The sequence below is a fragment of the Acyrthosiphon pisum genome, chromosome A3 (genome assembly GCF_005508785.2).
Source record: "Acyrthosiphon pisum isolate AL4f chromosome A3, pea_aphid_22Mar2018_4r6ur, whole genome shotgun sequence".
NCBI classification, from domain to species: Eukaryota; Metazoa; Arthropoda; class Insecta; order Hemiptera; family Aphididae; genus Acyrthosiphon; species Acyrthosiphon pisum.
In genome coordinates this window covers 12856425-12918337 of record NC_042496.1, presented here as the reverse complement: position 1 = coordinate 12918337, position 61913 = coordinate 12856425, and the positions used below count along the sequence as shown (strand labels likewise).

The 61913-nt window shown below is 30.2% G+C and overlaps 2 protein-coding genes and 1 long non-coding RNA gene across 3 annotated transcripts in view; 1 reads left to right on the top strand and 2 right to left on the bottom strand.

The window, feature by feature from the left end:
* Positions 1–3826: 3826 nt before the first annotated feature.
* LOC100573263 lies at positions 3827–53333 on the bottom strand. The gene is made up of 4 exons (XM_003241094.4): positions 52813–53333; positions 26381–27013; positions 10238–10460; positions 3827–7401 (listed from the first exon to the last, which is right to left on the bottom strand). The coding sequence occupies exons 1-4, from the start codon at positions 52955–52957 to the stop codon at positions 6732–6734; spliced, it is 1671 nt and encodes a 556-aa protein (XP_003241142.1). The 5' UTR covers positions 52958–53333; the 3' UTR covers positions 3827–6731.
* A 6837-nt stretch (positions 53334–60170) lies between these two features.
* On the bottom strand, positions 60171–60851 carry LOC107882275. The gene is made up of 2 exons (XR_001678665.2): positions 60523–60851; positions 60171–60459 (listed from the first exon to the last, which is right to left on the bottom strand). It is a non-coding gene; the product is annotated as an uncharacterized LOC107882275 (long non-coding RNA).
* Positions 60852–60991: 140 nt separating this feature from the next.
* The window catches only part of LOC100159632, a 5616-nt gene continuing 4694 nt past the window's right edge, over positions 60992–61913 (top strand). Inside the window, exon 1 of the mRNA XM_001949497.4 lies at positions 60992–61118. Coding sequence (XP_001949532.1) covers positions 61066–61118 — 53 coding nt within the window. The 5' untranslated portion in view covers positions 60992–61065. The remainder of the gene's footprint in view (positions 61119–61913) is intronic.

Below are 61913 nucleotides of genomic sequence, written 5' to 3'. Positions count from 1 at the left end.
ACTAATATGCCTGCCTTGATAATATTAAATACCTAAACCTAATGCGGGTATCGTTAAATCTTTTCTCTATACTACCTAGCTCTGTACGACAATTCTATTCATTCTTATTTGTTTTTTTAATAATAATTTTTTTATTTATTTTAAATATTAAAATGTATTTATTTATTTTAATTTATTATTTTATAATAATTCATTTTTTATAATATTACCTAAATTCTGAAATAGTTACACTTAATTACAAATATCTGTCACTAAAAAGTGGTTATTAATATTACGTTCATTTTTTTATATAGTACTTTATTGATAAAAAAAAAGTCAAATAATAAGGGTTAAAACCGGTATTAACCGAAATCGAAACCGAAACCGAAACCGAAATTCGATATTTTCGAAAACCGAAACCAGAACCGAAACCGAAATTTTCGGTTTTTGAGAACCGAAACCTAAACCCAAACCGATAAAATCATAAAGGTTCCAGTCCCTAACCTATACAGTATAATATATAGTATTGCAATATATTTTATAGATGTTATTTGTTGGGCGTTATGAAAAGGTAAATTTATGGACCTTTATATCATAACATTGCTAGTTTCCAATTAAATTTTGTACAGTTTTTAAATTTTGTAAATTATAATACACAACATGATACATATTATAATTGTTGGAAGCGAAATTTCCATACTACGAATTCTCATGGAGCATAAAAAAATTCGCATTGTAGAGAATTGCGTTAAATATAATTGAATAAATTTCGTTCTAATTAGTTTGGTCCTCAAAAATATATCATTAAACAAAAAATGTTGTTCAATGAAAGTTCGTTAAACAATATGGAAGTTTCACTGTATTTTACTTTACGAAGAAATTTATTATTTATATTTATTATTTTATTTTATAAGAAATCGTTTTACGCCTTTTACAGTTAAAATTAAGATACAGTGTTTACGAGGTAAATGAGATTATCAGCAATGGTATTCATATTCTTGTCAAGAAAAAAATTTGATGAAATGAATAGCAATTTATTCAAGGACGTATTTAGCAAAATCCTCAATTTCGTTAACCAAACATCTCTGCAGCATTCAACTCCCGACAATGAAACTGTGACATCATTAATATTTATTACGTAATCCTCGACAGTTTTAAAACAGATTTGAATAATTCGATTTGAACTCATCACGGAACAAATTTGGTATTAGCCAGCTAGTGAAAGCGCTTTGTATGTGCTTGGAAAATAAAACGAACAACGTATAAAAAAAATAAAATAAAAGCTATAAAATAACGATGAATAAATTAATATTGTAAATAACTAAAGTACACAATTTTATGCAAATTGCGTGCGCGCGTATGAGCAATCCAATAAGTGTAAAAAAATATATATTTATATTATATTTTATATATCAGACAGTTTATGGAAAAAAAATATTTTGCATATAAATAGATATTTCAAAAGTTAGAATGATGTCTGTGACTGAATTTACATGAACACAAAAGTCATGTTTCGCAAAAACTCAAAATAAAAAGTGTAATAATATAGTAATGTCACATTCGTAAGTTGTAGACGGCAAATACGACGTATACGTGCATTATTTGCATAAATAAATATTTATTTTTTTAAATAAAAAATATAACTTTTACTCACAGAGGCAGTATTATTTTATCATTATAAATTAATATTATTTACACCTATATAATATAATAACAAATAACTGATCCCGTGACGCAATACTACAATTGTTTACAGATTATACAGGAATTTGGCAGCGGTTGCAGGTATGTGCATCCCAAACTTACACTTCCTGTGTTGTGTTACGAGTTCTTATATGAAAATAAAAACAATATATTATTTTATTTCACGGCTGCAGTGAACACGTCCATTGTACGAATGTATTATTGCAGAAAAATACATATCGCCCAAGTACCTATATTGTATATACTATCATCGTAGTATTGTACAGCCTGTACACATATAAACATATATGGATACAAAATGTCATGCTCCAGCTACGGTTTCGTTTCGTAGACGTTTCTTTTTATTTATAATATACGAAATCGTGAATCTTATGAATAAAATATAATGTATAAATTCACCTCAACCCGTAAAATGTACCTACCTACATTTATAAGCGATTTTGAATTTATTTTCATTGTAATTGAATATCTTACAATATTTCTCTCATTTTTCGATTCAATTTTACTTACCAGTACCTACTGCTTTTAATAAAACCGAACGTAAGAATATTCATTTCTTTCAGAAAATATTAAATTGAACAATTGTAAAATTATCTATAAATCCATAATATTTAAAAAAAAAACTTCAAATGTAATTTTATTTGTCAGTACTTTTGATAAAACTGCATGTAAGAATGTTCTCATATTTAATAGAATTTAAATACTTACCTTTATAAATCCATAATGTATATTTAAAAAAAAAATCCATTCAGTTTATGACTACGTAGTAGGTACGTACCGTTATATTATAATTAAATAATAATTTGATTTAGTATCTATGCACTTATTTTCTGTTTCGCGTTATTATTAAAACAAGTAATATTTCGAACTGTTTTTTCTTAATTGATTTATGTTCAAAAAATAAACACAATATTTTTTAAAAAATATGACGTTGATCCATAAATTGTTATAATTATTCAACATTTTTAAGCAACATATTAAATTGTACAATCAACTTTGTTAATAAATGTAATTAATTTCAAAGAATTACTGATTTAAGAGTGTCAAAGAGAATAAAATAAATAATAACAGGCAACAGGTATCATTGAAGATACCAAGCTAAAAAAATAAGTTAAATAAATAATAAGCTTTGTTATGAAAACATTTTTTGGTGATGGAACGTATGTAAAATAACATAGTAAATCAATGAGTTATACTAAAAATTTACATTTAACATAATCATAAAATTAAAAATTGAGTCCATGAATATGTTAAAAATATAAAATTTTAACTAAGCCAATTAAATTTATAGTTAATGAAATTAATAAACTATATTACAGTTAAAAACTCGAAATATTGCGTAAGACTTCAAGTAATATCAACTTCTCGATATAGGTATAAAGATGCTTTTATTAAATACTATAAAACATTTTTATAAGTAAGGTAAATACTAAATGTTGACGGTTGAAGAAAACTGAAAAGTCATTCATAATAGAAACTCATAATATTAAGTACGTTCACGTTGAACACCATCACCTAAACGTTAAAGTGGTGTAGATCAAATTATAAATATGTATACCTATACATATCTTTAGTATATGGTTTTCAGGTTTCGAATAAAAAATAACACTGAATGTCACTTAGTTAGACGTACTCGTTATAAATTCAGAGAAGGTACATCATCTAAAAAAAAAAATGTTTTGACAAAGATTTTATTCGCAACTCTTATATAGTTATATTATGTGACAAAATATAGTAAAATGATTAACAGGTTTATAATATTATAGTTATTATTATTGTTATACAGAAGAAGATAATAAATTAAGTTATGTTTTTTTTCTTTTAATCTTATTAATTTATAAAACACACATACATTGAATATCGATTATAATATAATAATAAGATAGTATAATAATATATTATTTAGGTAAAACTATATTACTATGTTTTCGCTTCACTACAGTAAATCTATGATTTTAAGTGTAAAATGTATATAACTGTATAATATATCATGAAACTTAATGCTAATACTAACTGAAATTATGTATAAACATTGAAATTGTGTTGTATAATATAATAAGCTTCTATGCCAGATATCATATAATATTATTATACATAAATAATATTCTACAATAGAGCGTAGTACAATACAATAAAATTTATCTTTATTCTTTGGTATCTCTAGCCTAGTAGTTTCTATATAATTAGAAATGCGCATTTCGTAGGTATTAGTATAATAAATAGGATATACGTAATAAGTAAGTAATAACAATAAACATTTAAAATATCTCGTTTGGTTGTTAAGCCAAAGATCACGATAAATCAAAAATCAATAATATAAATAATTCAACAAACAAAGAAGACTTACACAGTAATATAATATTTTTTATATAGTAGTGTCAGACCACAATAAATTATTGTAATATTAACACAACATATTATTATCCTTAAATGTCAACTATAAACTATTTTTAAAAATGTAATTTTTCTCTACATAATTTTAGACTAGAAACGTGTACATAATAGTGATGGTAGTGTTAAAAATTACATATTTACAATAAATAATAATAATAATAATAATAGTAAAAATAGTTATAATAACATAAAGCTGTGGGGAGGAAAAACATAAAACCCGTAAGACATTAAGACATCTGCAAAATGCCAGCACTCATAAAAATGATTAATAAGAGATTTGATTATAATAATATATTGACACAAGCTATATGGGTGGATAGTAATATCGTTTATACATTCGGGGAAACTAAAACTGTGGTGACTATACAATTTATCATTATAGCCGTAAAACGTGATTTAATATAAAATAAATGTGTATCATTTAAACATAATATTATAAGGATAACCGACTAGTGAAATATAGTGTAATTATAGTTACTCCATGTAAGAACGGCGTAAGTGCAAACACGACAAAAGTATATATATTATTATCATACTAAATATACAACATTTTATATTTATTATACAAAAACGATTTAAATTCTCCCTGCGGAGGGGAATAAAAATGTCATAACCATCATACAACTACATCTGTAGTTGACAGTTTTGATCGTGTCTCGATATTTTGTACGCACATATAATATACAATGGTTGTTATAACTTTAAATAATTATAAATTTATTATAACTTTATGCACACTGTGACGGTAATGAAATTAAACACGTATCCACGAACGTCATTAAATCGACTTGTTATCCGGTATAACAATGGTGTTCAAAAACCACAAATATAAACAAATTATTTGTGGATTAACGATTTTTAATAGATTCATGGAGTCGGGTGTATAACATCACCATAATCAATAGTAAAAACACAAACGTGATAAAGATATTATAATATTACGTTTCATTTCTAAAATTCTCGTCATTAGAGAACTATACTCTGAAATAGATATTTGTCGACTGTTGAATGATTCAATTCAGTGTGGGTATAATGTAAAAATGTAAAAATTTGGCCGGTTTTAATTTCATATAAAGAATTTTAAGTAAGAAATATTATTAGGCTTGTTGAATGTTGGATACAGAGAAGTCAAATAATACAAATGTTCAGATAAAAACAGAAACGTGTTACGTAAATCTGACAATCAGACTCGTTTTGAGAGGTGACGAAGTCTCAATAGAAAGATGAATGCGAAACTCGCATGTATACTCGTGTTTCCGATGAACGACGATACTGTTTTACAAGTCACAACCGACAACGAAGTGTAAACGTGTGATTAAATCGTGTTTCCTAAACAATTACTATGACCATGGTTAAATTAGTACCTATACTGACGTTGGAGTGCTTGTAAATAAATTGTTTTAGAAGCGTATCGAAACAAAATCACATCGAAACAACCTACACGGCGGAACTCAATAAATTCAATTTGGGAGTTTTTAACTGCGTATAGACGCGTCTCACAAACATTCTAATAAGACAGGTATAAAGTCGCTTCATTTTCATTTTAAATAAACTTTCAGATTGTGTGTGATCATTTTTTTTCAAAATATAATATATTAAAAACTCCTTTTATGAGGTAATATTTTTGCGGTTGATAAAAATCGTTTTGGATGTCATCCGCTAAAGCTGTGTCCGGATTATTTATATAGTGGTTTTCGATTCTATAAAAAAAAACAAAACTCATAATGTCGTGGTTTTTCATTTAAATATTTTTTGTAACGATTTAGGATAGTGTTGATGATGCACATGGGTACACGTTTTAGTTTAAATGTGGCTATTTGAAAATTATCATTTACATATTATCAATCATACTATTATATTGTATTGTTATTAATTGAAAGATTAAAAAAAAGTTTTTGTTAAAAAGAGAATCTATTTTGTTTTTTCAATTGAATAGAATTGATTAATCGTTTGATATTCTAAAGCAGTCGCAATAAAAACGAAAGCAATTTCTACAAAACGATCTAAAATCATCAATATTTGATATTTTTGTGAATTATAATTATGTGTATGAAATTATAACGAGCGGAACTCGTCATAATATACAAAATCCGAGCAATTTTAGGATGGGTTATGGTATAGGAGGGAAATGGGCTGTAAAGAACACGACGAAAAGTTGCGCGAAACAGAGGGGAAGGCTAAGCGCCCGGCCACACTCTGCTCTCGGATACGAATTTGATTGACTGCAAGTATGATGCACGGGAAGCCAGGCATGGGATTGCTGATTGGTCGAATTGGATGTAGTCCGAGGGCCACCTAATGGGACTTTGCCGCCCACGCAAGTGAAACAATAAATTGTGAGCATCCCGTCTACGGGAGAACAACAGAATCGTAGATATATTTTAATAATAAACTATATGGTGACAATTATTAGTGGAGTACCTATATAATATAGGTAGAGGTGGTTAAACAGAACTTACCACGGCGTCGGTTCGAAATGAAAAAAAAACATGCGGGAAATTGGGTTACACTGTGTGTCACTACGTCATAATAATATATAATATTACAATGTTATCATATTATGATATAATACTATCACTAATACCATTACACACGATGGGGTCGGAGGCGGTGGCGGAGGCGGTCGGGACAGGAGCGAAGACTTCGCACGTGGCTTAACGTCGGGCGGCGGCAGTGGCAACGGCTGCAGCAGCGATCGTCTGCACCGACCGGACAACGACGGCGGAGAAGGACGCGGTGACGCTGGTGGCGCCGGAAATGGCGTCGGCGTCGGCGTCTTTAGCGTTCGGGGTGTCATCGTTGTCAACGCCACGGTCACTGCCGTTGCCGTAGGTGTCGGCGTCGTCGTCGTCGTCATCAGCCACCGAAGACGCTGAAGACACGGCGGCGAACGCGTCACCGGGCGGAGGTAGGTCGTTGCGGTACTTGTACGCCACCGACTTGCGGGCGGAGTAATAAAGGTCGGCCGTCCGGTTAGCTTTCCAGTGACCGTTGCCGGCACCGTCGCCGGGCACGCGCAGCCGACACTCCACGTCGACGGTGTTCCGTCGGCGCTGGTGATGCGGCTTGCTGTTCCGATACTCCTCAGCGTCCTTGAGCGACACCACGCTAGTGGCGCTAACCGCGTACTTTTTGTACTCATCTTCGCCGGCCCTGTTGCCCCTGTACCGGTTCCTGAACGCCTTTGGCTTGGCCGTGGTCGTCGTCGTTGTGGTCGTGGTAGATGTCGTCATCGACGCGGTGGTCGTCTGTGCGGCGCCGTCATTGGTCTCGTCGTTGTCCCCATCGTCTTCAGTGACCACCGACGTCACGGAATCCAGTGACCTGCACCCGGACAGAAATCAATAACACAGAATAAAAACACTATCAATCAATATAAAGTAGAACTGCATATATTATGTTATTATAATTATTATAATAGATATTATATAACATTGTATTAGTATTATTATAATATGAATTGACACTCTTAGGTTAGGTTAGACACTCTTAGACACTCTAGTGGGTAAACAATTGTTTAGCAATCTTATTTCATAACTGTCAAGTTCAATCGCCAACAGTATCTAAATTATAATTTAAAACCCATGGTACTAAAAACCTCTCGACTGAGAAACACGAAACAAATATATTATTATAAAAATTTAAAATGTATACATGGATATAATTGTAATAGAACAATGGTATTTTGCCAAAAAGACGCGAGCTTTATTTTCTGTTCGATTTTAACGGACCTAAACGACCAAATTTTACAATTTATATAAACTAATACATTATTAGATCATATTTGGCACTATCAAAAGTGTCACTGATAAAATTTTTATTTTTATAGGTATATATTATATTATATCCATTCAACCTTTTAAATCGCTATCGTAGTTATTACACTTTATTACTGTCACATCAAACAAACCGCAAACTGCGTATAAACTATGCAGCATGACAAGATCGGCTTTCACCCGAAATCGTTTCTACACATTTTTTATAACACAATTTTTATGTACTTGACATTTTATACCATGGTATTATTTTCAAGTTAAGAAAATATGTCTTCAATATACGCAACTGATGCTTTTCGAATAACCTAACATATATTCTATATAAAAAAAAATGTGATTAGTTTTTAACGTGTTTACGATCAGGACACGTGTATTTTTCGCTCAAAGGGCTACCCTCATAATTACAAAGTAGTTTAACCCACGTAATTGGTATTTTGTAATTGAATAGGGTTTGTGTGTGTGTGTGTGTGTGTGATAGAGTGTGTGACGTGCGCCCAGTGTGTACCATATACCACCATGTTTATTTTGTTGCCGCCAAAGATAATAATCCGGGTAAAACGACAACAGTGACTAACGAATCTGCACAACCACACACACGTGTATCGTTTTATCTACGTTCGAAGGGTGTTTTAACTATATTATATTCACTGGACCGAATATTATACGTACAAAGTATTGTTTCACATAACGTCAAATAGTTAATAACACTATTTCCTACGTCAGAGATAGGTATTGGATTGGATTATATATACAGTTCACTATCGTCTGTGCCATTGCTGATTACACTACTATTTTGCCGAACGTGTTGCAATAAATTTCATTTGAATCGATTACTTTATAAAATGTGTTGGGAAGTTATTTTTTGGTGTCGAATAAGATAATAATTGCGTGGTACCGGCTGTATGACATAAGCGCCAAAGATATAAAAAAGTAATATCATCTGCACCATTATTAATATTTTTTGTAATTTAAAATCGTCAAGAATCTATGATAATAAGAACTATTTATAATTGTAAAAATCTATATTTTTGTTCATTAAACAAAATGCATAAAACTCCTTTATGCATTATACGCTACTACTTTTATAAAATTGACTTGCCACTATGGAATACCAATTATTATTATTACTAACAATATATAATGTTATACCACAACAATTTGTTATCCGATAATACGATAAAACATTTGTTGATTAAGATTATACGTTTGGTGTTTTTGAACGACATTGGTACCTAGTTCTAAATTTAATATTAGGAGTGAAGCACACAATGTCATGTATCTAGGATTTTGGCGCTTTTGTACTACACAATTAATTTTTTTCTCATATTGTTTTGGCGCGTATGTTTGCCACCGGTGGTAGGTACACTTAAGTGGTAAAATTATAAAACTATTACTTTTACTAATATAAGTGTTGCCATGCATTTCCACGTATAAAACTACGAAACTGAATTTTATCTGAGCCCTAATAAACGATTTCATAGAAATAGCATGTCATATTTCGAATGATTTTTTTCTCTGCATTAGCTAACAGCTTTCTATTGATAGAATTATAGATTTTTTTAAAGTAACTTTTTATGGTACATCAAAACTATCCGATTTTCTACCTATTATAGCAGGTGACTATTGTATGTAATAAATTTTACTTATGAACGTCACCGGTGTTGAAAAACTCAAAAAAACGCGCGTAATTTTGTAGCCAGAATCGCAGAATAGAATTAAACGGTGTTTTTTTACTGTATAATTCTACTGTAAACGTAGTAAGTGTGTCCAATCTGCATATTAAAATAATACCTATTCAACATAAAATATATAACATCATAGGTACATTATATCAATTAGATAAATATCCGCTCAATATACGATTTCACTAAAACCCACAGACATAAAATGCAGAACAAACGTAGTTTTTGATCGCGTGATGACGACGGCGGAGAGTAAAGTAAATTATAAAATATGTGCACTACATTCTTGCGCGATCTGTTTTTCGAAAAATGGAAACCACTTAGAGTCAAAGAAATCCGCAGCCTCAAACTTAATAATATTATAGTGCTTTTACCCATGGGCTTATGAAATTTAATTATTTCGGGTGTTTGCAAGCGCGCGTCTTTTCGTCTACATCGCCGACGGGCACGCGTGGTATTATTTTATTATAATCACGGGGTGAGGACACGCGGTGAGCAGCAGAAGAGCATGAGGAGGAGTTGCGGTGGTATTGGGGTGGATGGAAGTAGGAATAATAACTTTGTAGGTATATTAAAAAATGTATTTTTTTTCTAGGGAAAAAAGTCGAAAACGGCGTAAACAAAAGCCACAAGTACCCGTAAAGCAGAAATATGCGAGGAGAAATAATAATATATTGTAGTAGGTAATTATAAAATACGTACACTCCATTCACCCAAATGCTCATGGATGGCTCGGGATGCATGCCGGCGGCGTAGCACGTGATGTTGATTTCGGTCGGCCACATTTTCGGGCCAGTCGGTGGAGCGCTGCTGGTCGTCGGCTCAGTAGTCGTGAAATTCAAATCTCCACCACTGCCTTCTGCGATATCATCCTCGTCGTCATCGTCGTTATCGTCGACGGATATTTTGAAAATTCGTTCGGGTGCTAAAAAATAATAATGATATTAAAACAATAACAATAGTAGCTAAACCCACAAATCCAACTCAGAGATCTTATTTTCAAATTCTGAGATTTTTTTATTAATTTATCCTGTGGTAAGTTAAGTTCTGAAAAAAAGAAGTTTCTTATTTTTTGTAAATTATCAACCAGATAGTTTTTTTTTAAATTATAATTTGTTTGAAATATATCAGAATTTATAACGTTATTTGTCTACAAATGTGGAAATCATGATATTTTTAGTAAATCACGTTAATAACCGTATAGAATGGTAAATGTCGATAATAATAAAGATTTTAATTGGATACCGGATATTTATAAATTATGATTAAACTGTTTAGCTGTGACTGAACGAGTCAGGTTCAGTAAACCATCAATCGCATGATGAATCAAATATGCGCGAAAACTGCAGGTGGTTCTAACTTCTACCCTGGGTAGTAAGTTATGTTGTGGGCCTTAAGGGTAACTGCGGTGCTATCGCAAGACTGATTTCAACAATAAACGTTGTACCTGCCGTGGGGCTGACAAGTTGTGAAACAGTAAATGTTACGGAAGTACTTCTTGCAGTAAGAACAAATAAATTATGACATAATATAATAATAAAACATCATTTTGAATTTAAACAAATACATTCCACCAAGTTTCAATTCATATTATTTGGGATACACGTGAAAACCTATACTGTTTAGCAGTAATAAAACTGTCTATGTATTTGATATTTTCTGCACTTTATTTATCATAACATAATTATCTACCTATATAATCTTAATGTTGTATACTTGTATGTAGAACCATTAGCCCTCATATGATACTCTAAACTTATTGGCATTGACTATTAGTAAATTAAGATTGATAATTCAAAAACTGCTCGATTGAATTTCGATTTTGGTCATGTTCTAAAAATCATTCTTAATTAAAAAAAAAAAAAAATGTTATATACCACCAAATCTAAGTAATTTAATGCATATGATCCATAAATGCGTTCTAAGGAATTCCAAAATTTCAGAATTTGAATAAACCTATAGTTAAAGCATAAAATGCAGGATTGAGCACCGTGTTTGATGGATCACCCTATATAATAAACTTGACGTAAAAAGTGTTATTTGTATAATATTGTGTGTAAAAAATTCTCTCTCGTGGCCTAAGCCCCGTGGTAAAATACAAAGTTTACAAATCCGAACGTAGGTAGGAGTTGTACACTTGTACCTATATAATATAAATGTTACGGATATGTAGATTTCAGATATTTCCGTGAAATGCAAATTTATGATTATAATATTGTATTTTTCGAATGATGACGACGACGAGACGTTCTAAAACACAGTAGGACGTATAATATTATATCATATAGTTCTCCCTCATGCGCACAGTGCACGCACAAGTTGTTCATGGGATATTATTCCGTGTTTTTTAATAGTCATTTGTTTGCGTAATAATCTGTATAAAAAAAAAACCCCTAATATATGTACAATATTAATCTATATGTACATGGATTTACATTATACATAGATACTGTACATATATTATAATATTGATGCATAAGCAATATCCATATTATACGTATATATATTTAAGTATATTGTATGCACTATAAATATATATATATATATATATATTATAATACTGTTCTTGTACGATTACCGTGTTGCATAAATGTTATGTTTTATCTTATAAACGCAGAATTTCGCATCAACTGTACCTATACTATGCAAGAGCAAAGACAATCGAAAAATACACTTTTCAAAATAACACCAATACACGTGCTTGATACCTATATATTATCTAATATACCTACAGTACAATTTGTTTACTCCGTTTATTTGTTTTTATTCAACGGTGTTTAGCTGCAGTGGATAGTTGGTTTGATGTTTTAAAATTAATGGGTAGGTACATGATATTATTATTATGCATATAAGGTTTATTGGTACCGTCTTAAAAGCATAATGAAAATTGTTTTTCAAAAACGAATGATAACGAATAACGTTACTGTTGTATGTCTATGCTTGCACTATTTGCATACTTAAACCAATTATATACGAGTATAATAGTATATAATAATATATACCTGAATATCCGCATAGATATATAGGTATTGAACTATCTACTAGCTGTCGTGTGTGTAAACATCGGGGTCCGTTGTTTTTTTAGCATATTATATACTGCATCGAAAGAAAGAGAGAAAGGAGTGTTTCTGCAACGCACCGTAACCGATAGGGTTGGTTTGTGAAAACAACATAGTACGTCTTACGGTCGTCTTGTAGATGGAACGTGTGTATGCGAAAGAAAAAAATGTATACAGAAAAACAAAAAAAAAAACACGTCAAGTGATCGGCGGGGATTATATTATACTCTGATCGATTCATACACGTCGGCCACAGTGAATAATAATATTATGCGATACGTAGATAACTCTATAATTATAGACGAGCAACAATAGATGCGTGTCTAGAAAGTTTGGAGACGCTAAATTTTCCGTGTAAATTCAACCCGCGATAATATAAGTTTAGCAGCAGTTGTAGGTAGGTGCATATGACGTGTATACACTGTGTATAGTCATATGTAAATATACATATATTTACATAAAACGAATGGTTAATTAAATTAATCGCGGCGTGTTATCAAATATAGGTATAGATACTGAGAGCGATCACCCAGGCCGCCGTAAACGAATAATCTTGGGGTTCCCAAACTTTCTAGACCGATATACGCTATATTATACATATAACAATGTATATTTATGTATTTACAGTATAGGTGGTACTCGTAATGGTATACATAATATAAAATAACGGCGGCTCAGAAGTTACGAGCTGAGTCTTGAACGCAATATAGCTATATCAAATATAATATATATATATGTGTGTGTGTGTGTGTGTGTGTGTGTGTGTGTGTACAGGACCCCTGGGGTGACGTGCACACGACAACGCCAGACATATTTTCCGCAAGACGTTTTCGATGCGTTACAGCCATTTCTACAATCCTATTTCATCTCAAAAACGTAACGAAATAGACCGTACTAGGTATATATTATAAATTATAATGATATATATTATTTTTGGTGCTGCAGAAATGAAAGTTTGACATGCGATTATATAAAATATAGTAGTGATAAGCTATAAAGTCCCTTCACAGACACCTAAAAATGCAAATATATGTATTTAGGTAAGTATAATAGGTACTTTGAAAATATGTATCGCAAACTAGTATTTACAAATTTACAATTTTTTAGATAACACTTTATATTTGATTTATAAAAATATATCCATTTCATTCAATATTTTAACATTAAACACTTTAAAAAAATGTTCCTATGTATTTTTGATAGTTATAATCCATCTCGTAAGAACAATTTATGAGGAACCTTGTATTCAATTAAAAGCTTATTTACTCCTACTATAAAAATTGTATCATACATTCAAATCAGTCCTTATAAATCTAAATAATTGAAAATATGGTCCTTGAGTAGGTATATTTGAAAATTCCAATAGTCAGAATTTGAAGGAATACAATACTACGAAAGGAAAAATTGAGATTATGCATAATGCTTGGTGAATCATATTAGATAAATATTATAATATATAAAATTATTGTCTATATTGATGTAAATGTATATTTATTACAAGTGATTTGCAAATATTTAAATATATCAACTTAGTAGAAGAGTGTAAAGGAAATGTTCGCACATATTAATTAGGAGAAAATATGAGTGCTCCCCCCCAAAAAAAAATTGGTCCCAGTTGCATCTATACCCCCCTTCCCTTGAGTACCAATGAAATCCGATATTCTACCAGAAATCACCTACAAAGAAGGTTTATTAGTTGGTCAAAGTTGTATTTTACTGCATGCTCATAAAAGTAACGTAAATAAAAAAAATCGCATAATTATGGTCGTTGTAAAACGAATAGGGGCATTTATCGCTCCGTTCAAAATCTAAAATACGGTTGATTAACGAGTTTATCGAAAATTGTCAGACATAATACAGAATGAATTCAAGTCAACCGACAACCCACCGGATGAAAAATAAATGAAACTATAACATCCTTTGTTTTGTAGGCCAGCCACTATATAGTTTGGCTACAAGCTGTAATGCTGTAAAGTATCTGTAAATTACCAACAGTTGCGTTCTAAAAACGATTCTAGTTTTGCGGTTTATCTCGATTTTCCTATTCAATAAGCGTTTAGAAAATCCTCAAATCACATTTTTATTTTTGGAGATTTCGATTTTATTATATGGTCATGAATTAGGTTAGGTAAGGACTAAATTTACTCGTTATATTAAACGTGAATATTGTTTTCAAATTTCATAAAACAACGAATTCGTAGTACATTTAACCAAATTATTGTATAATTTTCATACAAATAATCGGAAATTATGAAACCAGAGGTTAAATATAAATCAGGTCGAAAGCGAACATTTTTTTTTCATTAAATATAATTAGCACTCAGAAATAAAAATCAAAACACATTAGTAGTTACGTATTGCAAAACTAATACAATATGTTTATATTAGTTATTACTTATTAATATATTACTAAATGGTTTGATGTTACTCGCGTTATCGCCCGATTCCGATCGTGTTAAAAAAACTATGAGACTGAGAAGAAAAATATAAAATATGAAGTAAACATTGATAATAATCTAAGAAACAGAATACGAGAGAAGCATTGTATACCCGAAATTAGCTTTTACGTTTCAAGTTAATCATTCATGCAAATATCTATAAATAATAAATAAATTATGTATGATATAACGCACATTGGACAGGTAGTGGGTCCAATTTCTCGGGCCCAAGTGAAAACTTTGTTATTCTCTCTAATTTATAATTTTTTTAATACCGCACCCGAATTAATTAGGACAAAAAAAAATTTATCCCTTCCATAAAGCAGCTCATCGTTGGAGTATAGCGACTGTGCGAGTCCGTTCGGGCAACGTAATAAAAAATAATGTGACGCGTGTTTATTGTGTTTTCTATAGGTCCGGTAGGTACCTGCAGTTTTTCCGGCCACAGTCTATATAATATATATATTACAGCGTTATCGCGCTCTATCCATAGGTATATAATAATATTATATAATATACATTATACGGCTTATAGTCTATAAATACGAGCAAATCCGGTCGAGTGTATAATAATTACTATATATATATATTATGTAGGTACCTATATATCAACCAGCGATACGGCCGATCGATTTCCACTATTCGCAGTTTGCATGTCCTCGCGGAGATGACATCTTCGTCGCGCACAATTACGCGCACTGTCGATTTGGAAAAATTCGCAGCGACTCGGCAGCTGTGTGTAGGGCCGCCTAAACTCTATTCAAAATCGTCATAATTCGCGTTTATCGTTTGTATACAATAAATCGTATACACGCACACAATATAATGTGCGTAAATTGCAAATATGTTCCCAATCTTCCTTTCTCGTCGGCCATCGATTCGTTCATAAGCCTGCACCGTTACGCGTCGTATATTTTACGCTTTGGCCATTATATTCACTTCTACGCGCGTCCTAAACAATATTGATAATCTAAGCTATATTATCTATGTGCGTGCCGACCACGGAAACAATTGATAGAGATCAATACGGCGCGACGACGCATCGCGAGTCCGCACGTCGTCGTTCGCGGCTTCTATATTTTTATTATTCATAATATTATGTAGGTGGTAGGTCTTTGCTCGACGAGAAACTGCGCAGTACATTGTATATATACTATTATTAATTGTACAATGTACATTATGTTGTATTGTGTATGCGCTCCGAATATGTGCGAGTCAAACTTTGACAAAGACGTGAGTTTCCACCGCGCTTTTCAAAAACCAAAAATTCAGGTTTCGAAAATTCACTTTACAGCGGGCGGATAAACGCGTTGAATTTCAACACAAAATCTTAACACATCTTTGATAACATAATATATTACGTGTGTCTGCTTATTAAAATAAACGTGTAGCCGTGTGTGGGCACATGTATAGTTTATGTATAGATACTTTGCGAACACCGTTAAATCTGTGATCGGTAGTTTCAAAATTGTACTTCCATATTATACAAATCGTATGCGCACATTGTTATTTATATTTGAGGATATTTCAAGCAGTTCAATTTATAATTTATATATACGCTTTCCGTTCACGTCGTGCGGCGTATTTAATTAACCTGTCTTCTACAAACTTTGGTTGAACTTTGTATTGGGTAGTTATTTTAAAAAATTCAATTAATCTTTTATAACAATATTCAATAGAAGTTTATTCTGAGTTTTGATTTTTTTTTCAGATGAGAGCAACGAGTATACATTATTAAAACTTTTAAGCGAATAAAATGTCATAACATTTTATCATATCCTTATCAAACCTTATAAAAATATAATACCACGTAATTTAATTTATCGCTCATAAATTATAAATACTATATTCACGTTGTGAAATTATTTGAAATTGAAATTTTGTTATATTTCACACTTATCAACAAAATTTTTAATTTTCGAATTCAAACTGTATAGAAACTAAAATATTGTAGAAAGTAAAGAAATCGTGTTTAACATCAAACAGTCGTTGTATTGTTTAAAAGTACTACTATATGTTAAGAAAAAGTATAAATTAAAACTCTTTGAAAATTGACGCGACCAAGTAAAATCAATCAAAAACTAAAAAGTTTTATACATCAAATCGTGATCGTATTATTTGACGCATCTAATAAACATATAGTTAATAGAAACAATTGATGAAAGTGTAGCGTTCACTTGTTTTTTCCCTTTTCCTTTTTACGATTATTATTTAATTTACAATGCCCATTGTTACTGTTGTACAAATTCAAGAATCGTAATATTATAATTTAATTGTAACAAATAATATTAGGTACCTATAATAAATGTAACACTCGATATATTATAGTATGAGAGTTTATAATATAAGTATAGGTACTTACCTACTTTCAGTAGGTATGTATCTAAGGAATATAAAATAGTATGCAAGTTGACAGAAATACAGAATTCATGATTGCAAGAAAGGGGACTATTATTAAACGTCAATCTTTTAAACTAATTTTAAACCAAATGTTGGGCCCCTTAGAAAAGCTTTTCAGTTAACCCCCTGCTGTGAACACACGGTTTATATTATATATGTATATTATAATGAAATATCACACATCTATCAATCTTTCGAATGTTATATTCATGAGTAAAACCATTTCATAATTTAGTTTCAGTTTAAACACCACATGGATAGAATAGTCTGTTTTTAGTTTTTTACATCTATCAGATTTGTTGGTGCGCCAAAAAAGTATTGTCGCATTCATAAAAAGAATCTGAGTGGAAAAAACTCGGATACCTAAAAAAGGTCCAGATTTCGTTAAAAACGAGTAGTTGCTAAAATAAGTTTGTCGTGTTTTTTTGTTGTTGTTTTTCGTGATTTTTTTAAATTGGGAAATTCAAAAAATGGAATTTCTCAAGTACAATGTGTGTTCAGTTTCCTGCAATTTATTGATGTACTGTGTGAAACTTTTTCTAAATTTTTATTACCCCACAAAGTGTCAAACGAAAAAAAGGGCGTGTTATTGTAAAATCCGATACTTTACTCATTCGACCCAGAATCAAAGTATAAATAAACTATCCAGAACTTGTATTGAAAAATAGTCAACATATTTTTAGGGGGTGTAAATATTACATACTATTTAAAATCTAAATTTCGTCCATATGGATGCACAATAATAATAAGTCACGCTTAATATTATATCCTAGACAAAAAAGACCAATGATTCAGTGTTTAATGTCGTATAATATGTTTTCGATACCGTTATACTAGTAGGGTATATAGTGTCACGTTTTATGTTATTATGTAAGTAGTGCACCGCAGTGGATTTCTATAAAAAAAACTTAAGATTTTTTCAAATGATTTGTATGTGGTATTAATATACGCGCGTATACATTAGATTTAAACAGTAATTAGGTTACTTTGTGTGTGTAGGTATGTACTGTGGTTGGTGTGTTGGTGTGTGTCATTCGGAATCATTAAAAAATATGTCAAATATTCAGATCGAATAAAACGTGACGAAAGTGCAATAATTATTTTCGATTTTTTTTTCTCTTTTATTTTCTTGACCGCGAGTTTATTATATTATATTGTCCGGCGCCGCCGTTGACAGTTTCCTCTTGTCTCCTCCTACAACAATAAATTGCATGCGCGCGGTTAAAGACATTATTTCATATATACATGTATAATATGTAAGATAAATACAATGTCCCCGTATACGTGAAAATAATAATAATCGTCCAATAACGCGTAGTTAAATGCGTGTGCAGCCCACACGCTGGGATACAAAAAATAAACACGCAGAGGCGACGATGACGCTTAATAATAATAATAACCATAAATAACAATAATATAACACGATCAGCATCGTCGTGCGCACATATTATATGTATATATATATTATATATATATATATTGTTATTATAACGTGTATACGTCGTACTATTATTATTTTTTTAAGTTGAGGATTTTATTGAATGCCATGCTTTATTGAGTAATATCGAGTAATACAATAATACGGATATACGACATTGTATTTGGAATTATTTCTAGGGCTAGCAAAATGTAATTACACCAGTAAAATGCAGCAATGTTGACCAAAGCGCCGTAAATGATGGTTGGGAGATAAGATCTTTTAAAAAAAATATAATTCGGATGAAATCGTTTGTGGCTATGACATTTTTAAAATCACGACATTTGCTCGTTTTTTCATTCCATTGTTATACTACTTTGATCATTTTCTGATTTTAACAATTGTTTTATTTTTCTAATTGCAACTTTTTTTTTTAATACCATATTCTATGAAGCAAAATATTGTTTGAAAACGTTTATAATTTACCACAAACATTGATAATTGAAGAGTACTGGATTATTATTAAGTATTCAAAGTTGAGATAAATTACGATGAGTTGAGTGACGAAGCCGCAGGGTAGTGGGTAGTCTGTGAATATTGTTAAAATATAATAATATCATAGTACTATTAATATACACCACTCGACTCCATTCGTATTAACTTAAAATGTTCATAAAAGATACATGTAACTAACTGTTTGATATATTTTATGCAACAAAAAATTTTTTCTTTAAAAAATTTAATACTTCAGGTATAGGTACCTATACCTTAAAATTGTATATAAAAACATTTCTTTTCGATAGTTAAAAACTGGACCGACATTTAATACAATAATATAATCTATATTGTTGTTGGAACCGATGTTATAGTTATAGCTATTATACTTGTTGCTTGCGCTGGATGACGACCGATGGCCGCACGCTCAGGTACATAGAATAATATCTGAAGAATATATAGATAGGCGTAATATTGTAACAAAAATTACAATACCTACCTACGTGTGCAAGCGCGTGCGGTCGTGATTTTCAATCGCGGCGAATTGTATTATTACATATTTATTGTTTGTATTTTTTTTTTTTAATTTAGGCCATCGGAATTCTTAAGAAGTAGTCCGTCGCGGTGGACATCGCGAGCACATTATATATTATATTCATTACATATTATATATAGCTAATAATATTATGTTTTTTTAATTCTTTTCTTTTTCGCACGCGTTCTCATTATTCAGGACACACATACATTTACTTGCCGTCTTTATTACATTTTTAAACGCGTAAACGAGACTACCGCCGTTACAATCATAATAATTGGCGTTCGGTGTTGATTTTTAGTTTTTTTTTTAGATACTTATCATAAATAAATAAATATAAAACGTACAAAATATTACGGATTATAATATTATAATGAATAATAATCTCCGCGTGCTCCACAATTATTATAGGCATTATATTGTTACTATTGATGGCTCAGATTGTTTTGGCCTACTCTTGCACATCAGCAAGATGATCCGTAAAGAAAATATTATTATTATTTATTATAATATTATACAAATCTATATATATATAGTTTCGCAAGCCATTTAATATAATCGTTTACCCTATAATAAAATCCACATGAAATTCGATTATTTAAAAGAAAGAAAAAAACATTTTACTATAAACTGTTTTTTGTATTGTTTATATAGCTGTGTTACATAGGTAATAAGTACACAACAAACAAGCTTTTAAATTATTTTTAATTAAAACTTACAGCACAGCGATAATTTTTTATATTATGTAATATTATGTTAACGTTTAGTAAAAATAATAAAATATTAAAACACTCATATTATACTGTTAAAATTATGAAAAAAAAAACATTTTATTGTTCATTGTAGTAATTGAAAGTATAAATTTTTTTCGCTCGAATAAATAAATAATATCGTTAAACGTTGTTTCATATATTTGAAAATAATAAATTATGTTTATAATTTAAACCGATATCGTTACGGTTGCTCGTTAAACAGAATGTGTGCATATTTTAATAGTTTTGAAGTGCTTGGGCTTCCGGTCGCTGAATATGACCCTCTCAACATGTGTGCATTAGGGAACAGGAAATTATATTCGAAACTGAACGGCTAAAAACCACTGATAATGATTCGTACAATATTCTGTAGTAAAATATAAACAAAAAACTAACCTACATCGGTTGAATAAAATATGCCCTATTAGGTTCATGCAGCAATATTTCAGACAATTTGATACGTGTATGGACATATTATATTTATATTACAGAACAATAATAATGGACATATTATTATATTATATTTCATTTCATTTCATAGAACGCATAAACGTAACATTTAGATCAAATTCCATTTTTGGTTTTTTATTACTATCATTTTTTTAGAACAACATATTCTAATATCGTATGGTATGTAACAACTATTATTAAAATAGCCCTTTTCGATTCGATGCTCTTTAGGTGCACATCACGTTTTGTTATTGTTTTTCTTTTCATTTTATTATTATTTTAAACCATATACACATAGTAACGGCAACTCCATTGAAAATCGACGATACGCTTTATATGTTTACATTGTTCACCAAAATAGCATTTTAAATTAAAAACAAATAATACATATGTCGAGCGGGAGAATATAAAAAAAAAATGACTATAATACTTGTAAATGTTTCCGAATCATCTCCATCTTTTTGACACTAATGGTTCTTCCACAGTATAATATGTATATGTATATCAGTACAAATGTGCCTTTTTTTTCATTCACAATTGACAACCATGAACAAAAATCGATTTTTCCGAAAATACCACCCAATCACAATGTCGTGAGTATAATATTATTTAATATAGGTAAAAACATAGATCTATTGGGTTTAGCAAAGAAAACGGAACTTAAGATGATGGAAGTTCCACTGATAAGCTGATCGATTTGGTTACAACAGTATAGAGATGAAACCACGTTGTATTATGGCCAGCTAATGTTTTAAAATTTGGTAGGTAGTGTGCATTTAGTTATTTATTTTAGGTATTATAATAGCAAATAAAGATTTTATTAAAAACTGCACTAATTTTGAAACAAATAATTTTTGAGAAATGATGGTATGTAATCATAAGTAGAGATGTGAGTGCTGTAAATTTACCAGGTAAATTTTTACAGGTAAAAAAATTTACCGTAAATTTTACCATTTTTTTTTTACCGGTAAATTATTTTTTACCAAAAAAATGTTGTGTGGGCCTCTAATCAAATGAAATCAAAAAGAAATATCTTTTTTATCAATTATTGATACTGTGATATTTCATTTGTAATATTGATATACTTTTTATTGTTTATATAGTTTGTTATAGACAATAGTTTCAATATTCTGCCACCTCTACTATATATTAGAACATTAAATATCAGTAGGTAATTAGGAAACATTTTATATAGGCAAATCGTAAACACCAAAAAGGACAATAATGTGATATTGATAATATACAATTGTTATACAAAAGTTAAGTCTAAATATAAATGTTTTGACTTAGAAAGAAATAAAGGTTATGTGAATTTTGATAGTTTAGTTTAATTTAAATTATTTATTAATTTAATATGAATAATCAAATATTCATATTTTATAAAATGTACTAATTACTAATGTCTAATACAAAACAATAGATAATTTAGATACATTTTTTAATTTTTTTGTTGATTATTGTTATTATTATAAAGAACTAGATTTAACAAGTAGGTATACATAGTTAGGTGTATCTAATAAAAATCGTATTTACTAATGTCTAATAGTAAATAATAACAATGGCTCTAAGATTTAGCTATTTTACCATTTTTACCAGATTATTGGTAAATTTACCGATATTTTTTTACGTAAATTCTCCATCTCTAATCATAGGTTTCATACTTTTATGAATTGGTTTAAATTTGTGTAAATATTAAAATATGATAAACAGTATAGGATTTTTCATACGCGCAGGTACAGTAATGCGCAGAATACACGTTGCACGTATTACCTGTGGAGTTTTTAAATATTTTATTAATTATATGATTTATGACTTGGTTAAAAGTACCGAAAATAGACCAAAAATGCACATATTTCATCCAATCTTAATTTTAAGATCCAGGTGAATTAATATTCCTTATAACACAAGGTTTTGGTGAATTAAAAAAAATGTTTCTATCTACACTTACTATTTTATGAGTTTATGACGTCTAATCGTTTTTACCCATAGATTTTAATTTATTATCACACGTAAAATATTTTTTTAAATAATTGAAAATCATGTTATTCCATTATGCAATGGAGACGTAGAAAAAAATAATAATCAAATCGTTTTGTGATAAGACATTGTACCTATGTATGTCTTATTGGTAAATTTAATCTTATACCAGTAAACCACCCGGTAATGTCGAAATTATCCTAAACCTGATATTACCCGTAGCATATACCTATATAAATAGAAAAGTCCTAAATTGTTTTTTTTTTCATTTACTCAAATTACATAAATCAGGCTCAGAGTGCGCACGTCTTAAATTGCTACTGCACACAATTTCAGGACTCCCTACAGCAGCGGTTTAATGCAATACCGTTTTATACACTTATATATTGATAATACAATACGAGTATATGTATATACTGGATGATACGTATTTCAGCCAATGAGAACATTTCTTTATTTTTGTAACCTCGAGTTGAAATAATATATTATACGCACAGTTTAAATGCTTTATTGTTATTCCACTTTTAGAATTTCGGATTTTCTATATATAGAACCTATAGCATACCTATAGCATACCTATTACCTATGTGTATTATACTTGTTATTAAGAATATTATCTTACTTAATTTACTTGCTATAAAATTTCATCGGAAATAATTTTTAGACCAGTTGGAAAAAATCAAATTTACCCCGTCTTGGATAAATTATTGTTTATACAGGAAAAAGAAAACTTTATTTAAGGAATTGCATGGTTTTTATAAAATTGTTAATTATTTTCACATTATTACCTACTTAACGCAAACGTAGTACTATTGTATTAAAATGTATATTAATAAAAAAAAAATGAGCAATATTTCTCTATTTCGATGTGTGATTAATAATTCTGATATCTTGAACTCTTCCGGAGTTAATTATATTTGAAAATGCAGTATGCATCGTTATCAAAACACTAAAACGTCCCATACCTAGTATAATATTCGAAGCGCTTTTGTCTTTCACTCCAGTAAATTCACATCCTACATAATTCCACCGTTGTCAACCACAATAACATAATTACGCTGTAGATCTAAAATACACAATATAATAATATGTATATTAAATTGGATATTAAATCTAAAACGAAGGGACCATAATACACAATACATAACATCATAATATTACAATATATCGCGTGTCAATTTATCAAAGTGATCCTTAAATTTTTCAAACCTTTACATTAACAGTAGGTACAAATTAAACAAACGTACAATCGAAAATTGTTTTTGGCTAAACGAACACTGAAAAAACAGACGGCAACGACGACTGTTGTAGTGTAGTGGTAAAATGTATAACAGAAAAAAATATTACGGTTACCCACTTACCGCGAGTATATATCAAGATATTATCATATAACCACTCGTCTCGTCCAAGTTTACCATGGTCCCGGTATTCGAGGACCTGCGGGTTTATACAACCTCACAATAAAATTCACGGACGGACGCGTACGAAAAGTTGCCAGTGAAAAATGTGTCGTTGAAACCCTGTGAGGTTCTACACTCACGCGGTCCGACCACGGTAAGCACGGTAAATGAAAAGGCAACCATATTATTGTTTACGTAACTCGTTGCGAGTGGGTAACCACTAACCTTGATATTTTCCATCGGTCACCCTTATAAAACGATTGTTGCGACCGTTGTCATTGTGTCCATCTCCATATACTGTCCAATTCTATCACACAGTTTTCTCGTTTATTTCTTCAGTTATTTCGTCATCGTATATGTTGTGCAGTGCCAGTGCGAAGTTTTCGCGTAGCCGTAATTGGCAAGTGTCACATATAATACAGTGTAGTGGCTATTATCGTGCATATTATATAGATAGGTAATTATCATTTCGTATTGATATAGTAGTATATTGTATATAGGTACTCAATGGAATTACCTATTAATTATTACAAATTAATTACTAGGTATGAATTATGATCCAGGATCATAATTCATAGCTGTATGTTATTGTAATTATATACATATTTTTACCCAGTTATAAAATTTTAAATTTGATATCTAGGTAGTTAGATACAAAAAATGTTTCATCAACTTCTGAATAGATTTGGGCTAATTCAACCTTATATATGTATATTCATATTTGATAAATAATAAGTACATATCTACCTAATAAATTGTAAATATTTTAGGAAATTTTCATTATTTCCTATATTCTTTTAAATAATGTATTTTTTAACATTCTGTGTTTCATCATCATGCGTCTCTATTCTTTTTTCTTCGTGGATAAAATTTTTATAAGCAAATAAGTGTAGTTTTTTTTTTTTATAAAAATAGTTAGAATGTTCAAAGTTGAAAATTCAGATAATAAGGTAAGGTGAATAATTAACAGAATTTCTAAATGAAACATTTCAAAGTGATCAAAAAGTTCTATATTCAACATGGTGTAAAAAATCAGTAAGTACTTTCAATTAAGTCAACATAATATAATTTCTTCTACCAAGCAGAAATAAGGAGGTGGATGGTAACGTGGATGGATCGTTATTATTAGTACCTAAACTTAGTTCTGAGCCAATAGTAATAATTCGTTCATCTTGAACTGTAAATATCAAGATAAATCAATAATAAAACCACCTAAGTTGTTCAATGCTTTAATGGATTTATCATAGCCTAGAGGCGTACATAATGAAAATATATTTTATATACATTCTGCATTTTATAAACAACAAATATTAGTTTTTTTATTTAAAAATCTATTTCAATAAAAATAAATACCTACATTTTTAGGTTTTTTTTATTACAATAATATCGGTTCCCTATTCACAACACAATAGGCACTCATAATGTCCAATTAAAGTTTAAAAAAAGTCTCGTGCTCACAAGTTTAAATATAACAATAAAAATGTCACATAAGTAGAAACGTAATATTATTTGGAATTTAAAAAAAATATATAGTTTTTATTGTTAAAAAACTGTCATTTTTATGTTTTTAAACTTGAATAACTAACAAATTAAGTTAAAATTATGTTGAAAAATAATAACGATATCATATAGTCAACGTTTTCGTATTTTAATGGTGTAAATTTGTTGTTTTATTATATTATATATTTATATACATAATATACACATTTTGTTCACACTGATAATATTTTTATTATCAGGAAACAACTTGAGTAAATCACTTTAAATTAGTATCTACTGTAGCGTTTAAACATCAAACTGGCCTGTGCTGAATCCCCATAAGTTATGACTTGTGGACACTCTTAGTTCCACTAGAAATACGTGTCATAATATTAACTACGAGCATATAAATTATAATAATATATACAATAATTTGTACTCACTGTATACGACCATGGGGTGCCAGGCGGACCTGCGTTCAGAGTTCCAGTCCTCCACTTGACACCTGTACTCGCCGGTGAGCTCGGCGGTGGGCCTCTCGACCCGGATGACCCGGTGCAAGTACGACCGGTCGGCGCGAGGGGTCTCTGCGGTGACGTCAACCGTGCGTCCGCTGAGCGGGCCGAGTCCGCCGCCCGCCTCGGGCCCGCCGCCGGCTATCCACTGGTACACCTGTTCGTTGTCGTTGATGATGGCCATCGCGTCTTTGGGTGCTGCCGGTATGGGGTTGCGCCGGAAGTACCACTTGACCACCAAGCCCCTTAGCCGCTGCACCTCCTCCATGGCCGCGTCCATGGCCAGGTCCGGTGCTGGCGATGATGACCGCCGGTCGCGAGCGCCGTTCGCCGTGGACGCGGTCCCGTTGGCCGGCCGCGGGTCCGTCGGGGCGATCACGTCGCCGTTCTCGTCGTCGTTCTCGCCACCCTCCAACGCGTACACGCAGCCCAACAACAGTGGCGGAGGCACGCCGCCGATCGCAGTGGCCGCCGGGTCGGGTTTGGCATCGTATGACCGAACCACCGATGGCACGTCCACCCTGACAACTCGCACAACGTTTACGGACATCGCCGCTTGGTCTGTGGACAAACAACAACATCAGTTTTCAATAGCTTTTCACTTTGCGGAATTAAGTCTAGCTTCGAATCACGGAAAAAACTATGTGTATTACTGTTATAAGTTATGGATTCGATTCCGTTTTCACGGAGTAAAAAAAAACCAAAAAAAGTTGCGGTCTTTCAACTGAACTTAATACATTTTCGTTATTATAAACTAGTATATAGGTACCTATACTAATAATATGTCTCATCATAGATGAAACGATTTTTCTCGTCCAAACGTAGGTCTGGATAAATCAGGTATCTACGTAATTAATTGTGTGCGTTAAAAAATACTTGTAAGTAGAACATGATGTTTGTAAAAGATTATAAAATTGTAGACGTTTCATTATTTTTTATGACAATTGAAATTAATATTTACTATAGTTTAATATTTTGAATTTTCTGACCTAACTAATGCAAAATTAACGGGATAACTAACAATGATGTTTAAATATCTAAAAAAAAAAATATTCATATAAACAAATATTTACTGAAATAATAATAATACATTAATTGAACTGATCTCTATATTATATTATATGTATATAATGATACGGTGTTGTATACAATATACATAATATTACGTATGTAATATATTATAATGGATAGCATTTATATTTAATATATTATACATACGACGTATTCTTTTTTCTATTATAAAATTCTTTATTGTCTATTGCTTGGTCGACCATAAGATTATGACAATAAATTACAAATGATATTACTTTATATAAGGCAGCTGTTGTATATATACCATATTAACAGCAAAGTTTGACTATTTCCTATTACGTCGCTAACCGATAAATCACCGGGCCGATATATTATTTTGAAACTCCCTCGGTTAGTATAACACGGTATATATCAAGATGATCAATTCAAACACAAGTAGGTACAGAAATCGGAAAAAAATATTACTTAATAATGGAATACACTTTAATAACGTGTAATCACTCTGCGGATAAACGATGCCATTATTGAGACATAATATACGTCTAATATAATAGAAAATAATATATGATAACTATGTAAAGTAATAATAAATATAAAGAAGCCATCGCGGCAATAACTATATTATGTAAAATTCTAAAGAAAATTATATTATGTACATCGCGCTGAAGTCAAATAGCAATATAACAGCTCTGACAGTAGTGGCAGGTGTACTGAATTATGATAATATTACACAGGCTTTTAAAAAGTTTCCGTTTTTTTAACCAAATACATCATCGGCGCGAACAATATTTATTTATTTACTTTTTTTTTGCTGGGAGGCTTATATTAAAAATTGTAAAAATATTAGTGACAGCTATCTAAGAAAAATAACGTGGCATACTAGGGCCAAGAGGTATACGGCGTTTGATATACATCATACAATATAATATAATATTATTATTATGTGAGAAAAATACAAGGTTGGCCGACCTTATAGTATATACCCCATGGCCCATGGGGGTATAAGTATGGGGCCGATAGGTGCGATGTAAACGGACTCATGGAAAAAATATATAATATACATGTGAATAAAAAATTACTGTTTCGGCTTCGGTTCACGCACAATAATATTATATACCTAAGCGGCCTACGACGATGTATATCAATCAAAACGAGAAAAGTATCTATGCGTTTGTACAATAATATATTTCTAACAAAACTATAGATAATAATATTGCTTTTATATACCTATATTATATTATAATATGAATAATTTGTTTTTTCCGCGTATACTCGTGGGAAATTTCTAACGTAATAATATTATTTCTCCATCTTCGTACAAAATATATATAATATAATATAATATATATATATAAATATTTATTCGTTTATTATTATATGTTTTACTATCCTACGTTCGTAGGTAAAATATAATATAATGTAATATAATAATACAAAATTGGAAAAAATTCGTATTTCCGTAGACAATGTATAATACTGACCACATTGTTGACTACCTATGTTTGTTTATATGTAACCGCCGATGCCGAAAAATACACATATTATTACTATTATAACCAATTCGAACGAGTATAACGGTGTACAGGCCGACCGTAAATGTTGCACATAATAATATCTGATGGCGTAACGATATCGAAGGCTGCGGACCGCGTGGTCTCTTCTGCTGTAGCACACTTAATTCGATATGGTGTCTATTATTTTGGCAGTTATGACAGATGTTCGGAACGTCAAAACAATGTTATAAAAAAAAATGCTTACACTCGCCGACCATGCATTATGGTTGTTTATTTCTAATTGGCTCCAAATTTCAAAACAAGAAATATAAAAAAAAAAAATAAGAAGAAGAAAAAGCTGTATACATAACGTGGTACAAGTTTGTATACAGTATACCTAGTTAATAAAAAAAACCCCGATATTGGGATCGGAACCTTCTGCAGAACTGAAACCTATCCGGAACCCTTAGTTAATTATTATCCGAGTGTAGGCTATGGTGTCCGGTAGTATAGATTTTTATGATAAATTCAAATATTATTTTATTATTCTAAAATTAGTTTAAAATTATATATATATTTATATATAATATAAGTACATAATAGTATTGTAGATAAATTTAAAAAAAAAACTTAATATTCTTTTCTAAATTTTCTTTATGATAAAAGTTAAGAATTTATGTATTTTTTTTTATCATTCTGAAGTCACAGATTTCAAAGTCTTAAAACTAGAACTGCAAAGCTTTTTTTTCTGTAATTTTAAAAACCAAAATCGAAATCAGAATCAAAAAATAACTTTAAATGTTTTATTCTCTGATTATTGCCTATAATATACGCTAACAAAACGTGCACTATTATAGTATAGTAACATGCGATAGGTACTTCGAATAAATTAATATTGAAACATTTATAACCATATATGTTTTACATTGACGAATGACTTCAATAAACTTCCATATTACATCCATGATACATAATATTAAAGGTAATGGATAGGTAGGTTATTCCGAAATACAGAGTTTGTATGCGAGATAAATTAAGTAGCTATATAATAGTAATATCATGACGAGGGATTTAGGATTATAAATTATAAGTCGTATTCGTATACAAATGTACAATTATAATATACAATAATATAAACGTGCCAGTTGCTGAATAGAGAGAATTAAAGGTGCGAATTAATGTACGTTTCGTAAACGCGAATAAAGTCCCAAAGACCGTGTTCGAACTGCGTATAGGTAAGGTAATGGGACGTATTATAATGTAAGACATTATTGTTTGCAGGCTAGTGAGGATCGTAACTTATAATGAGCAATTCGCATTCTCGGACGCAAACAAATGTGACACGACTATAATAATTATACATATACATAATATTATTATAATATATAATTGGTACACATGGTGTAAATTATAATATCAGTCATCACGCATCAGTATTATTGTACTTTAACGAGAAATAACGACGAAACTTTAAATAAATGGCATGGAAATAATTATTATACCATTTTTTCGTTATTCATAGTTTAATGGGACGCGTTGTGGAAAAGTGATTTTTAAACGAACGTCAAATCGGGCAATGGGCTGTGAAACCGACAATATAACCAGCCAATATAGGTAGGTATAAGAATATTTTATACACTGTAATATTTATACAATATATGCCTATATGTAATATTATATTGTGTCGCTGTCTGAGCAATTATAAATCTACGCGTGAGCACACGCGTGAGGTGAATTTCCTTCCGGCAAACGGTGGTGGTGGACTTCCGGTGTGGGACAAAACGTGCGAGCGGGATTGTGCTGTACTGGTGGGGTGGTGCCAGGTGGATAGATCACGGTGGGTGTGTTCTAAAAACAGACGATCCGAGACAATAATAAACGGCCGGATGACTGGACACGAGCGCCTCTCGTTCACATAATATTATTATTATTATTATTTATTATTATTGTCACGTAATCCGATATCGTTTTAATAGTGGCCGTACGCGAAAAATGAGGCAATATATAATGAAGCGTTGGCGTCCGTCTCCGCCGGGGTCGTGCACGGGTTTTCTTCGGGGAGAAATCGAAACCGAACACGTCTTACCGGATGTATCGTATATAATATTTCCCGTCCGAGACGAAATCTTAGTTATTCTAGTATTCTACGACAACGACCCCCACACATATTATATTGTGAACCTCCGTTGTTGTATTATACGCCTTCCCGGAGAAAAATACAATTTATTTCGGAACTAGCTTTTATTTTCGAAATCTTATTAAGACTAATGGACGTTTCAATATTGCATTATATGCGCACGCTGTATATTATATAGTTATAATAGTCATACATAGTATAATATAGCAATATAGCATTATAGACGAACAAGAGTATTATATTTTGGCAACTTATTATATTATATTGTTGTACATTTTCATTCGTGAATTGTTGTTTTTTTAACGTAGTCGATTCGTCGAAATTCATAACCGATTATTTAGTAAAGCCCGTCTTTATAAAAACGTTTTTATTTTCTATTTCCGAGTTACTTCCGCGGACTTTAGCGATATTAAGTGGAAATAAAATTATATATAAACGTATAATAAATATATTGTACTCCGTCGAAGTACGGATACCTATAGAACGGAACGTGGGCAAAGCCGGTAGGAACGTCGGTCGGATCTTAAATCATATTTTCCAAAACCAATTATTTTTCGTCGGTAAACGCAATTAATACAAAAAATGTAGGTATGTCATACATAAACCCTTAAAAATAGTGAGAGACGGGTCAAAATATAATTTATTGCATTAATGGATTATAAAGAAAATCGAAAGATGTCGTAATGTATATAATAATATATTAAAAATATCATATATTATAGTGTACCTACTTTCGATGAGTAGGTATACCATAAATATATGCGTTCACTGTGTTTAAAATAATATACTTAGCCTCATCTCTAAAATATTATTATTAGCAACGAAATCACGAAAACGTACACTGGCGCTTCCAAAAAAAAAAAACATAAATATATAATTTAAACTGTTGCATCGTCGTCGTCGAGTTGGCGACCCAACGCAACGTTTAAATTTAGCAAACACCACGCGCGAAATCCTTTGGCCCGCCGCCGCCGTTTTATAGAATATTACAGAAAACATATCATTTGGATTTTCCGTCATACGAGACTACACTAACATAATGTTGAATATAGTCTCAAAAACTAAAAAATATAAAAAATCAAATCGACCCCGATTAATCGGATTTGATATAGGTACCTAACAACGATGGCATAAACCTTACCATCAAAACATTTTACCACCATCGTTATATTAGGTTTGTTCCAACATACGGTCAAACTATCATAGAACTGTCGGGAGCATGCGCAGTAGAACTATTCCGTTCCAACCCGCCTAAAACGCAAACTCAAACTGTCAGATGGTTGTTCCAACACGTTATCAGACCAGTTTATGACTGGTTATTGACAGTCAAAACGATCCGCGGATTCCTGACCGGACTGGGAGTCCGAGACACAGTTATCATGCAATCCATGATCAGTCCACGGTAGCGCATGCGCCGTAAATCAATTATGGATCAGTCGGCAACTAGTCACAAATTCTCTGTTGGAACAAACCTAATATTATTATATAACAATACAATTATTATATATTCATGATAATAATAATTATTATTCAAAACTCAAAAGACTAACGGCTCATGTGTCTATGTAATATGCACTATTATACATATATACCGTACGTTCAATTGCATGCGTTACAAATAATTAGACATTTACCTAAATTCATTATAATATTATGCATAAGCACAAGTATGCCCATTTTTAGTATTTTTTTTTTTTTGGTGAAGGAAGGGGGAACTAAGTTTATATTGAATAAAAAAACGCGCTGGCACTTAGCACTCCACTCCCCAACTATATCTACATACAAATACAAATTAATACTACTCTTACATAATTTACAATAAATAATAAATATCGATTTTATATCAATCTATTAAATCAATGGAATAAAATACATAGTTAACATGCACACATATTATATTTGTGATAAAATATTACTCTTTCTGGTACTCATATTATTCTCTCTCCAAATTTTCTACGGAGAACACAACAATTTATTCTTTTATCTTCTACGTTTGTATCACCTATCTATAGGTTATACCGTTACTGTACCTATCACAAAAATACAATTTTAAATCATTTTCCTTTTATACTTTAATGTATAGTTATATATTTATATTTTATTGGGTTCAATTTCTAAATTATAGAAAAATTATATTTACTTTGTTATTAGTATACTTATTTGATCCCGTCTTTATTTGGGGAACTTTTCAATGTTATGGAGTCTAAGTCCCCCCTATTTTTATCAACGTGTACGTTAGATTATTGTGCCTAGATATATGGTAGGTATTTAATTATTTATTATAAATGGTATTTTATCATTAAAGTAAACGGAGGTTTGATCATCATTCATGACCCAAGTCCAACCGGAAATTGTATTTACTAGGCCCAGAATTTTAACTTTAAGTGTTGTAAGCATAATTATTTTTAACGTATAATACCTAATACCTATATTATAATATAATATGCTATACATACATGCCAACGTCTTATGTCTATATCGTATAAATCCTCTCAAGCTTTCGTAAAACTCTAAAAGATTAAAAAATTGTCTTAAAATAAAACATTCATTAATCATAACCATTTTTTTTCTTTAATATTTGCTATGATCTAGTAAACATAGTTATTATTGCCACTAATGTATTTATTAGTTCAGTTATCGTTATAAAACGGTACACCGTTGTCCATTAACGAGTTTTTTTAATAGTGTGAATTCTCAAAAGTCCCAAACCATAATATCTTTTGAATTCAAAATAGTTTTAAAAATTAAACTTTCTAAGATTTCTTCAGTATTTTTTTTTTTTTTTTTTGACGACTCAGTTATTATTCATTATGCTTAAAGTAACAAACCAGAGAATACAAATAATAAATAAATCTACTTTGAAGTTGGAAATACCTACTGAAAACACTCAATTTAGAAACTTTAGATAGGAATATAATGATATATACAATTTTTGGATCACTGCTGATCGAAAGCGCGCAAAGACAAAAATTAATAAAAAAAAAACCGGGAAAAAAAATCATTTAAAAGCTAATAGGTACATTTATAGTTTCGCCTGGAATATAACACATTTGGACTCAGGTTTATTAATCCTCAACATATAGTAGAATTCGTAATTGGTTAGTAAATATTTGTATTACATTTATAAATAAGTAATAACTAATAACTAACGAAACAAACAATTCATTAATGCATTAAATATAAAATTATATAGACTAAATAATATTTTACTTAAATACAACATTACAAAATAGGCACGACTAAAGACATTAATCAATTTCTTATTTCAATGAAATAATATGAGGTAAAAATAATAATAAATATAAAGAACTCGTTGTATTCTGGCTTAGGATTTTATAAATTGTCCGCCAAAAAACACGATTTCTTAAGTATTTTGGAATGTATATTGTTGTGTAATATTATACAATATAATAATGTAGGTACAGTGTACATATATATACATATATATATTAACAAAATTCATATAACACAGGGATCTTTGCATTTCTTCAAGCACGTCCTTGAACAATGATGAGTACCGTGTAGAGTAATTATTTATTGTAAGCCAGTGGATTACACACATTATAACATGGATATTGTATAATGTTATGCAGCTGGATTATTGTTTTATGACGACACGACTATTATTATTATAATATTTTTTACGTTATGTGGTTTTCATACATTGAGTATTTTGGATAGCTTTCGACATAATATTATGACAGTTATTCGTAACTTATATATTATCATAACATGACACAAAATGTACGCCAAACTGTATATACAGAGTGATCAATTTAATGTAAGACAATCATTATTTCAAATAATATTCACGATTTTACTAAAATGTTGTGTTGACATTATTTTTATTTTTTTACTCTTTCGAATGATAACATTTGTAATATCATATTTCAAAGCAATATATGAATTGGAGTATTCCAATCTATAAAAATACAATTTTATTACGAATACCTAATTTATTGCTATAATAGCTAGTATTTAAAGTTTGGATGGACCACTTCATTCCGCTCATCAAAACTATAAATACTTATAAAAAACCAGTTCAAAATTCGATTTTTATTAATCGAAGTACTTTAAAAAATATCTTACTTAAGAATGAGAAACTAAAATTTCATGTTGTCATTAAAAGTAAAAATGATACTTGACGGTAAAATAAAATATAATACTTAAAACAATTTCATAAAATATCTGTAATGACATAAAAATATGCGAAAATATTTTTTTAAAAACATTAATAGTTTTTGAAATAATGAGTGTCTCAAGTTAAATGGATCCCTCGGTATATATTATGCATACAACATAATACAAAAATATAAAAAAAAAGATTAAAAAATAATGATCAATTTATTATGTTTTGCATAAAACTGAGCAATATACCTAAATATAATTACATCAGCATACCGTATAAACCAAAATACAATCGTGGTGTTCGGTGTTGGTAAACCATGTATCGTGGAGGGAACACAATGATTTATTATTAGTATTATTACCTACTATTATTATTATACAATAGGATGCACATTAATGGCGTGTGTCATTTGTACTCACGTATTGCACTTTTCGAAGGATTGCACTTCGGAGGATAATATAATATTATAATGATACCTAATTTTTTTCCCTAACATTTTTGTAGAAGTTTTTACTTCTCTAACTTTTAGTGGTGGTGTATAATGTGGAAGGTATGACGGATGGCATCAATAGGCTAAACCTGGCCAAAATTTAAATTTTAAAATAATATGTATTTAAAATGAATAAATTGAAAATATTTATGTAAGGACGTCTGAATAATGTAAAAGTAATTATAATTTATTTTAGTATTATTTGGGCATAACTTGTATCCACACTTTTAGGTATCTTAAATGGCATAATAAATACTGATGGGTCGATAAGACTGTTAAATACCTACGTACAAAACATTAGTAGCTTATTAATATTTTGTTTTTTAAAGTACCTATTTGTTTTTATTCATAAAAAAAATAATAGATTCATCACCTGTAGGTAATAAATTATTTTATACACACATGATTATCCTAATCAAAGCATATAACTTTAAATAAAAGTTTGAATTTATAACTAGTTATATTTAAAAAAAATACAAACACAATCTCAAATTATTATTTTTTAGTTAGGTAACTTAGAAGTTGAAACTTCCACAACAATTGATATCTACAATTTTTTATGTTTTCTATGCCTATTTTAGACTCCACAGGCTCACACGCCTCCATGTAACAAATCTACATAATATGTATTTCTTTTTTTTTAATATAAGAAAACCCGTTTTGTGAAAAAAACGTTTACAAAAGTATCGAAGATTCAGTACAACGGTGACAAAAGCAATGAAATTATATCGATATAAAATTAAATTATATCAACTTTATATACTTTCAGATTATACAATATATAATATATATTATATATACTAATATAGATACTATCAAAAACAATGTAAATTAAAATACATTTTTCGAATTTTAATTTTGGCCAGGCTTTCACAAAAATATTTTACTTTGTGTCCACACGTATGAAATAATTTATTTGTTTCCACGTCGGTCGCTTGGTCAGATACAAAATAATGTATCGATATACCTAAAAATAATTATTGTCGATACAATAAACAATAACATATACAATTATTGTACGCCACTTCAGAGGTGTCAACCCTCACCATTTTACAATATTTTATTGAACCACCACACCTCGAAGATCGAAGCATTTATTTTTACTTTAAAACGTATACACATACATAAAAAACACACGTCATTGTATAATCAATACATTCATCGTTCCGCCCAGGATGTAGAAGACTTCACCTAAAAGTATAAACGAGTACAAATACAAATCAAAATACGAAAATATATGAATATACTATAACCTAGTATATAGGTACCTTTACGCGTATTGTTAGTATGTATCAATAATAATGATGTTTGGTAAAAATGAAAAATAAGCAGACCCAAAATCCGAACGCTAGCCCGTCGTCTGGGGAATATTTGAATTTTTCGATGACTGTATAGGACAATATTGTTTTTTTAAAAATGAATTACAATTTAGTCTCCAACCTACGCGTACTACTAGCTCTGCTACTATAATGAATAAACCATGGCCACCAATAACGATTTCGATTTAATTTTAAGAGACAAGTTAATTACCAGCTACATTAAAATGGACGAAGGAAATACGACAGAGATAATTTAAAACGAAGAAGAATGCACCTTTCAAGTCAAATCATCGACAGGGTGTGTGAAGGTGTAATATCAGAGATGGCCAGCGGCATCCAACGACAACGGTTCAGTACTGCATTCCTCCGAGACTCCCGGGTCATCCGGGCAGGATGCGGTATTACCTAGTAATGCGACGGTGCAGACGACAGCAGATGCAGCAGAGAAGGAGGAGAACACACAGGCTGAAGGCCAAAACAAAGAGAGGCCCGACTGAATGACCAGGAAGTACGCAACCAGCAATAATATATAAAGCTCAACGTGAACGGCCCAGCCAGATCAACGCCGCCACGTGGAAGGGCGTAAAACGGGAAACCTGCATGACTTTTGCTGTGTGGCTGCTTCCAAGGGTAATGAATCCGCAGTTCACCCATCCCTTCTATACTCGGGTGAGGATCATCAAACAAGGCAGCGGCTAACCTAGGGCCCTATAGGGGATTGGTACGTCAAATAGCACTTTACGGTGTCCGGCGGTAAGTCACCCAATACATTCCACATGACCACCTGTGGAACGAGGCCAACACGTGATACCATCTGGCGAATCGGCGAGCGACCAGCTTCTTTGGTCACCCCAGGAGCGCCGGACGATGGTGGCAGCTAGCTGTACCGGTGCGGGAAATGATACCACCCCGACGGTACTTCGACGGTGGCATGAAGGCGACTTGTAACTGCGGCGGCGGAGACTGCAGAGCACGGCGGATGAGCGATAGAGCTAAGCTAGGAATACGGACGTCACTCCATCGCCGGATCCGCGGAAACTGATTACATTTCAGGCCATTCAGGGTACGGCGGTGCACGACTCCTGGGCCACTAGACGCAGATGTGGCTGACAGGATGCCCGCGCTAAGTCAAAATCACGGAAAGTATCAGAATCACGCTGCTGTAGTCCGGCTACTCTATCCTTTTTTCGCCTATTGTTAAATATCGTCGGCCGAATCGCACTTCCGGTCGCAACCGATTCCGAAGCACCGATATAGATGTCTTCGCCCGCTCAGTGCTTTTGTCTTCGTCGTCGTCACAACAGTCGTCTTCAACACCAAGCGCATCGTCGACACGCACGACATCGCGCATTAGCCACTCGTCGTTAATCGTTTATAGTCGCTCTCGCGGCCGGGTCTAGATGTGTTTTTCATCATTAAATGTTTATATTAGCATTTACTGTACATGATAGAATTTAAAAAAATATTTCGACTCTTTTTTAATTATTTAAATACACTTGAAAATTACAATTTTTTTCTATAAATGTTAATCATAGATATTTAAATTGGTAAAAAAGTTTGAACATTTAATACAATATCTTTCATAACTTATTAACATATCGATGGCTAAGAGGCCAAAATTGTATGTCCATTTTTTCTCAAAATCGTTTTATTAGTCTATTGGGTTTATCTGGGTCGTCTTTTTGATTTGGTAAAACATTATAAGTCAATATCACAATTAAAACAGGTTTTATTTATAAGTACTTTAATTTTTGTGTTTTTAGTGCAAGATAGGTTTTTTTAGTGCACACATATAACAAGTCCTAATTTAATGAGACATACAATAAATATTTTAACATGATCTAAATATTAAGCGGACAAATATCACATGTCCGGACTTGTTACTTTTGTCAAAAATAATTCATTCAATTTTGGACGTGTAATGTTTTAGATAATATCGAATTTGCTTATCTATTTATAAAAAATGAATATGTCCGGACGTATTATTTTGTCGAAAAACTATTTTTAATCTATATCGTTTTAATCACTGATGATACGTCAATACGTCGATCCGTCGATACTGTCTTCATAATAATATTAGTATCGATAAGATTTTAATAATTATAATCATTTGTATGACATCGTGACATACTAATATTGACGTGTTGTAGTTGCGTGTACAGTCTTGTGACTTGTGAGACTGAGTTTCTTATTTTATTTTAATTGATTAATAGTCAAACAATAAATTAGTTAAAAATTAAAATAATAACAATATGTAATATTACACTAAATAGTATATCATCAATTAGCATAAAAATATCATTAAGGACGGGTTTTATTTGACTAAAAATTTGATGAAAAATGCTAATTTATTATTTTTCAATAAAAAAATCAATATTTTTTTTATTTTTAAATTTTTTACTGCAATTATATATTAAACATATTGAATTTCGTATATCAAAAAAATTAGTCTTAAGTACATATTGTTATTAACTATTTATATAATTAATTAATTAGTTTATATTAAATTAACAACTTTTAATAATAATAATAGATATGTCCATCAAAACCTTATATGTCCACGGTAAAAATATATTATAATTGCCATTCATAACAAGTCCCATTTAAATTCGAAAGAAACATTATAATTACGTCTGAAAAAAATGTTAAGACCTAAAAGTAATAATTTATGTTTTCTACAGAATATTTTACAAATAAATCAATTGCAATACCGAAAAACAAAAATCTACAACAAAAATTATTTGGCGTAGAATAATTTAAAACCTTAAAACTGCTCTCCTGTAAAATTTAGTGTTTGGGACATACAACTTTTGGCCTCTTAGCCATCGATATACCAATTAAAAATATCAAAACTACATTAATCGTTGAATTAATTATAATTTTTAATACTAATGACATTAACAAAAGTTACCTACCCTCAACACCGTAGTAAAATATCAAATAATAAATTACCTTGGTTATAATTGAAAAACATACTATGGACAGTTAAAAACATCTATTTTCGATTGAATTTTTGGCTCAATATCGTGGTATTCAATGTTTTACCAATATAGTATTGTGCCCAGTAACCATATAATATTTATTTTGCTGAACTGTAACAATGCGTGGTATAATTACGATGTCGCTTTGTTGTTTTATAATTTATTTACATGCACTCGCTTTGAATACGGTCGCTGAAACCCAATTATCATATATCGACGTGTGTCCAAATTGCCACGTCTAATTAACGTGTACATTTATTCAATTTCTCTTAATTGCAGCAAATACAATATTAGTCACAGTCCGGTGGTATAGTAATGAAAAGTTTCTTCGCTCTTGATATAAATTTGATTTCATAAAAATTATTCACTACCTATATATATATATACCAGGCGAGAACCCGGCTAACTAACCGACTTGTTCATCGGGATTAATCGCAATTAAAACTCAATTAACAGTTTTTAATAAAGAAACGTTTTTTTTTTTTTTTAATTAAAACATTGTTGAGTATTAAAAGCTATCCTTGCAGTGTTCAGATGTAAAAGAAAATATATCTTAATCGGCATCGAAATGTAGAAACATGAAACAAAAAAATAACGTGCACGGACGATGCTGTGATTTAGAGCTTACAAAACGGAAGTAACACTAAAAGTTGGTATAGGGTGGCAAATGGAAATAATTAAAACTAAAAGTATTTGTCACTTTTCGTTAAAACGAATGTTCCGGGATCAACAAACATCGAAAACTCATGAAGCGATCGTATCGAAGTCAAAAGTTCTAGTTGTGAATGATTATAATTTATAATATATATATACAATATACCATTTAAAGGTTCCTATAAATATATAATATACATTTATACTTTTGGTTTTCAAATGCAACCTTTATTTTTAATTTAATAATCTAAAAAATTATATTTTTCTAAAAATGTTTATGCATATAAATACCAAATATTGAACGAATAGTTTTTTTTTTATTATTATAGTTAAGCGGAGTGGTGGACCATAAGTATCACGGATATTCCCTGCTACTCCATTCCTCTTATTTATACTTTAAATGCTCATAAATAAAAAGCTATTCGATTCAATATTCACAAAAATGTTAAGAAAAGTATTCGGCTTCAAATTATGAAATTTAAATATAAATTGCTGTTTAGCATAAGGGTGAAAACTATAAGAATAACATAACATTTTCGAAATATTCGATCATAAGTCAATGTTTTTCGTAATAACGAGTATTCGCTGTTCAAAGAATCTCTGTATCGTTTGCAATATAAAAATATCACTGAAAAAATATTTGAAATAAAATTGATTTTTTACAGACCACGAACAAAACTCCTACGTCTATATAATAATCAGCTAGTGTTCAGTTTCCGCTTTTATTGTTTGGAAGTTAAGAAAACTCATACGCCATTTCTCGACCCCGACGAGGGGATATAGTCTATCCGATGCAGATTATTGTTGGGGTATATGACCAGATGATAGCCAATTAAAAGTTTAGGACATCGGTATAATAAATGTACGGGATACTGGATAGTCGTATCATGAACAGTTACTGTAATAGTATATACGTACTATAATAATATTATCATGATAAACTATATACGATGAGCTCAGAATTATTTCGATCGAATTTTGTTTGCGTTCGGAACGTTATTTATTTTATAATAATATTATGCAAGGCCGTAGGCGGCACACGGTGGTGGTAAACGGCGTTGGCGCGAAAGAATAGCGCGTATCGAATTACGATCGCAAAGCGTGTGCACAATCTGCAGGGGCGATTTACTGAGCGTAAACATAACATCCAAAACCCGTTACAGTCTTGGTCGGAACAGCCAACGGGAATCGATTACTACGGTGCAAAATGGACCGAAGGCGATCGGGGGGTATCATTAGCCAAAAGACAATATAATCATAACAAACAACTGCGATGCCGACGACGACGACGACGACGACGATGATGATAATAATAATAATAATATGTATAATAATATATTGACGGTCGCGATCGTTGCACGCCGATCGTCATCGGATCGGTGGCCAATTACGATCCGAAACACGACGACGGTCGTAACCCTCTGGCCCGAGCTCGGTCAGGTCTCGCGTGGTGGAGCTGCAGCGAACAGAGCACCTGCCCCCAAGTCCGAGTACCTACGACAGACTGCATTTTATACTTACCGGAAACTCCGAGAGACGATTACGATACGCGCGTTCCGCTGGTCTCCTCGAAAAAACGTTGTCGTCGTCGTCGTACGCCAACAGAGCACAACGACTGATTGCGACACACACATACACACACGGTTGTATACAATACGAACGGGCTCGAAAGGAGCTGAAACAAATGATCTCTCTCTCCCTCTGTCTCTCTCCACTCGCAACCAGTTTGGGTCGGGCACACGCGCTCGCCGTTCACGTTACGGGTTGTTGGAGTCGCGTTCCGCACACTGCGGTCCGGCGGCCGTCGTCATCTAATCGCGAAAATATAATAACTATGCGTCATATATGTGTTGCTTTGTATACGCATTGCCCTGGCGCGATAATATCATCGTACAATATATTATAATGGAAACCATATTATAATGTATGTATTTCATATATAAGAATGCCTGCAGCACGTGTGCGTGTGTGTCACGCATACCGGTTACCGGGTCGTCGGTTCGTATCTTCCAGATAGTATACCATTATTATTGTAGGAACCCACATATTATTATTATTATACTCATATCGTAGGTATATGAGTTGTAGCTGCAGAACTCTGCGATCGCCGTTAGCCGTATGCTCCGCGCGACACGCTTCTATACGCAGATATTGTTATATTATTGTTATTATTATCATTATATCGTGTGCGTTGCACCCGCATCGGCCGGCCACTACGTCTCGGTCCAACGCGCCAGGTCGGTTTACCTTACAGCTCGATGTGTACCTATATATTTCATTATATCGTTTCTGCACCGTTTCTCTTTTTTGTACATTATACTCGGAGACCGTTGTTCGAGTCTCGGAGTTTCAGATATGCACCATAATCGTTGGTGAAATTAGGGGAGGGGTGCTGGCCCTCCCAGTTTTCCCCGTAGCCCACCAGTTTTTTAATCATATATTTTAGTTAAAAATATAAATTATCAGTATATATGCAGCTGATATACAGTTCTAGCCTCCCTCTTGCAGGAAAGATGTCCCTAGTTGCGCCTATGGTCATAATATTATCATTATATGTACCCACCTAATTTTAAATGTGTAAAATAATATATAAGTTATCTCGTACCTGCAGACTGCAGTACAAGTATATACAACTCGCTATATGCACAAAGTTCATAGTATACCTCATAATAGTAGGTCTCACCAACGTATGCAATTATATCATGACAAAAGTTGACAGTAATACGGTATGACTAAAACATTAGGTAGATATATGATTTGACATAATTTGTATACAAGATTATTTTCGATTATGAATTTAGCAAATAAATCTATCTTAATAATGTACTTATATATTATACACCATGATGCCTGTTATATAATTTATTAATGTACATTATTGTATATGATATATTATATTATCACCATGGACACAAACAAAACTCAACTGGCACTACGTGCAACTTTGAAACCCGGTACCCAACACCCGTGTAGGTGACACCATCGTGATCACGGTCTACAGTATATACTATATATAGAGTGTAGTTTAAGTCCGAAGACTTTAAACGTAATGATATTATTATCATTTATCACTATGTATATGCGCAAACCCAAAAGTTTAGCCGGTTCTTCGTTGACACCGCTGTGGGACACTCGTAAAAGTTAGATAACGCATGATTTCAGTATAATGTACTTATAATAATATTATACTGATATCAAAATGGTCGATGGTCCGACACTCCGACCGATTTTGTATACCTCTAAACCTATTATAATGTATTCTGTATAGTATAAAGCCGGTCATCTAGGTAATTTGGTTATAATGTAGTTTGTAGATACTAACGTCGCGCGTTCATATATCATGTAGTTTACAGCGTTAAAAGGGGCCTACACTTTAATAATGACAAAATGGAAGACAAATTAGATTTTCGCGATTCTCCCGTATCTCCGACAGATACATTATAAAATATCCACAGTACACGTACCTAAATATTGAAATAATTCTACTCTCTGTTTAAGAATATGTTTTAACAACACAAAAAAAGCTTTTAAAGTATTAACCGGACGTCGCTTATATATAGGGAATACAATATACCTACGATACAATTGGTGATAATATATAATATTATATTATAGTAAATTTCGTTGCAAACCAATTTAATCTCGAACACAATTTTATTACTAAAACATTGGGTATGTCCTTATAGTGCGGCTATACGAATACATCTACCTATACCAGTTTCTATAATATATATCATAATTCATTAAAATTACCAATGAGACACGTAAACATTTATTAACATTATCAAACAGAAATATGTTGTTGAATACGAACCATATTATAATATAGTATTGTACGGTTAATTTTGTATAATAAACACACGAAAGTCGCGGTTGCATGTACACGCATCTACGATAGGTCGTCCGCTTGTCATAATGTCGTATACATATTATATTATATTATTCACCTCCAGCCACGTTTATTATACACACATAACACGATGTTCAAAAACATGCATCTGTATTTATATTTACCAACAATTATACTATCAGTAAACTTCATTTCCAGGTGAGAAATGAACGTCAGAACGTGTAAAGCCTATATTCCCTTTCTATAAACGCCCACATAAATTATCCCTTTGTTTGGTTTCAGCTCATCGGCGTACATAATAGCAGTAATTATAATATTATTATTATTATTATTATTATTATTATTATTATTATTATTATTATTATCAAGTTTACACCGATACGAATAATACGACCTGCTCCGGTGTATAATATTTGTATAGGAAATATTAATTAAAATCCCGAAGTGTCGTACAAAAATTACCCCATTATAATTTATAATACATATATTTTATTAATTAATTATTATATTATTATAATTTATAGTTTAATATTCACTCGTAACGCAAACAATGTTTAATGAGAAAAACATAACGTACGAGCGAAGCATTCATGCGACATTTTAAACTTTTACGAAATGTATGACATTTTTACCGTTTTATAGAAATACCTTTTCGTCAAATTCCCGCGCAGCTCCTGGCGTTCCACGTTTACAAAACACATATTGCAAATTATTTAGATTCTGGTAGGGTAGATAGGTATATGTATATTATACGGTTACATATTTAAAATTTTTAAAAATACGAGATTTATTTTTATTATTATAATTCTATATGTATACGTAACTAAGACTTTATAGTTTATACAAACTCGGTTCAAAGACTCACTCTGATGAATTTCCATCATGAACATTATAGTCCCTTAAATATAGTACCAATCTAGCACATACCATCTATCATTCACAAGAGAGCACTTTAAAATAAAATATATTGTTATAATTATTATACGCGCATAATTAATTTATTAACCTATCAATGGCCGGCGGGGACTTACAACCATACACCAATGTTATGGTATATTATGACGTTGTGTTTCCTCATTTCATATAAATTTCTTAATATACGCGCCAGTCTGTATAGTCCGCTATCGACCGTGGAAGTGTTCGTCTAAAAATAGATGGGCCAACAGAGCTCGGGTACGAGTGCATATTATTATTATTATTATACAAAAGGAAATAGTTATAATATATTATAACCTCACAGCTGCCTTGTGTAGTGTAGTCTACGATGCATGACAAATTTAATACAGGACGGTTCACCAATAACAATACAGCACTGCATATTATGTATAGGTCTCTACTTGAATAACGTTGAATAATAATATATTATGCTTTGAATAATTGTATTTCTCTTAATCAGGTACCCCAATTATAGTGTAAAGAGACTATAGCTTGACGATTGTTATTTGTTGTCAAATAAAATATGGATATGTATATTGTACGTATTATGTATAATATTATACTACCTATAATATTGTAAATTATTTTTTAATTTCATTTTCTACTGAAAATATTTTATAATAAATGTAAAAGTTTATTTATTTATATATATGCTTACTTTGATTTCACATGTTATTATTGTTGTTGTTGAATTATCAAAAGACAATTTTTCATTATCTATTGGTAGTTCATTGTACTGATTTGTCGTAAATTGTAATAAACTAAAAAATTAAACTACCAACTGCATTATCTATTGATGCCCAGTAACGCAATCAGCATTTTGTCAAAGGGGGCCCCCGGTCCATATACTTCGTCAGATGTGCCGAATGTTGTGAAATGTCCTTCACAGTAAAGTTGTGTTGGTTATCATTTTTGGTACCATAATGACGTGGGCTATCCTAAAATGGTTTTTAGTTTATAATTTATCCATATTTTAAGTATATTCTAGAATAAATAAATATATTATCTACTAATTTATTTTATATAGCCCCCTGTCTTTGCAGAGGTTGCTCCAATGCGATTGATGCATATTCTATGTATAAAAACATTAAAGTGCTAAGTATTTTGAACCAATATTCATAAGACGTATTCGTGTATTATACCTACTAATGTATCGGGTATATCATAACATAGTAAAAATTTGAATTTCGATAAATTTAGTTTTAATTTAAATATTAATTAGATAATTTTTTAATTTAAAATTTAAATTCATCAATACTTAGTAGTTTAGTACAAAAACAAATTTATTATGTTCAATGTTAAAATTATATTTACGTTAAAAAATATTAATTTTGGATTATAGAGAATGAATATTAATCATTGTTGAATAATGTAAATAGTTCAATACAAAATTAATTTAAATACAATCTACATAGGTTTGGAATACAACCGGTTTTTTTTCTATACATTATAATATAGAGAGAAGCATATCTCATCAATCCTCATCATACGGAATATTTGCAGAGAAAATGATTCCTGTTGGCTTTTACGGTTCATTATAGAGATCCAGTCATAAATCACGTGAATGCTTGGGTAGATATGGTTTATGAAAAAAAAACCGGTCAATGCAAAAGAAACGAGATCAGTGTGAAATTGATTGACAAAACAACCGAAGACAGGACTACAGGAGGATGTGTCGATTATAATCTGAAAATAATGGACAATGACCGGCGTACAATAACAAGAGTAGAAAAAACGGGATGCAAATAATTTAATATGGTATGTTGATCGAATAGAACGAGAGGACAAATTAATAATAATGTTTTTGTGTCTGAGGTTTTGCGATTGCGAATTTAATATTTACGAGAGAAGATTAAAATAAAACGAAGACGCGTGCATAACTTCAAATAGCCATTATAGTAAGCCAACATCAAGATCCTTTAATACCCAACAGTGTGCAAGTTTTCAAACAAGAATTATAGAAATATATTTTTTACAAAAATAGAATATATTATAATAATAATTTTATTCATTGAAAAAGTTTTGTTAAAAAAAACACAGTCTATTTCTAATAATTCGATACAAATATATAATATGTAGTTTATATCATTTTCTAAAAGCTTGATAATGATTTTTCGCATAAAACGTACTCTGTACGATTTTATTGTAGGACAATAATATGGATTAGAATCACAATATTGTATTTATTTTTTCAATGCTTAGTGAATTATACTTTATCTTCATTCTTCATCACTAGAAATAATATCCATATAGTTAGATTAAAAAGTACCTATGCATTTTCAATACTAGGTATATGATGAAACAAATACATATTATCTACTGCAGTTCATACATAAATATTAAATAATATATAACAACCATTCTTCACTACTGCCTGGCATCACCTATCACTATTAAATGCATATTTAGTATAATCACTGCCCAACTACAAAACAAAATTTAATTTAGACATATGTTCTTGTTGTACATAGTAAATAGGCACCTATGCAAAAGAAGTTGTAATTCTTACGGCATAATAACGCCCGTGCTATTAAAGTGATTGAATAAAACAAAATATACTAATAATTGTGTAACAAGTACCTAACAAAAATAAAATACCGTTTCCTATTCAACAGCGAAAGCTAAGTTGATAAAATATATAAAATATGACATTATTACATAAGTTAACAAAAATTTTAGGTTTAGATTATGTTGTAGGTTCTTACTTCGTTAAAAAAAAACCCATTACCTATTTCTCCTTATAGAAGATGACAAAATATAATAAAAACATTGAAAAAAAAAAAAAAAACGTGTATAATTTTCTCCGAAGTTTTGTTCAGCTTAAGTGCGAAAATTAAAACACGTCACACGATATCATCAATATTAGTATTATTATGTATGCATAAGTAATTCCTCGTATGTATTCAAAGAGATTTATTATTTACACATGTTATAATGATATTAAATATTAGAAAGTGACTGCTAATGTATAGAATATATCGAGTAGACGTTGTATTGTTGTAACACGGATAGGTAGTACATTGCATGTAGATACTGCTGCAAATTTAAAAAAAAAAATTCAATCACCTGATTTGTCAAAAAATTATGATTTTATTAATATAAATTTATATTATCAAGTTTGAACATAAATTTACGCGGAAAGGCTAATTAATATATAAAACATAAAAAACTTCGGGCAAGTGAAATAGCTTTTAGTTTTAAATCTACATTATAACATTAAATAATGAAGAAATAATTCGTTTTAACAATATTTAGAGATTGAGAAAGTTTTAAATTCGTTTTTAAAACATTGTAGTGTGTTTACAAAAAACCCATTAAGAAAATTATGAAAATTAAATTATCATTATAAACTAATTCAGAACTTTGCAAATGCATTAAAATCAATTATTACGATACTATGTTAAATTGTATTGACTTTAAAAATACATTTTTTTAATAAATTTCTTGGTATAACACTAGAATGAATAATATATTAAATAATATAAGTAATATTATTTTATTTTTATTTTGTTTCATTTACATAATATAGGAAAAGGTTTTTTTTTACCAAAATCAATAACAAAATACAATTAAATATAATATACGGATTAGTAATGATATTCACTTATATTTCACCTAGGTATATGAAGTTTTCACGGGTATTATACTATTAGTATAATTTATTTTTAATTCTAATTAATTCATATGGTTATGTCCAATTTTGTTTTAAAGAAATTCATTTTGTATTAATCAATATTAAAATTTTATGTTTTAAATAAAATGATAATAATATGTTAAACAAAAAAAAATTATATTTATACTATCTTTATCGAAAAATAAACACAAGGATTAATGTACCTATATTTATGTTTATGTATTTATAAATATATTTTGGTAAGGAATACCTACACAGAAAAGATCATCTATTTAGATTGTGAACATCGTTTAATTTTAAACTATGAAATATAAGGTATCGTTGGGTTTATAATAACATCTTTAGCTTTGATAATATTTTAATAACTTGTAATTGTTAAGGTATACATTTTGGTTTAATGCATATCATAAAAACGCTGTTTTTTTACATCTTAATTTTTTTTTTTTAATGCTTTTCGCCATCACAATTTTGATGAAGGCGTGCCTTCATTTTATATAAGAATTGAAAATAGAAACCATTATGAAACAGAACGTTTGCAAAAAGTCTTTTAAGTTATCTCAAACAAAAGTATTTAATAATAATTTAAAACTTATATTGCACGGGATAGTTTTCATTGGCATATAACCACCAACTTAGTCTGCATCTTGCCAAAAATTAAATTGTATGTGTTTCATTTTATCTATTTCATATATTCATGTACAACTATGTTCAACACTTGTGAAATAAATATTTACTCTCCTTATTCAAACTTACCTACCGTATTAAATTTATTATAATTGGCGAATATCAAACGATTAATAAATCAAACAGTAGATAACGATATATATCTATAGGAGTTGTAAACGACTATAATTGAATTTATCTTTATGTGTAGGGTACACTAATGTCATCACTACTCAAATACATATAGTGTGTACATTTAAAACATGAATATTAATACGAGTATATTTTGTAAATTACAATCAGAAATACATGTACAAACTTGAGAATTAACAAAAAAATTTGTATTGTCATTGTAAATGTTCAAAACCATTTTCAGCGAGAGAAATGCTCACTGCAATCAGTGAAAGCCCTGCATAATATAATATACCTACTAGTTCTAGTTAAATATTTACACGTTGTGTGTTGATACTTGCTAAATAGAACATTTATATAATTGTATAGCCTTGATAAAATAGAATCCCAAGGGTCTTTTTAATGTAGGTATAGGAACTGTGGTATTCAACCCACTTAGCCCCCCCTTCTAAAGCCTTTAATTTAGCCCTGATTAAACAAATTGAGAAATAAAAATTGAATTAATAATTAATTGTACATAAATGATGAAATCGTATCTATTAAAATAAAGAACATATATATATATATAAGTACTGTAATAACTATATTATATATTTACATAGTGTTATAAATAGAAACGTATAGATACTTATAGTGTATACGATATACCTGTACTTTGATAGTTTTTTTAAATGAAAATAATCTCCAGATTAACTCATCCATAAAATTTGAAAAAAAAAATAGTAACGTTTATTGTATGATTGCATGATTAATCATGGTACATTATTGTAGTCTGTATTCATATCGCTATAAACTATGGATCATACATTTAATATCTCATATCAATTCTCAATGTCTTATTATTTCTGTAAATATTTTGATAATATGTTGATGTGAATATGTGATAATAGTTTTTTTTTATTGTTACCTATTTAATAACCTCGTAAATTTAACTATAAATTAAATATTTAAAATATGTGTCACCTATAACTGATTACGATAAAAATTATATTGTATTTCAATTGAATTATCTTCAATCACAGTATGGATATTATCGTATTAACAACGCTTGCCTCTATTCCAAAACTATCTATAACCCGATCACTATTTTATTACAATAAAATTATAATATGATTTCGACGTGCAATCAATTGATTCGTTAATTTAATTTGATAGTAAAAGTGTTAGACTTGCATCTACCCCCACTAAGTACAGCTTTTACCGGGGGTAGGAAAAGCACGACACATTGCGGAAAATTATCATCGATTACTGGATGTAACTGTGATCAAGCATATTTTATATGCAATCTAATTCGATTAAATACAAATTGAGCTACATTTGTTTAAATCGTTATTAACTATTATCGTCTGACTTTGAGTACACAATTTTACGTTCAAGGTATAAAATGTTGATGATTTTTATATAAAATGCCCGGCAACTGCAGAATACATTTTAATCAACACCTACAATTAATGTATAAATTTAAAATATAATTATAAGTACCCTTACCCGGCACCTTATTCGTGTCATCGTGGGATGTAAAAAAGTTACATGCTCTACTTAATAATTCTTATTGGGGCGAGTTGGTTTGAAAAAAATTTTTCTAAAATATTGATGTATAAAAGATCACATTTTAACGTTAAGTTTCTCTTCGTAAATTATATGTGTTTGGTTAAGTCTGATACAACTGGTTAGTTCTCATTCTTTATAATTCTAATTTCTAAACGTTGAACTTTGATGAGGCGTTTCATAAAACTTGAATTTGCATGCTTATATATTTTTTTTAGAAAAATTCAATAAGACAAAAATTACGATTTGTCCAACAAAATGTTTATACTGGTTAGGGTTAGGTATAATATATATATATATATATTATACTCGGCAATAGATATTAGTTATCAATATATATATATATGATTGATTGAGTACAAGCCTTATGCTTATAAGGTATATTAAATTTATTTGTTGTGTTAGGTACAATTTAATATAATATAATATGAAAGTTAAAGTTGTAAAATATGTATTATTATATATATGAGCCTGCTATACTTAACACTCAGTAATAATATTTTAATCTATGGACTTCCAGTATGACACACTTAGAAAATACTACTAGGAATTCTTCTTTCTACTATAAATTATATATATATATATATATATATATATCATACATCATAATTAATAGGTACCATAGTACCAAACACTTATATTTACTAACAGAAAAATACTTATTTAGTCACCAATTGTAATCTAGTAAGTATAATAAGTGCATATAGTATTATGTTTCAATCTAATTTGTCTTTACTAACTCCCTTTTACAATAAAAGTTAACTGACACAATTTATGGCACCATCAAAACTTTGTTGCTCTTAAAATTTCGACCCTCGGGTTCATCACCTCCACCCTTTAATTGCACCATCGACAACTTCACAGTACTTTATTATTTCACACGATATGACAACCGTCTGCCCGTATGGACATCGGAAATTGCATAGAATGCCTGAATGCCTTGCCCGTGTTTGCTGAATTAATTTCTTCATTCCCCTAGCGTTTTATAATTAATATTCTACAAACTTTATAATATTATCCGTAACATAATGTAATTTAACTAGATACGTAGGCATGGACTATAAAATTACAAAAGAAGTTTTTATTTAAATTTTAAATTCTATTAAGTCAGTGTGTTATCCACTCAGTATTAGGTCAGGACATAGCCTGAATAGTCTGACTCCTAATTTCGCCCATGTATATAGGTATAAAAATTAAATGTAAAAAAAAAAACGGACAAACAAATTTGTCTAAAGTACTTATTGGTACGTAGGCATCAATTATAACAAATGTAGACACATGATATATAGGTTATAGGTATATGTGTGTGTGTGTGTGTGTATAAAAAATATAATATATATATATATATATTATATGCATTACCTGTGTTGGACACGATCTGCAAGACGATCAGAGAAAACAAGACAGCCACAAGAGTTGACGTCATCGGGAAAGCGTCGACGGCAGCACGACGGCAATAGTGATAGCGGTCGCATCGGGACGTCGACCGCTGCAGACGCGACTCCATAACTGGTGTCGTCGCTTCCGTTTGCCGGACGTGTAGATTATACACTTATGGTAGCGGATCCGGATCGAAAGCTGTCGGGTTGATGGGCGACAAGCGCGCGCGCGCTCCACCGACTAACGCCCGGAAAGAGTCTAACGGTTTTTTTTTTTTTTTTCAATATCTCCAAAAAGTCGAAAAATGCGAAATTTCAGCAAAGTCGCGAGACAGCTCTTGCAAGTGCTATAATAATAATAATAATAATAATAGAGATAACACAACAATAATATTATTATTGCGACGCCGCCGACGGACTGACAGACGGCAGCGGTACACACGGGGCACGTGACTACGGCTACTAAACGTCGCGGACCGAATAAAACCCGCTACGGCGCGCGAACACTAACAATCGCCGCCGCCGCCGCTGCGCATCGTCTCTCTCGGTGCGCGCCGCCGCCGATGGAAGGTGTGTGTGTGTGTGTGTGTGTGTGTAAATGTGTGTGCGTGCGCGTGTACGTGTGTGTGTGTACGTGTGTGTGTGTGTGTGTGTGTGTGTGTGTCTAGATGACGGTTGGGGGAGGCGATCCGAGCATCCGGTGGCGGTCAACTGTAATAATGATAATAATAAAATAATGTATAATTCCGTCGGCGGCGGTGGGCTGCAGAGTGCAGATACTCCTCTGGGACGCTCGCTAATCCGGTGTGAGCCGCGGTACGGATTGACGAGAGCTGCAGGTGACCGCCGCCGCCGCCACTGTTGCTGAGGTTAGGCCTCGGTGACGATGGTCCGACCGTGAGCGGAACTCGGAAGTCCATCACAATTTCCTGGAGGAGGGGGAGAGCAAAGCTAATATTTTTTTTTATCACACGCGTGGATGAACAGACCAAAAAGTCTAAAACGACAGAGATAACCATTTGACAAAAAAAAAAAAGGTCAGTATCGCTACGGCCCGCGGAAGAATAGTTCAGGACACTATATTAGATACATGCCAAACAAATCTAAGTGACTACTGGAAAATCAAAATTTGAATAAATGCTATATTTAAAGGATACAATGGGGATGAGCATAAATAATAACAATCAATAACATATAAGTGGTTTTTAATTTGTATTATCGTAATGTTTGTCCGTATGGACAGAAAATTCCAATCGTTTTCCGACGAATTGTTTTGAATTTCTGAATACTGCAGGATAGTATTCGAAATATTATATTGTTTTATAACCCTATACCGAGTCAGTGGAACACTCACGCATCCAGTTAGTTTATGGATTGATATAGTTGGACTATATAAATCCATACATTTATATAGGTGAATAACGGCTAGTTTAGCTCATGAGGGGAGGGTGTATTATAAATAACACCAAAGTATGTTATTGCCTAAATGCTTGACATACTAAAAGTATTAGAAAATAATTAATAAAAACTTGAAGTTCTTGAAAAAAACTATAAATTCATTTTTTTTTTTTTTAATGTTTAGGTTCTTCTGTGTTTAATCACATCTTTGATTTACTTATCTGAAACAATGTATTCAAATTTTATGTGACGAATTTATGTACTGATACTAACGAATCAGTTGCGGTTATATAATTTATAGTTAACTATAATAACGTGTCTTAAGATGATACATAAATTCGATGTTTGTAAATAGGTACCCACGTATATTATAAAGTTCAAGATAAATTATTTAATATACTTACGTATTACATAGGTGGTTACATATAAAAGCTGTAAGTGTTTAACTTTAATCTTACCTATAATGTATAATGTATATACTATCATTGTCTTTAGTGAAATTATTTCTATTATAAATATTCATTCAAATGTATTGTATAATAATTATTTTTAAAAAGTATTAAATAAAAACTGAGTGCATATACGACTAATATTTTATGGTCCATAATACTATGCAAAAACTGAAAAACGTACATAATTTAAATATCAAAAAATGTCCAAAAACCCATTTCATCTTAATTTACATAATAATAATAATTATTATTATATGTATGTATGGAAATAAATACGTGTCTCTACTTCCTACTCTATTATATATATAGTATAATATATAATTTTTATATTTTTTCTTTATAACATTTCCCAGTCTTCCCTGTAATATAGTATTATTTGATATTTTGATATGATAGGTGTCATGAATGTAAGATCAAATATTACACGAAAGGAAAAAGATGGGACAATCATTATTCCATTGTTATCCAATATCATTATTTTGAAACGCACAAGTTTTTTTTTTAAATCGGTAAAATAAAATATTATATTAATATTCCCATTGGAGTCGTGATAAAACTATAGCGTTTATAATAATTTATGTAATATGAATATAGGTAGGTATGTATAAACTAAAAAATAAATAAATCAAATTTAACTTTAACGAGTGAATGGCGATTTACGTTTATATAATAGATCCTAGATTCAGTTGAGTGTGACCTTACTATGTATAAATGATTTTTGGAACGTGTCAAACTCTATTATGTGAAACTTGAGAAGTATAACTTAACTCGCCACTCGTTAAGGAAAAATTTATAATAGCATAATAAAAATTAATTACGAAATATTTTATTGTGATAACTGATAATAAATTATGGATATTATGAACATTTTGGTTATAGTTTTAATTAAAGAAAAACTCTTTAAATAAAATAGTTGCCGACGAACATCAAACTCTTGCCCTTATATCATTCTTAGGTGATAATAAAAATGAATTGTATATTGTTTTTATAATGAGCACATTGTAATAATATATTACATAAAGTATAAAATAATGACCAATTAAATTTTATTACGTTATATATATAATAATAACAATGATTGTGTGTATATTATTTTTATTGAATAACACATTTTTGAAAAGATCTATTTCATTGACTAACAATCATAATCATAAACAAAAATTATATTTTTCATTCCATACAATATAATTTATAACTACTTATTCATTTAATCTGTAGTAGGTCTTAAACTACAAACTTATTTTATATTCCTAGTAAAACATTATTTACTATACTTTTGAGTTTTGACCCTATAATATTATAAAAATAAATTTGTTTTATAAATTATTTTTTTTTATTGGATTTAGATTAATATAGACATTTTGCTTAAACGGTAACATATTAAGGTAAAACTATTAAACAAATCTAAAACAAAGATATGTCTTTGAATTTCAAAATTTCAAATAACATTATTATAATGTACTTAATAGGAACTGTCATATTATTTCAATATTTACTATTATATAACTATTTCAGGCCACAAGTATCTAATAATATAAATCTTAAAATTACTTCTACGAATTCTACCTGAATCTTTAAACAATATTTATTTATTGTAAATTTATACTAGTAAGTAGGTGAATAATATTATAAAACCTACATTTAATTTGATGAATATAATATATTAAACAAATAATCGCTTTTAACTTTCACAATAAATTGTATTCTTCTATAACGATAAATCGTAAAAACTGGCTTAAAATAAGAGCCACTCGCAATTTTCATAACAAGTAATTGAATCAATGATATGTGTCGTAAAATTAGGCTGGGTACTTACACGCTTCATTACATATGTTCTACATACCTCACAATATTTTTGTAATATTATTTATGTCAATTTTTTTTTGTCGTAGGTTCATTTGTTATTATTTTAATATTCCTACAAACATAATATAGGCACATTAATTTTTTACGAATAAATAAATTGCATTATAATTCAATACTTATATTCAACGCATTAACGTGTTCAATGCTTACATTTTTGACGATTGGCTGAAAAATACTACACAATGGCTAAGTACCTTATCGCATGCTCTTCAATTAGTTTTTAAGTTTTTTCTGTACATGAATTTGTTACAATACCAAGTAGTTATGAAAACACACAAATGAATAATTGTGTATAGATTACTATAATATTAAGAGGATGTAACAAAGGCATTTGTTGTTTCCGTCTTACAAATGTGGAACACAGCAAATTTACGCTCAGCAGATCACGTTTAACTTTGTTAGTTTAAAAATTAGAATGATTCGATCTACTATCAAACTTGACGGTAAGAATATTATCTATGTTTGTATGTGGGTTATTTACGATAGTTCAAATTTTGCGTATATAATATAACATAAATTAAAAATGCACATAACTCACTTAAAAAACTGAATTATCGTAAATAGCTATCTTCTGCTTATTTAAATTAATGCTCGGAACAAGGTGAATCTACCAGTGACTTAACAACGTATATGGATTGTGGATAAGTTAGTAAGAAATGAATGAGTCAAAACCACTATATTATATACCTATTTTAATTTAAAATTAAAATATCAAAAAGTGCCTATGTAAAGCTCTGTACAATATTACTATATACCTTTAAATTAGATTATACCTAGATCGATTCACTCTAATATTAAAAATTACATAGTAAAATAGATTTTTCTGAACGTAAAATTGGTATGTTGACATGTTGTGCATTATAGTCAACATGTCCAGGCATAGGACTCCCTTCTGACTTCCTCTTAATTTGTATTAAGATAATTATTCATTTATGTATGTAGTACCTAAAATATAATTTACAAACATAATATTAGTTTAAGAAAGAATTATTAGGGCCAGTTGCGCCGTCTCTGATTAAAGTTAACCGGAGTTTAATCGGCCGAATTTGCCCGGTTAAATATCTGTTATCAGCCGATTAAGCTTAATCGAAGTTTAACCGTAGACGGTGCAACTGGCCCTTAATCTTTGAAAAAGTGACATAACTTTGTTATCATGTTGATGTATTACGTGTGATTTAGACTGAGAAAATTATGATTGGTGATAATATTGATTAACTTATGGCTAATATTAGTGCCATATTATGAGTGACAAATTTCCAATATATACAACAATATTCCAAAATAGTAAAACCACCCTTATCAAGGCACAATTAATAATTAATTTAAATCACATTTGAATAAATGTGAAATGAATGCTAGTCTTAGCTATTAATTCTTTAATAACCAAACGTCTAGCACTATAAATTATATGAGAAATGAAAAGTAGGCAAATTTTCTTAATTTCCCGGTAGTGAAGTTATAATTTATGAGCAATAACGATTAGCATTTAAGCATAACTGCAAAGAAAAAAAAAACATCAAGTAGCAGTTACTGCAGCTTTCACAATAATATAATATATTATAATTATAATATAATTATAATATAATATATATTATAACTATAATATATTTACATTTTTGTATCAAATATACATATATATTTGTATTATACTATAGTATAATCACGATTCATCGTAAACCATCGATTGTAAATCCATTCAATCTATGTTCATCGTATAAATTAAGACATCTAAATGGTAATAAATAATTACTCAATTAACATATTATTATTTATTTAAACATGTTCATAATCCGAGTTTTTATGACACTTAATTTGTTACATGTTTAACCACATAAAGGTAATCGCATGAACCTTGAATTTATACGTTGTATTCTCGTGTAACTATAATAATACACCCAAATCGAGTTGCATCCAAACGTGTTAGTGTGTTACATCGATCCCGCTGCGCCGGTACTTAAAATATGTATATCATAATTTCCGTGTACGTTTAATTGCGTATCCACAACGCCGTATATTTACTAATATTATTAACTATTATACTACATATTGTACTGCACATTGAATGCCAGTCCACTCACGTATAATAGTCGATAGACCACAATTCGTGATAAAATTTTAGTTAAAGAATTATTTTTCCGTACGTTTATTTAAACTCTATTTGACAATTATATAGAGTCAACATAAATTACATTGACCGTCACCGGTAATTAACGGTTAAAATAAAACGAGAAATTCTTATGTTACAACGTTTAATTAAAACTTTTTTTTCAAACTATTCTAGAAACGTAGTACGTACTGATTCCATCTGCAAGTAGAAATTGAGTTAATAACACGGAAATCCATTATTTTCACTCAATGAAACCACATGAAACATGGGTAGGTATTCTGTTATTTATATAACATGATAGGTAGGTACGAGGTACCTATATGGTGTATCTTGCAACAAAGATTAATACAAATATTTTCACAAGACCTTTAAACTTGAAACTTTATAGCTTATATAAAACCTTATTATCATAGTAAGACACAAAATCAAATTATAAACATAAAATATTTAAACCATTTTAACGAACATGAGTAATATGACTATAGTGGTAATAAGATAACAAAAATAAATATTTACCAATACCTTATATTTTCTATGTTTATATTGTTACCTATGGTTAGATCATTAATCTGCTTTAATAAAATGTAATCATTAAAAAAATGAGCGCTTTATTATTGATGAATAGTTTTGATAAAGATTCATTTAATTAAAAAATTTCAATTTTTTACAGTTCTATATACTAATGAGTAATTAATGACTTCTTCAAACTCGCTTATTTATATTAAATCATATATTTTTATTATTATTACACCATGTACTAAATAAATGTAGAAATGATTTTGTATTTTAATAAAAAAAAAAAAAAAAATGTAGTAAATTAAATGAAATGAGTTATTAATTAATTAATTAATAATTAATAACTCATTTCAATTAAAGTTAGTATCGAAATAATAATTAATAAACCATCAAGGTCAATATAAAAATTAATGAATACATTTTTCACGTATATTAAATTATATTTTTAAAATGCATTCAATTCTCACTAACTTCACACACATTATAGTCACATAGAACAGGTAATTCAAAATAAAAGCAAAACACATATTTACGTAGCACGATCATAATATGTGTCTGATTATTTTTGAGAAAAATCATTATTCAGTTATATGTATAAAATATAAGACACAGAAAATAACAATGCATATTGCAATCATAGCTTATAGGTAGTGCACACTTCAAATTACATGAAATAAATATTAAATTTAGATATGCAATTTACTTTGATAAAAGAAAACTAATTTGTTTTGTCTAATGAAATGTTTGATCTAAGTGTACCACAAAATTCTAAAGTTCAATAATAAAATAAACCAAAATAAACTTAATACACTGACTATACCTATGTCTTGATGAAATTACAATAAACCGTGTTATGTGTATATATAGGTAATACAATTGATCCAATTGTAATTACTAATTTGTAGCAAAATATAAACTTAAATATAATATATATTATAATTTATCAGCCAACGCGTTTAAACATTGAATACTATATAACCGATTTGGTATATAGGTACATAATATACGATATACGTTTATTTGGAAATAACATTTCAACAAGAGTTTAAGTGTACATTTTCCCAAGACTTTTAGGAAAAGATCAGTGTAACGATCGCAGTCATAAAATGTTTTTCACCTAAAATTTATTGTCTTCGAAAAATATAGTCTTATATAGTTATATGGGTAGTGGGTACTTATTCGATTGTTATCCATTGTAGACCGATGAAAAACATTAATTCTTCTTCTACAGCCGAACACACTAGCCGTGGGAAAAAAGACTCACATGGCGTAATTAATTATGACAATATATCTGAAAAATTAACAGGGCACTTATTATTAAGTGATAATATATAAACATTAAACACATACCTACCTATACTGGAGCCGAGGATGATATTGAATTAATTCCATTACAGAATGTTTAGCGTGCACGTATTTCTATTGACTGGGTAACTTTAATATTATTAAAACGACACGAGTACAACGTTATTCGATCGTTTTTTTTTTTTTTATTGCTGTTGTACAAAATAATTAAATTTGATACTTAATTAATTTAGATACTTCTTTACTTCATTTGTTTTTGTTGAAAATCCGGTCCATTATTTACTCGTGCATTTCGCAAATCAATCGATACACATTTCGGAATGGTTTACGACGGATTTGTTTCACTAAAACTGTTTTTCTACGTAACATTTAGAAAAACCTGATAAAACACATTAATCATTTGTTGGACTTTCGTCCGTTTAATGATGCGCATTAATCTTTTTTTTATTTTTATTGTCAACACCTAAATGGACATATTTACATAAAATGAGCGTATGGACAACTGTTAAAATAATTACATTTAATTCAATAAAGTACTATAAATACTGGTATTACCCACAGTTGGAAGTATTAGGTGTCATCATCCTTAAAAATGACAATGGGCCATTTGCTTCGTTCTTTGATCATCATCGGCTTGGCCATTCAGTAAGTTAATTTATATTGTTTATATTTTTAAAATACTAATAAAAATGTATTGGATGACTTTATATATTATTAAATGTATGTTTAATTGAAAATTCATTGTAAAATTATGATTATAATTTTTGTATACTACTTATGTGTTTGAAATTATATAAAATAAATAAATATAAATAATAAATAACACTACATGTTTTGTACTGTGAGCAACAAGTATGATAATTTCAAATTTATATGAGGAACACTATAGTCACTACTCAGACTACAAAAATAAATAGTCTTTTTAAAACTAATTCATTTTTAACTCAAATCATATTTTCTTTTAATAATATCCAAACAAAAATGTATTTCTGAAATTAATTAATATTTTATATAAATGCTTAATATATTAATTTGAGTCATTCTAATAATTAAATTATCATCCCCATCCCTCCATATAAACTTATGTACATCGAAAAAATAGTTCTGAATTTTAATAGATGAACTTAGGAGGAATAAACAGTAACATTAAATAAATTATTCGTGGGCTATGAATGTTTAATATGTTTTTAAATTTTGTATGAATAAAAATAAATCATTTACAGATAGATATTATAATATAATGTTACCATTTATCTCTGTACGTAAAATTTACTAAATATTTATTCATTTTTATGCACTAAAAATTTTGAAAAAACAAGAAAATTTCAAATGTAATAAAAAAATGTATATTGTAATTTATTATAAAAACATACAGTCATTCTTTTCGCGAGGATTTACAACTTTTTCGATACTATTTACACAGAAGTATATAATAATTAC

Excerpts from the sequence above, each read along its gene's own strand:
- LOC100573263 (XM_003241094.4), bottom strand. The coding sequence starts at position 52,957 with ATGGAGTCGCGTCTGCAGCGGTCGACGTCCCGATGCGACCGCTATCAC. Across the intron at positions 27,014-52,812 it reads GCAGATCGTGTCCAACACAG|ACCAAGCGGCGATGTCCGTA; the intron begins GTAATGCATATA and ends GTTTGTCCACAG. Across the intron at positions 10,461-26,380 it reads GCACCCCATGGTCGTATACA|CACCCGAACGAATTTTCAAA; the intron begins GTGAGTACAAAT and ends ATTATTTTTTAG.